The sequence below is a fragment of the Oncorhynchus masou genome, chromosome 32, assembly GCF_036934945.1.
Source record: "Oncorhynchus masou masou isolate Uvic2021 chromosome 32, UVic_Omas_1.1, whole genome shotgun sequence".
Taxonomy (NCBI): domain Eukaryota; kingdom Metazoa; phylum Chordata; class Actinopteri; order Salmoniformes; family Salmonidae; genus Oncorhynchus; species Oncorhynchus masou.
This window is the reverse complement of record NC_088243.1, coordinates 33,770,698-33,842,786: the sequence shown is the minus strand read 5'-3', so window position 1 is coordinate 33,842,786 and position 72,089 is coordinate 33,770,698. Positions and strand designations below refer to the sequence as shown.

Here is a 72,089-nt window from a genome sequence, read left to right as displayed (position 1 = left end):
GCTCTGTCAGGAGAAATGGGCCAAAATTCACCCAACTTATTGTGGGAAGCTTGTGGAAGGCTACCCGAAACGTTTGACCCAAGTTAAACAATTTAAAGGCAATGCTACCAAATACTCATTGAGTGTATGTAAACTTCTGACCCACTGGGAATGTTATGAAAGAAATAAAAGCTGAAATCAAACATTTTCTCTACTATTATTCTGACATTTCACGTTCTTAAAATAAAGTGGTGATCCGAACTGACCTGAGACAGGAATTGTGAAAAACTGAGTTTAAATGTATTTGGCTAAGATGTATGTAAACCTCCGACTTCAACTGTAATATCACATCCACATAGCATCCACAGGTAGATAAAAACAGATAGATATCCGCAGATTAACAGACTCTCTAATGGCATGATACAGTCAACTTCCTGCACTCAGGCCAGTGGACGTCTGAGTGAGCAAGTGTGTGTATTGTGTAACTGGAGATGGATAGCTCTCATGTTTTGATGTCAGAAGAAAACACATTTATAAGGCTAATTGTGAAAATGCCTCTTCCTCTTGAGCACTAGGAGACATAAGTACACCTCTTTGTTTCTTCTGCTTTGATCATACAATAAATCCAGACAAGTTTCCTGCCTCAGGAGCAGTGGCTCTCCATTGAATGCATGTTGCCTGACATGTCTCTCTTGATCACAAAGTTAGAGGGCAAAGAGCAATGGTATACAACATCACACAATATATCCCGCAATATAATATACAGCAATGGTATACATCATGTCTACTTTACTGCTTGCTCCTCTCCTACCTGTCTGACTACCTCAACTTCATTCATGTGTACATAAAGAAGCAGTCCTGTACAATACCCATAAGCCCCTCTGTATTTAGACAGGAGGAACAGGAAATCCACTGTGACCATCAGAGATTGCCCACCAAGAAGCCTGGCAACACAGGGGTTCTTCTGACCACCATTAGTGTCATGGGCTAATATCAATTTCAGCGCTGGCTGGAAAATAAACTCTGTCAGGCCATGCGGGGCAGGTGCTTCAAGTTGTGCATTAGCATTTCAGAGCCATGTTAACGGCTGACCCCTATTCCCCTAGAAGGGATCAGGGAACTCTCTGAGCTCTCAGGCAGCACAGCATATTAATAACACTGAGCCCCTCAATCCCCCCACTGTGTCTTGGCTAATCTGCTTTCATCACCTTTGCTAACATCTCTATTATCAACAGATTTCTGCCACCAGAGAAAGGAATAACATGAATGCCACTTCTTGTGGCCCAGTTGGCCTGGTCATGGACTGGTGTATGTCAACATGTTTATTCCCCCCAGGGCCAGAGGTGGAGAAAGGGATTGGGGTGGAGACATTAGTAATGCAATTAAAGGTCACCATTACACACTGTGTTTATAATGTGTCTATGTAGCATAGGCTTAACCTACCCAGCAAACTGGGGACATGTCCAGAACATTATGCTAATTTTCCCATTAAGTTCAAGTCAGGTTTTATCTAACATTGGGATGATAAACATCCCCAAAACATTAAAATAATATTTTGATAACAAAATGTTTTTTTGTTGATTTATGTTTAAATAACATATCCTTGGAATGTTGTAACATTCACTAAAATGTTCCCAGCAAACCAAAATTTCCCAGAACATTTGTCAGGTTGCAGCAAATGTTCTCATTACACAAGACTGTCCAATCGTGCTGATGATTATACAATGTTTGTATAAAACAATTGGCTGATGTTGCAAGAATGTTCCCAGAACACATTTCGCCTGATCTTTAAAGTTTCCAAGAATGTTTTATTAGGCAGAAAACCCAATTAATCTCCATCGTTCATTGAAGTTCATCGTTAAGTTATAACAAAACCTTTCGATATTGCCAATCATTTCATTTACTATTTCACCAGTAAAGTGAAAAAAACCTGAGTGAAATGACAGGATTGAACAGTGAACCATCATATTTTTGTATAAAAGATCCAATAATGAAAGAGAAGGATTGCAGAAATTTGCTTAAGTTAGCATGGGAGAGGTGGAACAACTATTGTTATCCAGTAGAAAGAGGAGGAAGGGAGGCGCTACTAAGGTACACAATAGTACATTTTGGTTAAAAAAAGTGGACTTGGGCCTAAAAGGTGTTTTAGAGGGAACAGAAAATGCCTGACCTGAGACACTGGCGTCTGTAGTTGGACAGATGTTTTGCTTGTACCAGGCCTTCAGATGTAGATTCCTGTAGAAACTAAATAGGTCGATCTTTGTATTAAATTCATTAGTTGAATATGTGGGGGCAAAGGACAGTCCTTTAGACAATACCCTTATGCAATCATCAGAAAGGGGTTCTCCAGAAATGTTGATCACAGCCTTGTTCTGGTCCTGCTCCGTGTGGTTGGATAGTCTTGATTTCTTCCTCCCCCTCTGTGTTGGCCTCTTCCGCGTCCTCTCCCTCTCTTGTTGAGGAACCTGCGTGACTCCTCTTCCTGGTCTAAAACATCTTGGGAGGAGCTGGCCTCTGACTGTCTGGGGTGATCCTCGTCGTCACTGCTTGTAAAGTTGAAAGAAACAGATCTAGGCTTCCTTCTCTGCAGATGTGATTCTGAATTCTTATGTGTTGGTTTTCTCCAGGCAAAGACCTTGCCATCTCTATAGTCTACTTCATCTCTTCTAAATTTTCTTAGCTTGTCTTGTTTCAATATCAGAGTGAAATGTGTCTACTTTCTCTTTCAAGATCTCATCACATTGTGCTTTTTTGGAATGGTCACTGTGTTCTGTGATTTTCCTTTTTACTTCTTCAATTTCTGTTTGGACTACTTGTCTGTCCTTTTTAGATTCTTCTATTAGACGTAGCATTAGGTCAAAAGAACACTTGTTGAGAATAGCCTCCCATTTATAGCCTTCCAGTATTCTCTGTGGCTGTCATCTCATCTAGCAATGAGGTAGGTGCAATAATTCTTTGACCCTCTTCATGGGAATAGGAAAATCTTGTAGCCTCTTGGGTAAAATCCATAGTTTGAGTTGTAAAATGTCCTAAAAAAACAGAAAGAAATGACTGTGGAGCTGCTTCCTCTAAGCACCACCCAAGTGCTATGTTTAACTAGTAGAAAGAGGAGGAAGGGAAGCACTACTAAGGTACACAATAGTACATTTTGGTAGATAGAAGGTGCTCTTTGGTAAAATGGGTAAATTGGTCATCAAAAGGAGGACCAAGGCACTCTTCATATAATTAATTTAAATACCTTTATTAGTATGGCATGTTCAGTAGAAACAAAGTTTTTTTTTAAACCAACGTGTTTCAGCAGCATGGCCTTCGTCAGGGAGTACAAAAAAAGGAATACAATGTCCTCTTTTGAACAGCCTTTCCAATTAGCCCTAATTGGAAGAGGGAGTGGTTACACAATTGATTGGACGCACCTAGTAAGCAATACTATACACATTAAAAGGTGAAATACTGTAGCTATGTTATCATAAAAATACAACTCCAAGCTAGAAGTATCAGAAGACTAAAAGGTAGTTCTAACCTTAAATATGACTGGGAGAAGTGTCAAGAATAAGAAAGCAATATATTCCATAGTACACTAGAACAACAAAACATGAACAACAACAGTCGAACCATTGCTGAGGGCAAATTAAGCAAAATGTCCACTGGATGACAGCAAATGGACCCATCACAACCCTACAGGAAGGGTGAGAAATCCATATCTTCATTTAAATGAATTATATGAAGAGTGCCTTGGTCCTCCTTGTTATCCATCAATAATGATAATCCACCAGGTATAGACCACCTTGATGGGAAACCATTGACAATGGTAGCAGACTTGATTGACATACCCATTTGCTATATCTTTAACCAAAGCCTAAAGGTGTGTTTTCCACAAGCATGGAAGGCAGCTGTAGTTCCACTGCCTAAAAATAGTAACAGCTGCCCAATCATTTTGCTGCCTGTTCTTAGTAAAATGATGGAGAGAATTGTGTTTGACAAAATACAATGCTAATTTTCAGAGAACAAGTTATAGGAGCGGGTGCGTCATTATAGCTTATTTATTATCAGAGCCTGTACCAAGACAAGAGATCACAATCATCTATTGATTAACAAAATATTGAATAACAATTAGTATTTTGCATAGAATTGTGGACTGTAGCATTTACTTTTAAATCGTTCAATAGACAATCAATATTGCAGAAAGCACAGACAAGGTTTGGCACTCGCTATAGACGGTATGCATTTTTAGTTTTAAAAGTCGCTGCATAGATGAAACATTGTGCCCACACCTCTACAAACATGTGCTAAAATGTGCCATTGTGCTTTCTTTTAGAAACTGACATGGCCTAGTTCAAACATTTCCAAAACATACAGAAAATGAGGGTGTTTTTGTTACCATAAAATGCCTTTTCTATGCATGGGCTTTGTTTATAAACCATGCATAAATGTCTTACACAACTCTGGCATATGTGGAGATTCTAGGATTTGCGTGCAGCAACAAATTATTTGGATTTATCAAACTGTCGCATACAACATATACACATGTTTTCATTGATGAATCAGAGCCATACTATGTTTGTGCGCTTGTGAAGGAGCGTCACAACCCTGCCTAGAAAACGCCCTCCTTCCACCTTTAATGGTAACAAAAATGCCCTAATTTTCTGTATGATTTGGAAATGTTGGAACTGGGCCATGTCCGTTTACATTTTTTTTACAGAATAGCTAAATCTATCACTTTTCTGTAAAGGACAGAATGTTTTAATCTTATGCAGTTACCTTTTCAACAACAAAAAAAGCATGCTGGTAGAGTAGGCCTCTCGAGGTCTAAGGCACTGCATTGTAGTGCTTGAGCCGTTACTACAGACCTGGGTTTGATCCCAGGCTTTGTCATAGCAGACCGGAAGACCCATGCGGCAGCGCACAATTGGCCCAGCGTTGTCCGGGTTAGGGAGGGTTTGGCCCAGCTGGGATTTCCTTGTCCCATCGCGCTCTAGCGACTCCTTGTGGCGCACCTGCAAGCTGACTTCCGTTGCCAGCTGGACAGTGTTTCGTCCGATACATTGGTACCGCTGGCTTCCGGGTTAAGTGAGCAGTGTGTCAAGAAGCAGTGTGGCTTGGTTGGGTTGTGTTTCAGGGTACTAATGGCTCTCGATCTTCGCCTCTCCTGAGTCTGCAGGGGAGTTGCATTGATGGGACAAGACTGTAACTACCAATTGGGGAGAAAAAGGGGTAAAAGTACAACAAAAAGCCTGCATGCTGCTATGCTATCTCCTTACCAAAGGCATCTGTTTTATCATTAGCATACATTCGTATGTTTTTAATAGCCTACCATTGTTATAATTCCTGTGCATCAAACACCTCCATTTCCCCTAAAAGAACAATATTTGTTTGTACTACAATTATTCAACCACTAGAAGTTGCCCGTATGCATGCTCTCAGATTTGCATGGCGATAGGGACACTTTCCTGTCAAGTTCAAATGTGATAAATTGTCACGTTCGTCATATTGATGAGACCGTGATAAGCATACATTCTTCTTTTAATTAACGAAAAACACTAAACAAACCAACAAAACAACAAAACGCACGTGAAGCTATAAGACACGAGTGCTGACAGGCAACTACACATAGACAATACAAAAACTAAACTAACCACCCTTGTCACACCCTGACCTAACCAAAATAATAAAGAAAACAAAGATAACTAAGGCCAGGGCGTGACATAAATACCAACCTTTTTGGGAAAAGTGGCGCGCAAAAAGTTTAGAGTCTGTCTTGTGCCTAGGCACGCATCTTTGATGAGGCTCCTGGTCTTTCACCTTCACATTCCTCTGATTATGACTGCATGCACCTGAAACCAGAAACAAATCAAATGTACCATGTTATGACAACAATACACAACCTTATGTACTGTACTCCATTTAAATATCTGAATGCTAAATCCTATCATGTTTCATAGTTAAAACCTCTTGGAACTCCCCATCCCGGATCCGGGATCGTGACTAAAGCCTCAGGCTCATTAGCATAACGCAACGTTAACGATTTCTGAAAATCGCAAATAAAATGAAAATAATGCGTCTGCTCTCAAGCTTAGCCTTTTCTTAACAACACTGTCATCTCAGATTTTCAAAATATGCTTTTGAACCATAGAAATTGACTAATTTGTGTAAGAGTATGCAAAGCTAGCATAGCATTTTGAGTAGCATTTAGCACGCAACATTTTCACAAAAACCAGATAACCAAATAAATAAAATCATTTACCTTTGAAGAGCTTCTGATGTTTTCAATGAGGAGACTCTCAGTTACATACCAAATGCGCAGTTTTTCCTGAAAGCGTCTGTGTGTAGGAGAAATCGTTCCGTTTTCTACATTGCGTCTGGCTACCGAAACGAACCGAAAATTCAGTCACCTACAACGTAAAACTTTTTCCGGATTAACTACATAATATCGACCGAAACATGGCAAACGTTGTTTGGAATCAATCCTCAAGGTGTTTTTTCACATATCTCTTCATTGATATGCAGTTCGTGGAAGCTTGCTTTCCTCTCTGTATCCCATGGAAAAATACTGGCAGCTGTCTTTTGCGCACCAATTTCGGCGCAGGACACCGGGCGGACACCTGGTAAATGTGGTCTCTTATGGTCAATCTTCCAATGATCTGCCTACAAATACGTCACAATGCTGCAGACACCTTGGGGAAACGACAGAAAGGGCAGGCTCATTCCTCTCGCATTCACAGCCATATAAGGAGACAATGGAAAACAGAGCCTCAAAAATCCTGCTCATTTCCTGGATGCCGTCTCATCTTGGTTTTGCCTGAAGCTCACGTTCTAGGGCACGCACAGAAAATATCTTGGTAGTTCTGGACACGTCAGAGTGTTTTCTTTCGAAAGCTATCAATTATATGCATAGTCGAGCATCTTTTTGTGACAAAATATCTTGTTTAAAACGGGAACGTTTTTCATCCAAAAATGAAATAGCGCCCCCAGAGCATCAACAGGTTAACTCACAGATTATGATGTCACAAATGTTCAGATTTTGAAATGATCATTTCCCCTTCCGCCCTTTGTAGCTGTCACCCTGTGGGGAACTCAGAATCTGTTGCCCACTTTTCCCGGGAGACGTTATTGAGGAATACAAGCTATTTTAAAGGAAGCTTTATGAATATCTATCTAACTAAAAATGTATTTCATGAGACTAAGTACAGTGTTACAAGTACACAGCATTTGAAGAGGATGGGAACATTTAAAAAAAAACTCAGAATCTGTGTTCTGTGTCCTGATTCACCATACAACTGAAAACCCCCACAACACCACAGACATTCCATTCCCTAGTGACAGAGTGCAGGTTCAAACCCCACATGTGTAGATGATCAAAATACAGTGCCTTGCAAAAGTATTCGGCCCCCTTGAACTTTGCGACTGATCAGAGATGCAGCCAAGAGGCCCATGATCACTCTGGATGAACTGAAGAGATCTACAGCTGAGGTGGGAGACTCTGTCCATAGGACAACAATAAGTCGTATATTGCATAAATATGGCCTTTATGGAAGAGTGGCAAGAAGAAAGCCATTTCTTAAAGATATCCATAAAAAGTGTCGTTTAAAGTCTGCCACAAGCCACCTGGGAGACACACCAAACATGTGGAAGAAGGTGCTCTGGTCAGATGAAACCAAAATTGAACTTTTTGGCAACAATGCAAAACGTTATGTTTGGCGTAAAAGCAACACAGCTCATCACCCTGAACACACCATACCCACTGTCAAACATGGTGGTGGCAGCATCATGGTTTGGGCCTGCTTTTCTTCAGCAGGGACAGGGAAGATGGTTAAAATTGATGGGAAGATGGATGGAGCCAAATACAGGACCATTCTGGAAGAAACCTGATGGAGTCTGCAAAAGACCTGAGACTGGGACGGAGATTTGTCTTCCAACAAGACAATGATCCAAAACATAAAGCAAAATCTACAATGGAATGGTTCAAAAATAAACATATCCAGGTGTTAGAATGGCCAAGTCAAAGTCCAGACCTGAATCCAATCGAGAATCTGTGGAAAGAACTGAAAACTGCTGTTCACAAATGCTCTCCATCCAACCTCACTGAGCTTGAGCTGTTTTGCAAGGAGGAATGGGAAAACATTTCAGTCTCTCGATGTGCAAAACTGATAGAGACATACCCCAAGCGACTTACAGCTGTAATCGCAGCAAAAGGTGGCGCTACAAAGTATTAACTTAAGGGGGCTGAATAATTTTGCAGGCCCAATTTTTCAGTTTTTGATTTGTTAAAAAAGGTTGAAATATCCAATAAATGTCGTTCCACTTCATGATTGTGTCCCACTTGTTGTTGATTCTTAACAAAAAAAATACAGTTTAATATCTTTATGTTTGAAGCCTGAAATGTGGCAAAAGGTCGCAAAGTTCAAGGGGGCCGAATACTTTCGCAAAATATTGTAAAATATATGGTTGTGTTTGTGTGATTAAATGCCGTTCAAATGTCCTATAAATTAAATGCTGTGTGTCTATATCACCTTGTAGTGGGCCTACAATATAATCCTCAAAAGCACAAGCATTTCGCTACACCTACATTAACATTTACTAGTCACGTGTATGTGGCCAATAAAATTGGATTAAATCTGGAGAGAAACATAATGGGGATGTATTCCAATCTGCTTGATTAAGAAACTAGAATTTTGCACGCTGAGAATGTTGTGGTAGTATTAGGTAAAACTTAAATATAACATTTTCTAAATGTTCTTGAAATATTCTGAGGACCTCCAAGATAAGGTCAAATGTATATTGTGTGAACATCAATGGAATATTATGTAAAACCTAAACAAAAATATATGCTATGAACATCATAAAAACGGACTATTTGGAAATTGTGGAACATTGTGAAACATTGTGGGAATGTTCTGTGCAGGTACAATATGTGAATATCTATCACGAGAATATTATTGCAACAAGAACGTTCTTGTAACATCAGGTGAATGTTTTTTTGCACCCTTAAGGAAATGTAGAATCATCCGCAAAAAGGGGCAGTTCATCTTTTGTGATGTCCCCACAATGTTCCCACCAGCCTGTTCCCTCAACCTAATGAAACATTCCGGGAACCTTTAAAGAGCAGACTAAATGCGTTCTGGGAACGTTATTGCAACATCAGGCAAATGTTTTATACAAACATTGTAGAATCATCAGCACGACTGAACAGTTTTTGCGTAATGAGAACATTTGCCATAACCTAACAAATGTTCTGGGAACGTTTACAGAAACAATTATGGTTTGCTGGGTAGAGACCCACAGAGAGACATAAAGAGAGATCATGACACCCCACTAGGGTGGAGAAACAAGATGTTTAACTCCCTCAGATCATTTAGCAGTATTTGTACACTCAGGAAAGATGCAGAGCATCAGTGGTGTGGATGTGTGGGCAGGCGGGGAGATACATGTCTCCTGTGGCAGTGGGGACTGCACTACGAATAAATTCAGCCCTTCCTCCCCAGAGATTGCCTTCAATCACAGAGCATAAGGTGTCAATGCTTCGCCCTGCACAGTGCACAGAGCAGGGAATTACCTTCTGGAAAGAAGATTGCTGAGCTGAGCTGGGTCTAATAGGACATGGGAACAGGCTGAAGAGGATGGCCTGCTAATTAACCAACCCACAATCAGAGCGCACAATCTGGGCCTTCCTCACCACAATCTGGGCCTGCTTCCAACGGGCCATGTTCAACCTTAGGATACATGATGATGTTCAGGTAGCCAATAGGAGTGATAGAATAACTGTCACGTCTAATCAAGGTGGGTGGAATCAGGCGCAGAGAGCAGATAGCGATATGAAAGTTTTATTCTCCGGTGAACAAGAAACACAGTCAACCCAATACACACATGGTGAATAATCCAACACAGGATAAAAGACGAACCGGAGAATAAGAACACAAGATACACCAACAGACATAGATGACAATTAAACAATCCCGCACAAACAAGGGCGGGACAAACTACATGATATACAGACACGAATTAACTAAACAACACACAGGTGAAACCAATCAGACAAAACCAACAGATACACGAAAAGGGATCGGTAGTGGCTAGTAGGACGGTGACGACGACCGCCGAGCACCGCCTGAACGGGCAGGAGAGCCAACCTCGGCGGAAGTCGTGACAATAACGTCTTTCTGGCAACATAAAGAGTGGTCCACAAAGTATGCCTTGGGACCGCAAAAGTCCTTTAAGCAATTACATGTACGTTATAACCCTTAAAACATATTAACAACAGCAATCTTGCATTGGACATTTGCCTGTTGTATTCCAATAATCTATTGAGAACCAGTCAGCACAAAGATATATGCACTGTTCACATGGAGGGTTTAACAAATAGATTGTTTTTCACCCGATTTCAGAATGTCTTTATTTGGGACAATATTCTATATAATTGTGCATAAATCATTTCAGAGCCTACTGAAATGTACCCAGCAACTCAATGGCACGTATCTATGGAACCACATAGCATCAAAGGCCATCATTTGCTATGTGGTTACTTATTACAACCCAGAATATTAAATTCGCAATTTACATACCAATTTTTATGCATCTAAAAGCAAAAACTCTTTATTAAAGCATTTTCCATTTGGAATAATAGGGGGTTTCCACTACTTTTTTTAATTGACAAAACAAAGACATGACTAGTGAATTAAAGCAATTGTCTATTGCCACTGAATCATAGCGTGTGTATAATTTTGCCGTAAATGGTTATTAACTGGTACAGAAACCATGTATTTGTATAATAGCCAGTAATCATTCCCCCTCAGAATATGTTTTCTCCTGATATACAGGGTTAAAGAATGACTCTGTGGTCAGTTCCATTTAGCAGGTCACCAAAATTGATTTGCTGCATAAGGAATGTTTTTTTTTTTTTGCTGTGCTCTGGCTCAGCAATGGTATTCTGCTCACATAATCAAGGATAAGCACTGCCTGTCTACCCAAGCTACTACTTGGTCCCACAGGGAAAACTGACTTGTAACAGGAAAACCTGCATGAATACTAATTAGCCTACTTGGCTTTAACAGCTTTGGCGAGCCCATCTCATAGGAATTTGCAGAATATGATGCTTTTCCATATTAATTACACCATCTGAAAATAGGGACAGAGAGAGGGTGAGGGAGAGAGAGTGAGAGAGCGAGAGAGAGAGCGAGAGAGCGAAAGAGAGAGTGGGGATCACGGGAATACCTATAAGCGTGGACTCTGCTCCGTCTTAAATACAGTTAATTATAATGTGATTTTGAACATTTCAAGCCAGAATCTGGTGGCCTGGAGCTGTGGTTCAGGGACTAAATCCCAGAGCCCTTCCTGCCCAACTCTGCCCACTCTACACCAGGGCAATAGATGGCCTTCTAATGGTATTTATGAAAGGAAGGGATGAAGAGTGAGAGCGAGAGAGTGAGAGAAAGAGAGAGAGAAAGAGAGAGAGAGAGAGAGAGAAAGAGAGAGAAAGAGAGAGAGAGAGAGAGAGAGAGAGAGAGAGAGAGAAAAAAAAGCCAATAGTGAAAATGTAGGCCACAACAAAAGCACCACAGCAGTCTGCAGTGCACCCACAGCTTCAAGCAATGGGCAAGTCGGACTAGAACATACCACTGAGCTAAACCAAGTTCAATCAAAGAGTGGTGTACAAAAAGTCCCATGTGGATGTGGTGTACAATTTACCTTTTCAGTTGTACTGCTTTATGGCATTAGTCTTCTTTGTGTTCAGTGACATTTATGGAACCCATGACAACTCGCCATTTGACAATGAGGTATCCATTAGTTGTGCAAAAATATCATACTTTTATGAATCCCATTCAAATCCTCTCATACATCTTCCTTGGCCATGTTGACCGGAATTCATTTGGCCTTTTGTGTTTGAGAATCTCACCTGGGCTTTAGAGAGCGAGCTAAGCGGACCTCTGTGTCCGCCCGCCCGCCCGGCTCCCCTGCCTGTGCAGAAGGCCTTCCTCTGTAACCTACGCTCTCATTCACAGACATCATTCATGTGCAAATCACCCCGCAGCCCATTGTCCCTAGCTTGCTCTGTCAGATACTTGCTGAATCAAGGAATACTGTAATGGTGGGGCTCAAGATATTTTCGTTTAGTGGAAAGTGGTGGTTCTGTATGGCTCAGTTGGTACAGCATGGCTCTTGCAATGCCCGGATTGTGGTTTCGATTCCCAGGGCCTACCATACGTCAAAAATATGCAAACTTTGACATATAAAGTGGTAATAAGGCTAAATCAGGGCTGCTCAGATGGTTTTGTTTGTCACTTTAGCCAGGTACAAGAGTCCCATTTGAATTCAAGAAGATTGATGCATCACGACAGATACATATTCAGCCATAGTGAATCAGGAGCATAGACCCCCAAGCAAAATTTACTCTGGTATAAAATCTAGGTGATGTATGGAGCAACAAGTAAACACAATCAACTTTATCTATAGGGGTTCAGGTTGATTAAATGACACTGCTTTGGTTTCAGCATCAGAGGCCAAAAACTCAAATCTTGGCTAAAGCAAAAATACTGTTTCACTAAATGTGTTGATCAGAAAAAAGGCTGTTTAACTCACCATAATGGTTCCTGATGTCTTTGAAACAGCCCAAGCTTGTTTAATCAAAAGCACAGCCTTTGTCTCCTCGACACACATACCCAGAGAAGCTGTCAAAGAGACCACAGAATGAATGACTGTTTAATTGAGGCCTATTGAGACAGAGGATCAAATGACCTTGCTTTAAATTATTCTTCTCTGATAAAAAAATTAAAGTGGAGTAGGGGAGAATGGGAGAACGGAAGGTGCACACTTGAAACTTGTCCAGCGAGCGAGAATACATTACACAAAGACCCAGTATGCAAATAACATACTGCAACCATATTATTGTTGGTGAGGGTTTAACTTTGCCACTTGCTTTCATGTGGATCTTCTTCCATTCAATGATGATTCTAAATTCCTCTCAAGACAAAAAACAATACATTGAGACAAACACGCTTTTGAAGTTGTAACACTGCATCCAAACTGTGGTGTAAATGAGTGTGTAGAGTTGAGGAGCAGGCAAAAAATGGGAATCATTTTCAACCCAGCAGGAATGTGCCATTCAATAATTTGATTTTTTTTGAAACCCTCGAAAAACAACCAAGAAATGGCATCATATCGTGAGTCAAAGTGAGATTGAAACTCGTTACTCATGTTTTGTTGTTATGAGCTATACTCCTAACAGTACCGTCAAGATTCTGCCTTCTCACATTATTGGTGTTCAACTATTTAACCAAAAAGCTGAATAGTTTTTTTTCGTGGCAACAGTGATGCCTTTTATATTGACAAAGTCCTCTGTCTAGTAAACTACATAATGTGCCTGCAACAAACCCTTGTCTGGCTGAATACGCATACTTCAGTCCTCAGAGGACTGCAGACTATACACAAAACATTCAGTATTGTGAGATAAGTCAAGAACATTGGGTAACATTTTATTTGGATAGTCTATTTGTAGATCAGTAACATTTCAACTAACATTTGTTTTTTTACATTTAAACTTAACTAGGCAAGTCAGTTAAGAACAAATTCTTATTTACAATGATGGACTACCCAAGCCAAACAGACAAACCTGGGCAATTTGTGCGCTGCCCTATGGGACTCCCAATCACGGCCGGTTGTGACAAAGCCTGGAATCGAACCAGGGTCTGCAGTGACACCTCTAGCACTGAGATGCAAAACTTTAGACCGCTGAACCACTCGCCACACTATCTACTACCCCTAATCCAAGTCCTAATCCTAATCCTAACCTTAACCCTTATCCTAATCTTAAACTTAACCCCTACCCTATCCCTATCCCTAACCTTAAACCTTACTCTAACCCTTATTCTAAACCTAACTCTAACCTTAGGAAGCAGTTGCTTATCAACAAACAGTTTGTTGATAGTATGACCATCTGTAGAGCATCTATAGATGGATTATCAGGACAGTCCAAAAAGTGTGACTGAACATTGTATTAAAATTTGAAAATTTCTTCAGGTAAAATACATCTTGACAAAAATGTTGATTATTCTGGGTGTCAAAAGTGTCAAAAATGACCCGTCCCTATCATTAGCAGTAGAGAAAACCCCTAAATTATCTTTTTTTCAACTTAAAATTTGATTACTTTTCCTAGAATGACCCCAACATTAGAAAAAGTGAAACATCGCCTTTGTTCATATTTCATTTTTGACCCAGCGGTTATAAAATAATTTACACACCACACACACACACACACACACACATACACACACGCACACGCACACGCACACGCACACACACACACACACACACCCGATGAGACATTGAGATTGTATGCTAGAGATTGAACTCAGACAAAACTAAAACTTTGTTGTGCATGTGCAGCATCTCTCCTCCCCGTACATGACTTCCCAGACAAATTAAAAACTATTTCAGACAAAATAAACATTTCTTGAAAGCATTGTTTACTAATGGGGAATGCAGTCAGAAGCTATAAAGGTGCTGCAGGTGACAGTCCCCCCACGTTTCAGTGCCCAACAGGTCGTAGATCTGATTTTTTTCAGATGTCCAGGAGGAACTAGAGAACAATGATTTAGAAGAGGAGGAGGCATCTGAAGAAGAAGATGGGGAAGAATTACAACCCAGAGCACGATGCATCATCTTCAGATGAATACGAAATCCCCAAAGCTGAAAGAGAGAGATTTTTGTCAAAGAACAGCAAAATAACATGGTCCTTATCACCATATGACAACCAGGGCAGGATGGCAGCACAAAATGTCATAAGGATAACCCCAGGGCCCACAAGACATGCAGTTGCCCATGCCCAGGACATCGCCTCAACATTCAACATGTTCATCACACCAGTTATCAAAAAAATCATCCCGGAGATGACAAATTTGGAGGGTTTCTGTAAATATGGAGACAACTGGAAAAGGATGGATGAGATTGACCTGCGTGCCTACATAGGGCTGCTAATCTTAGCGGGTGTGTATAGGTCCCGAATCGAGTCTACGTGTGAGAGACAAACTGGCGGCTATAAGTGAGGTCTGGGAGAAGTGGGTGGAGCCATAAGAGAGGTCTGGGAGAAGTGGGTGGAGCCATAAGAGAGGTCTGGGAGAAGTGGGTGGAGCCATAAGAGAGGTCTAGGATAAGTGGGTGGAGCCATAAGAGAGGTCTGGGAGAAGTGGGTGGAGTCATAAGAGAGGTCTGGGAGAAGTGGGTGGAGCCATAAGAGAGGTCTGGGAGAAGTGGGTGGAGCCATAAGAGAGGTCTGGGAGAAGTGGGTGGAGCCATAAGAGAGGTCTGGGAGAAGTGGGTGGAGCGTCTGCCATACCTCTAAAACCCTGGGCCTGAAGTAACAGCGGATGAGCAACTGGTTCCATTCAGAGGAACATTTTTATTTTCATATCTGTAATGTATTCACTGTTCATTTTATTATGTATTGCTGTAATATCATTGAATTATGTAATAGTTTTCTGTGACACTGATACTAATTACTGAGAGTAATGTCTTTTGTCAAAAGGTTGCTGTCCTTTCCGGCAGTATATGCCCAGCAAGGACTGTAAAACAAATACTATGTGCTGCACATGAGAAATAGATCTGCAAAGTCCATGCACACACACTTGCATACTGTCCTACATGTGCTAATTAGAGTTGATTGATTTATGTTCTTCATGTTTTTGTTTCGTATCTGTTATCTTATTTTATTCGTATTTATTGTTGTTGTTTATACACCTTGTGGTGGGGGCAATGGTTCAAAAAATGGGAGAAGACTAGTATTTTGTAGTTGAGTTCCTCATTGTACAGAATATAAGAATATATCACTATGTTGCCAAAAAGTTCAAGACTGTTATTGTTTACCTTCAATAAAATGCATTCAAAACTACTTTCTGTACATTTCTGCTACTTTCTTCGGCTATACAGGTGTGATCTCTTGCAAAAAAAATGATGTTAACACCTATGCAGTACCTTCAGCAATAAAAATAATAATTATAATAAACCTCTAATTCAGTAAAGAAAATAATTATCCTTTTTCTCAGAAGTGGCTTCCATCTGGCCACTCTCCCATAAAGCCCAGATTGGTGAAGTGCTGTTCTCCCATCTCTCCCATCTCAGCCAAGGAACTCTGTAGTTCTGTGTGGTTATTGGGTTCTTGGTCACCTCCTTGACCAACGTCCATCTTGCCCAAGTGTTCAGTTTGGTCAGACGGCCAGCTCTTGGCAGAGTCTGGGTAGTTCAATATTTTTCAATCTCCAATGATGGAGACCACTGTGCTCTTGGAATCATTCAACACTCTAGAAATTGTTTGATACCCTTCCCCAGATATATGCCTCATCACAGTTCCTTGGACTTCATGGTTTAGTTTCTGCTCTGACATGCACCGTCAACTGTGGACCTTATATAGACAGATGAGTTTATTTCTAAATCATGCCCAAACAACTGAATTGGCCACATGTGGACTCCATGTAAGTTGTGACATCTCACGGATGATCAAAGGAATGTGGATGCACCTGAGTTTAAGTTTTAAATGTCACAGCAAAGGAGGGTGAATACTTACAGTTGAAGTCAGAAGTCTACATACACCTTAGTCAAATACATTTAAACTCAGTTTTTCACAATTCCTGACGTTTGATCAGAGTAAAAACTCCCTGTTTAAGGTCAGTTAGGATCACCACTTTATTTTAAGAATGTGAAATGTCAGAATAATAGCAGAGAGAAGGATTTATTTCAGGATTCACATTCGCAGTGGGTCATAAGTTTACATACACTCAATGAGTATTTGGTAGTATTGCCTTTAAATTGTTTAACTTGGGTCAAACGTTTAGGATAGCCTTCCACAAGCTTCCCACAATAAGTTGGGTGAATTTTGGCCCATTCCTCCTGACAGAGCTGGTGTAACTGAGTCAGGTTTGTAGGCCTCCTTGGTCGCACACACTTTTCAGTTCTGCCCACACATTTTCTATAGGATTGAGGTCAGAGCTTTGTAATGGCCACTCCAATACCTTGACTTTGCTGTCCTTAAGCCATTTTGCCACAACTTTAGAAGTATGCTTGGGGTCATTGTCCATTTGGAAGACCCATTTGCGACCAAGCTTTAACTTCCTGACTGATGTCTTGAGATGTTGCTTCAATATATCCACATAATTTTCCTACCTCATGATGCCATCTATTTTGTGAAGTGCACCAGTCCCTCCAGCAGCAAAGCACCCCCATAACATGATGCTGCCACCCCTGTGCTTCACGGTTGGGATTGGTGTTGTTCGGCTTGCAAGCCTCCCCCTTTTTCCTCCAAACAGTTCTATTTTTGTTTCATCAGACCAGAGGACATTTCTCCAATGTGCAGTTACAAACCGTAGTCTGGCTTTTCTATGGCGGTTTTGGAGCAGTGGCTTCTTTCTTCTTCCTTTCGCACCAAAGTACGTTGATCTCTAGGAGACAGACTGCGTCTCCTTCCTGAGCGGTATGATGGCTACGTGGTCCCATGGTGTTTATACTGGTGTACTATTTTTTGTATAGATTAATGTGGTACCTTCAGGCATTTGGAAATTGCTCCCAAGGATGAACCAGACTTGTGGAGGTCTACAATTACTTTCTGAGGTCTTGGCTGATTTCTTTTGATTTTCCCATGATGTCAAGCAAAGAGGCACTGAGTTTGAAGGTAGGCCTTGAAATACATCCACAGGTACACCTCCAATTGACTGAATTGATGTCAATTAGGTTATTAGAAGCTTCTAAAGTCATGACATCATTTTCTGGAATTTTCCAAGCTGTTTAAAGGCACAGTCAACTTAGTGTATGTAAACTTCTGACCTACTGGAATTGTGATACAGAGAATTATAAGTGAAATAATCTGTCTGTAAACAATGTTTGGAAAAATTACTTGTGTCATGCATAAAGTAGATGTCCTAACCAACTTGCCAAAACTTGCCAGAACAGGGCTCCGGGCAGCCGAGCGGAAATGGAGGAAAACTCGCCTCCCTGCGGACCTGGCATCCTTTCACTCCCTCCTCTCTACATTTTCCTCCTCTGTCTCTGCTGCTAAAGCCACTTTCTACCACTCTAAATTCCAAGCATCTGCCTCTAACCCTAGGAAGCTCTTTGCCACCTTCTCCTCCCTCCTGAATCCTCCTCCCCCCCCCTCCTCCCTCTCTGCAGATGACTTTGTCAACCATTTTGAAAAGAAGGTCGACGACATCCGATCCTCGTTTGCTAAGTCAAACGACACCGCTGGTTCTGCTCACACTGCCCTACCCTGTGCTCTGACCTCTTTCTCCCCTCTCTCTCCAGATGAAATCTCGCTTCTTGTGACGGCCGCCCGCCCAACAACCTGCCCGCTTGACCCTATCCCCTCCTCTCTTCTCCAGACCATTTCCGGAGACCTTCTCCCTTACCTCACCTCGCTCATCAACTCATCCCTGACCGCTGGCTACGTCCCTTCCGTCTTCAAGAGAGCAAGAGTTGCACCCCTTCTGTCAACAAAAAAACCTACACTCGATCCCTCCGATGTCAACAACTACAGACCAGTATCCCTTCTTTCTTTTCTCTCCAAAACTCTTGAACGTGCGCAGATCTTTTACACGTCCTTGGCCAGCAATATTTATTCTCATCCGTAAAATTAATCTCTCTCAGAATGACCTTCTTGATCCAAATCAGTCAGGTTTCAAGACTAGACCATTCAACAAAAGGCGAGACTGCTCTTTCTGTATCACGGAGGCGCTCCGCACTGCATGATTAAAGCTAACTCTCTCTCCTCTGCTCTCATCCTTCTAGACCTATCGGCTGCCTTCGATACTGTGCAACCATCAGATCCAAGTTTAAAAGTTAAAGTTTAATATTTGTTTTCCTCTCCACCCTCTCCGAGATTGGGCATCTGCTAAAATAGAAAATATAGGCTACTGATGTTGCGGCCCACGCTGTTGAAAATTAAAGATTGCGTCCTACCTGACATATTGGAATATATTTGTTAGGTCAGTAGGTTCAATTAGGTTCCTACAGGTGGCGTGGAGAGAATCTGTCTCCTCGCCACGCGCTGAACCTCACCACTGGTGTCCCCCAGGGCTCTGTTCTAGGCCCTCTCCTATTCTCGCTATACACCAAGTCACTTGGCTCTGTCATAACCTCACATGGTCTCTCCTATCATTGCTATGCAGACGACACACAATTAATCTTCTCCTTTCCCCCTTCTGATGACCAGGTGGCGAATCGCATCTCTGCATGTCTGGCAGACATATCAGTGTGGATGACGGATCACCACCTCAAGCTGAACCTCGGCAAGACGGAGCTGCTCTTCCTCCCGGGGAAGGACTGCCCGTTCCATGATCTCGCCATCACGGTTGACAACTCCATTGTGTCCTCCTCCCAGAGCGCTAAGAACCTTGGCGTGATCCTGGACAACACCCTGTCGTTCTCAACTAACATCATGGCGGTGGCCCGTTCCTGTAGGTTCATGCTCTACAACATCCGCAGAGTACGACCCTGTCTCACACAGGAAGCGGCGCAGGTCCTAATCCAGGCACTTGTCATCTCCCGTCTGGATTACTGCAACTCGCTGTTGGCTGGGCTCCCTGCCTGTGCCATTAAACCCCTACAACTCATCCAGAACGCCGCAGCCCGTCTGGTGTTCAACCTTCCCAAGTTCTCTCACGTCACCCCGCTCCTCCGCTCTCTCCACTGGCTTCCAGTTGAAGCTCGCATCCGCTACAAGACCATGGTGCTTGCCTACGGAGCTGTGAGGGGAACGGCACCGCAGTACCTCCAGGCTCTGATCAGGCCCTACACCCAAACAAGGGCACTGCGTTCATCCACCTCTGGCCTGCTCGCCTCCCTACCACTGAGGAAGTACAGTTCCCGCTCAGCCCAGTCAAAACTGTTCGCTGCTCTGGCCCCCCAATGGTGGAACAAACTCCCTCACGACGCCAGGACAGCGGAGTCAATCACCACCTTCCGGAGACACCTGAAACCCCACCTCTTCAAGGAATACCTAGGATAGGATAAAGTAATCCTTCTCACCCCCCCTTAAATGATTTAGATGCACTATTGTAAAGTGGCTGTTCCACTGGATGTCAGAAGGTGAATTCACCAATTTGTAAGTCGCTCTGGATAAGAGCGTCTGCTAAATGACTTAAATGTAAATGTAAATGTAAAACTATAGTTTGTTTACAAGAAATTTGTGGAGTGGTTGAAAAAAACGAGTTTTAATGACTCCATCGTAAGTGTATGTAAACTTCCGACTTCAACTGTATCTGTAAGGTCCCTAAAGTCAAGCAGTGAATTTCAAACACAGATTTAACCACAAAGACCAGGGAGGTTTACCAATGTCTCGCAAAGAAGGGCACCTATTGATGGATAGGTAAAAATAAAAAAGCTGACATTTTTGTGGTTGAAAAACGAGTTTTAATGACTCCAACCTAAGTGTATGTAAACTTCCGACTTCAACTGTATGTAAATGAGACATTTATGTATTTAATTTTGAATACATTTGCAAGAATTCCCAAAACCTGTTTTCACTTTATCATTATTGTCTATTGTGTGTGGGTGAGAAAAAAAAGTTATACATTTTGTATTCAGGCTGTAACACAACCAAATGTGGAATAATTTAAGGGGTATGAATACTTTCTGAAGGCACTGTAACAGACAAAACAACTATTTAATTCTGTGCTGAGGTGCAGATACAGGGCTTTCTGTCACGCCTGCTCCCGCAATTCCACCATGGCGCTCGAGGGCGCCAGGCTCCCCAGCATTGCGCACTCCTGCCATCATCATTACGCACACCTGCCTTCCCCCGTCATGCGCATAAGCGATTATTGGACTCAATCACCTCTGTCATTACCTTCCCCATATCTGTCTGGTTCAGCTCTCTGTTCTCTGCTTCTACATTGATTGTCGTCTGTCTTTGTGTTTCCCAGTTCTGACACTGTTCCTGTCCTGTTGCATGTCCATTCCAAATTAAATGTTGAATCCCCGTACCTGCCTCCCTTCTCCAGCTTTGTCCCCTACAGCTTTCCCTGGTGGACAGAATACTATCAGTGGATTCAATACATATACATGTATAGGTTACTGCCAAAATAAAGGAAACCGTTGAGTAAATGAGGGATACAAAGTATATTGAAAGTAGGTGCTTCCACACAGGTGTGGTTCCTCAGTATATTAAGCAATTAACATCCCATCATGCTTTGGGTCATGTATAAAAATTCCCAGTTGCCCATTATTTTGGCTACCATGGCTAAAAGAAGAGATCTCAGTGACTTTGAAAGAGGGGTCTCAAAGGAACATAGGTGGTTTAAAGGGTGTGTGTATGTGTGTGCGTCAGTCACCAGACCTCAGCTCAATTGAACACTTATGGGAGATTCTGGAGAGGCCCCTGAGATAGCATTTTCCACCACAATCAACAAAACACCAAATGATGGAATCTTTCTCGGAATAATGGAGTCGCATCCCTCCAATAGAGTTCCAGACACTTGTAGAATCTATGCCAAAGCTCATTGAAACTGTTCTGACGGCTCGTGGCGGCCCGACGCCCTATTAAGACACTTTATGTTGGTGTTTCTTTACCTTGTTTGGAGCCATGAAAAGGCTTTGTGGGAGCACTTTAGACTGGAGCATTTACCAAAGTGACAAACTAAAAGCATGTCCTTCATGTGTCCTTGAGATACTGTATGCAATAAGTATACAGGTAAAATAAACAGTTGCCTTCCAGTGGAAAGGAATTCATCTTACATGGTACAAAAAGGCATAGAGCTTCTTTATATTAGGCATTCTCTGCTCCAAGAGGGAAGTCTTTGGAGATTTGATGGAGAGTGAATTTTTCATTTCTACAGCACTTTCGGATTCCTCAAAGACACTGTGGGGCATTTTAAACAGGAACATAGGCCTGCCCTACATGGTGTTGCCCATAGAATTGCAAGACACAACAATCTAGTCATTCCATTTCAAGGTTTTATTAGTTGTATGTAGAGAATACACATCAATAGAGGCTCCTCAGAGGCGGAAGGGGAGAACCATCCTCCTCAGTGAATTTCATAAAAAATAAAATAGTGAAACATTAAAGTTATACTTTTTAGATAAAACTATACTAAATATATTCACGTCACCAAATAACTGATTAAAATACACGGTTTTGCAATGAAGGTTTACAGTAGCCTCAGAAGACCTCTGTAGGGTAGCACCACAGTGTAGCACCAACTTCTGTCCTTCTCTGGGTCCATTGACTTCCTTACAAAACATAGGAGGCTCAAGGTTCTTACCCACTTCCATAGACTTGCACAGTAAATATGACAACTTCCGGAGGACGTCCTCCAACCTATCAGAGCTCTTGCAGCATGAACTGGCATGTTGTCCACCCAATCAAATGAACAGTCAATGAATTTAGTATTGAAAGCATAAGCTACAGCTAGTTAGCACTGCTAGTAGTTGAGTAGTTAACTCAAAGAGAGAGAGACAACAGTTTAAAAAGTTTTGAACAAATTAAGTTATTTAAAAATTAATATGAAGCAAGAGAGAGAGAGAGAGAGAGAGAGAGAGAGAGAGAGAGAGAGAGAGAGAGAGAGACCTAGCTATATTTGGTTGTGTTTAAAAAAAACCTTTCACTTAACTAGTGAATGCAGGTGCCTAGTTTAGCCTAGCTGGTGTCATGACATTGTATTAGTTAATGTGACAAATGTTGCTCATCAAATGATTAAAGGTTTCTAATTGCGTGATTAACTGAATCAAGCAATTATTAACTCATTAACCTGGGGCACCATGGGAAAATTTGTTTTATTGAGTTTCTATTTCCCAAATTAACTCAAAGAATATCAGAATATTGATTTTACAACAGCCGCTAATTAATCAGTTACCTCTACAGTCTCGTTCTGAACGTCGCATAATCCGGGAATCTGCACGGACCCGGGTCTCACCAATGAGTTCGTACCACACCAATCTTAGTTGAGTATTTATTTACTAGAAAGCTAAAAATATGATAAAAGATATACAAACACAAAAACACATTCTGGGCTATGGATTAGAACTTAGCATAACGGGTCAACACACTATGGCGCGTGTTACCCAAAATGGGGATTGAAAAGTGAGAGAAAAAGAGAAAGTACACGAGAGCAATATACATTTGGTTGAATTTGTCAGCTATGCTTATTCTAACCCTAGCCTTGCCCCAAACTGCTGCTCTTATGGGTCAGAATATAATGATGTAATTACGTGGGGAAGGTCTCCGTGGATTCTCTGCGTGGACCGTTCGGACTGCTCAATGACGCACTTCTCCGGCGCAACTCTTTGGTTGTCCTCACGATGCCAGTGTCCTTTGGCTTGGGAGTCTATTCCCTTGCCCTTGCTCTGGAAGGGCTCTTCTGAGGACAGACAGCTCTGTTGCTCAGAGCTCACAGCGTAGGAATGAAACAGTGTAGATACCACAATTCGATGGGGAGTGGAGGCTAGGTGGTTCGACTTGAATTCACCCGCTTAGACACAGCTACTCATCCGTAGCTTGGGTAGAAAAATATTTCTTTGTCTTCAAACTTGTGTTGCGTTTTGGGTTCGTTGACTTTTTAGACCTCGGCTGTAGCTTGGGTCACTTAGTCTCATCTGTAAATTCTTCACTCACAGGTTTTATACCCTCGGGTCAGAAGTGGGCGTAACGGCCTTTAAGGCAATTCTCTGGGCGTACCAAGTTAACAGGCAAGGTCTAGATTTTACTCAAATCCAATTTTAACTTCACATTTCATCTTTACCAAAGCATTCTCTATGATTTGAACATTTTCCACACTACGTACAATGTTTAAACATCAAACATATACTAGGTAAACTGTTGACGTTACAATGTTTTCGTAATAACGTCATCTATTAACCTTTAATAACAAAACTAAAATGACATACATTTTCATATTCCATCTATCATCATGACCACCATTGTGGCTGATGGAAACCATTGTTCCAAAGTCCCTTTATTTCATGTTCTGAGGCTGGTTCTCCATATTGAGGGTACACAGGAATGTTGTGTGGCCTAAGATTTACCAGGGATGTGAGGGGTCATAAAACCCCCACATCTTCAGACCCCTATATCTCTCCTCCTCTGTTGGGGTTGAGAGATAATCTGTAGGGTTGTGGTCTCCTGTAACCTGACCTGGTCAGGACAGTCATGACACTGGCTATGGCTATCCAACACTGGAACTCTTCCAAGTCAAGGTAAGATTTAGATTTGATCAAATGTATTGCCAGCAGGGCCCACCGGTGTAACTGCTAAACTGCATTCTGACTGTACACTGTACTGCATGACTGTAGAGGGTTTACTAATGCGTTAGTTATAGTATGTTGACTATGAGAAGCAGTGACATAGGCCTACACTCTGAATAATAAAAAATGATGAATCCCGTATTGGTCTTTCACAGTAGGGCAAACACAAGCTGTACTGTGCAAGTAGGCTAATAGTAGACCTACCATTGAAACAGATTAATGTAAAAAAAATGCACAGGTTTTCAGATTGATGCAAATAATCATGATATCATTCTGACAGCTACTTTGTAGCTACTATAGTTAACATTTAATTTGGGAAAGCCTCCCATCTACCAGAAGATGGTTAGGCCTATCATTAGCATGGCTATATTTTTTCTATTCCTTAATTGTTTGAAACCTGGACGCTTTACTTCATATTATGAGGCATGTCTTACTTTACTTGAAAGTAGCCTATAGCCAAAATCCCACCATAGAAACGTGGAGGCAATTATTTTTTTAATAAAGACTCACTCATAGGCTTTCTCTTGTTCTATTGGGTCTCTTTCAACTTTCATTGTCTAACAGCCAAATCATATTAGCAACCCATGATAGTTGCATATTTAAACCCCCCTCTTTCAAAATATATAATGGATAGTTCCAGCTCTGTCCATGAAACCGCTCACATGTGCGGCGCACATTTGAGAACAGTTTTGCTGCCAGAAAAGGCTCCGCTGATAGCCAGGGGTAGCAGTGGTAAGGTGTTGGGACTGCTGTTGGGACAGCTTTATGTAGGCCCTAACAGTTTATGGGCACCGTTTGTCACTGTTGTAGTCCAATTAATGTATTGTTTTGTGTTGTGTCGTGTAGTGTAGTGAGTTTGCCACATGATTGACATGCTAAAACCACCACTGCACACACACATGGGATACACCATCCAACAAAATACTTACTTGCAGGTTCCTTCACGACAATGCAACAAATTAAGAAATACAACAAATAAAAGAATATGATCATAAAGTAAATGACTCAGTAGAATAAAATAAACATTTTAGCATAAGTATACAAGAAGGCAGAATTTATTTAAGTGATAATGCCCGAGAAGCAGGTGTTTGGAGGATATATTGGCACAGGTGTTAGGCCGGAGACGAAGTCAAGAAAATGTGCTCTCTAGTCAGGACACTGTTGTTCAGAGGAGCGAGCCAACAACACAGCTAACACAATCACTTCAAACGGAAGCTGGAAAGACTGCAAACTAGCTGCATTGCGTTTAATTTGACCTGTTTCTATTGACATTTCTTTCTATTTATCCATAAAAACGATGCCAGCTGATGCATGATTTCAATTGGCTAAGAAAAGCTGTCTGCCTGTCTGTCTCGTCCTGACAAGTTCATTACTACAGCTGGAGATCTAATTTCAATATTGAAACAATGTTGCAAATGTCGGAGACAGACAGCAAGGTTTCTACAAATCTCTGCAGGTGAAAACCAAACGCTAGTCTAAAAGAAACGGGAGATAATGTCTAGATGCTTTTTATAGTGAAGATCAAGTTTAGAAATTGCCTGGCTGGCCTGATGAGACAGTGGATTGCGCAGTGAGATGGAACAGAGTAAATAGGCATTTCAACGTCATAGCTTTAGCCGGTGGTAACATGTTGAAGACACCGGTTGGTTTCAACCAATCAGCATCCAGGATTTGACCCACCTGTTGTATAATGTCCAATATTTACATGTGTTTTGGGGAAGGGGGATTGGGGGAAAAGTGTATCAATTGTTCAGTAACCAGAGTCTGGTAGCGGCAGTTGTGGTGTGTATGTAGCATGAATGTACTGTATACAGTACGTGTGTGTGTGTGTGAGTATCTGTACCCTGCTGAAGGTGCCGTAGGTGTTTTTAATAACAGTGACCTATTCATTGCTTTATGGTTTAATAGATGCAAATCAAAGCTACTTTTTGTGTAATTGTAAACTTAGAAAATTGAAAGTGAGAAAGAGAACAATTCTTGACATAGCTTATTGAGAGCAGTGGTCACATACAGTACAGTGTACGTCTCATGACAGTCATGTCAACATATGGGATCCATTCATGTTACTCATTATGCTCATATACTCCCATAGACATAATCATTGTTATGGGAGCATTGTTAGGCAACTGTTAGGGGACTCACACTGTTGGTTAAATTGTTTGTTATGAGTGCATCCTGCATGGCCATACACAAGCATAAAATGGCATTTTTTTCCTATGGTAGACATATCCATTGTGATAGAAACTACACATTATATAGCATGTGTTCACATCACATCCAACTAAGACTCGGCTTTGTAATTGGGAGCGATGATCGTATGTAAAATGACCCATATTGCAAGTAGCCCATGTTTGATGCTTCAACAACAGATCTCATACTATATGTTGAAGAGCCGATGCTCTAATATTGTCTGTACTATCCAATAAGTATGTATACTTCAAGAAGCCATTGAGTCTTGGATCACAGAATCTCCCCTGACATGTCAGGGTGCTCTAGCAAGCAAACAGCAGAGAACTGAGGACACCATCCAACCTGGAACTGAGTAAGTAGTGTTTGGTCTGATGCTATTTTGAAAGACAAGAAGAAAAATAAAAATAAAGTACATTACAATTATATATTTTACTTTATGGACAGACCAGATACAAATTCAATTAGCACTAAGGTGTGAAGTAAAAGGTGTCGAGGCCTTTGGGCCCAACAAGTGGCAGGAGTCTTCTGCCACTTGCATCCTCTGAAGCCCCCTCATGCTGTTCAAAGACCATTCACTGGAATTTTCTACAAGAACTCTGCCTCCAAAAATAAAAGCTTCTCCCAAGTGGGTATGACACTCCTGTTGCCTGCTGCACTGTTGCTTGGATTCCACCTGGTGATCTGTTCACCGTCTGCCCTGGCCTGTCTCCTCCAGTCTGGTACAGGTACCCCCACCAGACTCGCCCCTCTCTCCCGAGCTTTCGCTCACCTCCAGCTCACCTGAGTGACTCTGAACTTACAATGGCTAGCCCCAAGTCGTTATATATTGAATTTCTTTCTTATGCATTTTGCTATTTTCCTCATGACTCCTGCATGCTTTGTTGACTACAAACTTTCTTAACCCAACCGTGGGACAGACTATGTGTGTTCCCACACTCGGGACTCTGACTTTCTATTGGTTACACAGACTTTTGCCCTCCCATCCTATCCTAACCACCTCTCGCCGGCTATATATTCATGTTACCTGATGAAATTGCTGTACAATTGTCGCAATCGTTATAATGAGTGGACCAAAGCGCAGCGTGATCTGGGTTCCACATCTTTTATTACTAAGTGAAATTCACAGCAAAACGAAACAATAAATCTCAAACTAAACGTGAAGCTAAAAATAGTGCTAACAGGCAACTATCCATAGTCAAGATCCCACAAAACACAAAGGGGAAATGGCTGCCTAAATATGAGCCCCAATCAGAGACAACGATAAACAGCTGCCTCTGATTGGGAACCATACCAGGCCAACATAGATGTATAAATCACCTAGATAACCCACCCTAGTCACACCCCGACCTAACCAACATAGAGAATAGAAAAATCAGGAAAATGAGAAATAAGTGCACTCAGGCTATCCGGAAGGCCAAAGGTAGTTCCCTTAAGGAGCAGTTCTTTCTCTGTGGGTCTAACCCCAAGAAGTTCTGGAAAACGGTTAAAGACCTGGAGAATAAACCCTCATCCTCACAGCTGCCCATGTCCCTTAATGCTGATGATGTGGTTGTTACTGACAAGAAGCACATGGCTGAGCTCTTTAATCACCACTTCATTAAGTCAGGATTCCTATTTGACCCAGCCATGCCTCCTTGCCCGTCCAACGTTTCCTCAACTCCCACCCATTCTGTGACTATCCCCAATGCTTCTCCCTCTTTTTTCCCCTGCCCCGCTACAAAGTTTCTCCCTGCAGGCAGTCACTGAGTATGAGGTGCCAAAGGAGCTCCTTAAACAAGACCCCCAAAAATATCTGGGTCAGATGGTTTAGATCCTTTCTTCTTTAAGGTGAGAGCCCCTATTATCGCCAAGCCTATCTCTGATCTTTTTAACCTGTCTCTCCTCACTGGGGAGGTTCCCATTACTTGGAAGACAGCCATGGTTCGTCCTTTATTTAAAGGGGGAGATCAAGCTGATCCTAACTGTTATAGACCTTTTTCTATTTTGCCCCGTTTATCAAAAGTGTTGGAAAAACCTGTCAATAATCAACTGACTGGCTTTCTTGATGTCTATAGTATTCTCTCGGGTATGCAATCTGGTTTCCGCTCAGGGTACCGATGTGTCACTGCAACCTTAAAGGTCCTAAATGATGTCACCATTGCCCTTGCATCTAAGCAATGTTGTGCTGGTATTTTTATTGACTTGGCCAAAGCTTTTGATACGGTAGACCAGTGGTTCCCAAACTTTTATAGTCCAGTACCCCTTCAAACATTCAACCTCCAACTGCATACCCCCTCTAGCACCAGTGTCAGCGCACTCTCAAATGTTGTTTTTGTCATCATTGTAAGCCTGCCACACACACACACACTATACGATACATTTATTAAACATAAGACTGAGTATGAGTTTTTGTCACAACCTGGCTCGTGGGAAGTGACAAAGAGCTTTTATAGGACCAGGGCACAAATACTAATGCAATAATAATCAATAATTTCGCTCTTTATTTAGCCATCTTACATATGAAACCTTATTTGTTCATCAAAAATTGTGAATAACTCACTACAGGTTAATGGTTAGTGTGCTTGAAATGATGCACATAACTCTGCAATGTTGGGTTGTATTGGAGAGAGTTTCAGTCTTAAATCATTTTCCACACACAGTCTGTGCCTGTATTTCGTTTTCATGCTAGTGAGGGCCGAGAATCCACTCTCACATCGGTATGTGGTTCCAACGGGCATCAGTGTTTTACCAGCACAATTTGCCAAGGCAAGAAACTCTGGGCGCAGCCCTATCTAGAAATCTGGCAGTGGCTTCTGATTTTGTTTTAAATTCACAGAACTGCTTGTTGCAATTTTGATGAGGCTCTTGTTCAGATATCAGTAACTGAACTGTAGGCAGGGCATGAAAGGGATAAGGAATCCAGTACCTGCGTAAATGCGCACCCAGCTCACTCAGGTGATATCGCATTTGACATTTTCCGTAAGCTTGAGGTCATTTGCACACAAAAAATCATATGATGGAATACCTGTGTGTTGTCCTTGTTAATGCAGACAGAAAAGATCTCCAACTTCTTAGTCCTAGCCTCAATTTTGTCCCGCACATTGAATATAGTTGCGGAGAGTCTCCGAGAGTCTCCCTGTAATCCTCGATTCAGATGATTCAGGCGAGAAAAACATCACCCAGATAGGCCAGTTGTGTGTCAGACAAGTGAAAATGATGATCAGTAAAGAAAACTTTAAGCTCGTCTCTCAACGTTAAAAAAACGTGTCAATAGTTTGCCCCTTGATAACCAGCGCACCATGTTGCAGCGTATGTTGTAAAAGGGTTACATGGTCGCTGCCCAAATCATTGCATAATGCAGAAAATACACGAGAGTTCAAGGGACTTGCTTTAACAAAGTTAACCATTTTTACTGTAGTGTCCAAAACGTCTTTCCAGTTGTCAGGCATTCCCTTGGCAGCAAGAGCCTCTCGGGAGATGCTGCAGTGTACCCAAGTGGCGTCGGCAGTGACTGCTTGCACGCGCCTTACAACTCCACTATGTCTCCCTGTAATGGCTTTTGCGCCATCAGTAGAGATACACATCTTGACCATCAAAGTCCATTTGATGTCAAAAAGGTGTCCAGTACTTTACAATCATCCTCTCATATTGTTCTGGTTTCCAGTGGTTTGCAAAAGAGGATGTCTTCCTTAATTGACCCCCCCATAAACGTAACGGACATATACCAGGAGCTGTACCAGGCCGCCACATCTGTTGGCTCATCCAGCTGTAACGCATATATTTCACTGGCTTGTATGCAAAGGAATAATCCTTTCAAAACATCTCCTGCCATGTCATTGATGTGTTGTGAAACAGTGTTGTTTGATGAAGACATTGTCTGTATAGTTCTCTTGGCCTTTTCCCCGAGCATTGCCCCAGCCACTTCCGCGGCAGCAGGAAGATTCAATTCCTCCACAACTGTATTGGACTTGCCTGTCCTAGCCACTCGGTAGCTCACCATATAAGATGCTTCTAGCCCCTTCTTTTTAATGGTATCTGTTGCTTTTATACATGTCTTACTACTCAAAAGTCGTTTTTATTTTCACTCCAAAAACTGGTGGCTTATTTTTTAAATTGTCATGTTTAGTTTCTAAATGTCTGTGCAAGAGTGAAGGTTTCCCGCGAGAGTGTAACGGTTCATGTGATTGGATGTTAATTATTTGACTAGCCTACCTGTATTTGACACTGTGTTGTTATTTTGCTGAACCCCAGATGGTTAAAATAACATTTTTTGGGGCAGTGAAACAACGCTACTCAAGCGAGACAAAAAAACTCACCCAAATGTATAGCCCCGTTGAAAAATATAAATGGGCTGTTTGAAAATGTGAAGAAAAATGTTGTTTAAAATATGTGAATCACGTTTTTATTTTGCATACCCCCGACGGCATTGCGCGCTTGGGAATACCAGCGGTAGACCATTCCATTCTTGTGGGCCAGCTAAGGAGTATTTGTGTCTCTGAGGGGTCTTTGGGCTGGTTTGTTAACTACTGTGCCCCTCTTAGAGTGCAGGGTATAAAGTCAGAACATCTGCTGTCTCAGCCACTGCCTGTCACCAAGAGAGTACCCCAAGGCTCGATCCTAGGCCCCACACTCTTCTCAATTTACAGGCAGTAGGAAGCTCTCTCATCCCTTTATATGCAGATGATAGTCTTATACTCAGCTGGCCCTTCCCGGATTTTGTGTTTAATGATCTACAATAAAGATTTCTTAGTGTCCCACAAGCTTTCTCTACCCGTAAACTAGTTCTAAAGACCTCCAAAACAAAGGTCATGTGGTTTGGTAAGAATGCCCCTCTCCCCACAGGTGTGATTACTACCTCAGAGGGTTGAGCTTGAGGTAGTCACCTCATACAAGTACTTGGGAGTATGGCTAGATTGCACATTGTCCTTCTCTCAGCACATATCAAAGCTCAGGCTAAAGTTAAATCTAGACTTGGTTTCCTCTATCGTAATCGCTCCTCTTTCACCCAAGCTGCCAAACTAACCCTGATTCAGATGACCATCCTACCCATGCTAGATTACAGAGACATAATTTGTAGATCGGCAGGTAAGGATGCTCTCGAGCGGCTAGATTTTCTTTACCATTCGGGCCATCAGATTTGTTACCAATGCTCCTTATAGGACACATCACTGCACTCTATACTCTTCTGTGAACTGGTCATCTCTGTATACCCGTCGCAAAACCCACTGGTTGATGCTTATTTATAAAACCCTCTTGGCCTCACTCCCCCCTATCTGAGATATCTACTGCAGCCCTCATCCTCCAAATACAGCACCCGTTCTACCAGTCACATTCTGTTAAAGGTCCCCAAAGCACACACATCCCTGGGTCACTTCTCTTTTCAACTGACTGCAGCTAGCGACTAGAAAGAGCTGCAACAAACACTCAAACTGAACAGTTTTATCTCAATCTCTTCATTCAAAGACTCAGTCATGGACACACTTACTGACAGTTGTGGCTGCTTAGTGTGATGTATTGTTGTCTCTACCTTCTTGCCCTTTGTGTTGTTGTCTGTGCCCAATAATGTTTGTACCATGTTTTGTGCTGCTACAATGTTGGTGTTATGTTGTGTTGATACCATGCTGTGTTGTCATGTGTTGCTGCCTTGCTATGTTGTTGTCTTAGGTCTCTCTTTATGTAGTGTTGTCTCTCTTGTCATGATGTGTTTTGTCCTATATTTAAAATTGTATTTATTTTTTAATCCCCCGTTCCCGCAGTAGGCCTTTTGATAGGCCGTCATTGTAAATAAGAATTTTCTCTTAACTGACTTGCCTAGATAAATAAAGGTTAATTAAATATAAAAATAAAACGTGATTTGCAGCCTGCTACCACTGTGTCAATCAGGAAAAGTTATCTTCCAAGCTATTTATTGTGTTGTTATACACCGAGTATACAAAACATTAAGAACACCTGCTCTTTCCATGACAGACTGACCAGGTGAAAGCTATGATCCCTTATTGATGTCACTTGTTATATCCACTTCAATCAGAGTAGATGAAGAGGAGACAGGTTAAAGGATTTTTAAACCTTGAGGCATGAGATTGTGTATGTGGGCCATTCAGAGGGTGAATGGGGCAAGACAAAATATTGAAGTGCCTTTGAACAGGGTATGGTAGGTTATGGTAGGTGCCAGGCACACCGGTTGTAACAAGAACTGCAACACTGCTGGCTTTTTCACGCTCAACAGTTTCCTGTGTGTATCAAGAATGGTCCACAACCTAAAGGACATCAAGCCAACTTGACACAACTGTGGGAAGCATTGGAGTGGTTGACTCCAATGTGGAACGCTTGACACCTTGTAGTCCATCCCCCGATGATTTGAGGCTGTTCTGAGGGCAAAAGTGTGTGTGTGTGTGTGTGGGGGGGGGGTAGGAAGGTGTTCCTGATGTCTGGTATACTCTGTGTATTTTGTACAATATACCTCCTCTCACAGAGTTATCTGCTGCACCAAGTATCTGTTGACCTGCTCCTTAACACGGATATTATGTTAGGGAGCCTTTTAGCAAACTCCAAATTATCCCGACACATTCCCTTTCTGCGTGAGGTGCAGGGCTGGCTGAAGCCATTACTGGTAATGAGTGTGGAGTCCTACTTTAGAAGGTTCAGGCATATAAAGTCACCTAAAAGCTGACTAATGGAATCCTACCGATGTACTGAACGCCAGGGGCTTTTACAATATTACAACATCACATGGCTTTACAAATGTTCAATATTCTATAGACATGATACAGATTAACTTTCATGTACGATTCAGAAAGGCGACCTCTCACAAGAGGTTATTTACAGAACTGGAAAACAGGCTGAGGGCCAGTGGAGATGCTGCATGGTTCAGGTGAATTTATTTCCAAGGCATTTTAACTAGCGTAATGAATAGTCACTGTCATTGACATGCACTGCTACTTGAAGGGTGAAAAGGAAAAAGGTGGATGGGAGGAGGGAGGTTGATGGGTTTAACAAACTGCATGTTTTTTTCCACAAAATTAATTATTATGTCTTTTGAGTACTGTATGTCTACTCGACACATAATTTGATCACAAAGCATTATACAAAAATAGAACATGAAAACATGATTGTACTTCTTCTGAGCAATAAAAAAATGAGTTTGAAATGTCATAGCCAATGAAAAGGCCCATGGGAAATGAAAAAGGAAAAAGAATACAGGTCTGATATAATCATTGTATATAAGTACAACTTGTTTCAGAAACAAACATTGTGATCATTGTGGATCTGTTAACAGGACGGTACATCTTGTCCTGGGCGATGGGCCACTTCAACAGGTCCGCAGGTCGTTTGGTAACATCCAGAGTGGCCATTGTTCTTTGTCATTTCACAGGTGACTCACGTCACTACACTCAAGCATGCTAGATGCAGACCACTCGGAGATGCTAGCAGCATTCAAAATGCATGATTTCTAGCCTAGTGCAAACAAATCGCTTCAAAAGACCCGTTTAATCTATTTCAAGCTGTTATTATGAGTTGTAAGAGTCATTCAGATAAAGAGACTGAAGCAGGGTTAACATCGGTGCGTTTGAAAACTCTTCACATACTTTAACCATAGTAAGAGGTATCAGGTTTATCATTATACCTTTTTTATGATACAGTATGCATACAGTTTACAGCGTAGAGAGAGTTTAGTCGGGTAACAAATGGAAGAAAAATAAACAGTATGCAGATGTTCTCTAAAGCGCTGTCTCTCAGCAGCTTCTGTTAAGAATCCCTTTTCTCAGGCAGTCAGTCCTAAAAATCCTCAGAGTTGTCATTGTTCGTATTGTATTGAGGGCGCAGAGCTGCTTCTATCTCGGAGTTGCTGTCGTCTGACTCTCCCCAAAAAGCTACAAAATAAATAACAGACCCAACATTTGACGCCTGAAACTGAATCATGAAATTCATAAAAGCAGAGATGGGGGGGGGGGGGGGTGTATTCAAATGCAAATAGGAACCGATAGTCATTGTGAAATGCATACTAATTACACATGTAACATGGCTATTACAGAGAGCAAGATCTTGAATAATTGTCCATGTGCCCTTTTCACACCCATTTGTGATCCATACTAAGATGGATGATTCTGACATTAGCATAACATAACATCTCACGCGGTTCACAATATTGCTAACTTATTGCTAACAACTAGCTAGCCTGCTTGGAGATATGACAAAGATAGAGAGCATTATTTAGGCTTTGGCTTTGTAATGCATTCTAAACTCACCTTTAGACTGTACAGCAGAGTAGGTTTTCATTTTTGTCGTTTCTCTCCTGAAAATACAAAGAAAACAGTCAATAGCCCTGTGTTTTGTTGATAGAGCATAATTTCAAGAAGCAATAGTTAATTGTGACGGTGGTCTTTCACATTGAGAGCACTTAAGATTTCAAATGTGCATGGCAGTTGTGTCCAATAAGGAAAACCTCACCAGTTGTGTCAAAAGACACACAAACCTTTTATAATCTCATACAAGAAACAATGGTTCAGAATTCACACAAGTCAAGCACATAACAGGTAAATAGCCTTAAAGGATAAAAAATTATATTGTTGCCACAGTCAGTGAAATCCTAGAAAAACCATCAATACAGCTCAGTACATGTCCCATCAATCAAACGCACAACTCACACCAACAAATACCTTGTTTCTTGTACCAGTGCCCTTACCAAAATGTGTATCTAACACACACGTTACAAGGATGCCTATCCAAACATGGAGGAGCCAGACTTCCAAGCATAAGCCCGTTTTAAAGGAAAGGAAAACCAAAGGGAACTTCCTTGACTCCTGTTCTAATCGTGCTGAAGGACTTCCACAAGCCCCCACTTTATTCAGAAGTGGTCCAAAGACAGGGTTGCTGGGTTCCCATAGCATCAGTGATGTCGCTATGTAAATGTAGGACCCCTGAAAAGGCTTTGATGTGCCTTGATGCATATGCAGTAGGCCGTTCCACTTTTAAAGGCCTCTTCAATTTACATCATCACAGGGCCTATTCACAACCACCACAATACATCCCAATCATCTTTCGGGTTATCGTATATCCATATGGCCAGTTGTTTATATTTTTATGTCCTACGGTGAGTCTTTTCTTTGAGATGTAACAAAAATAGGGCAGTTTGCTCTCTCACTCACACACACACACACACACACACAGGTTGTGTTGATTCATCTGCATCCATGTGTCCCTCAATTGAAACGCATGACCCCTTTGATTGCCATCCTCACAATTACCCCCTTCTCCCCAAGCACAGCCTTGGCAGAGCCAAATGTGACTGCTGTACATCGAGTAAATGAACTCAATTATGTTATATATATATATATATATATATTTTTTTTTTAATCCTCCCAACTCCCCATTTCTAACAGTGAGAAGATTGCTTTCCAATACAATGCATTCAATTATGTAGCCGGCATAACTATTATGGTGTGACCATCACATTCACATATCAATAAGCTTCCTGGCAGATATTTGGATGATGTCTACCTCCTGCCTCAAGGCAAGAGAAAAAGAGTATAACTCTGAAAACCTTTGGCACTCCGAGCAGGCAAATCAAAATAGAGCCAGTCAAAAAACCAAGGTCAAGAAAGTAGATGTGTGGGACGAGGCAAGGACGCAATCACAAATGATTAGCCTGTCTGCATCTTAAAAGGGCACCTTGCATACATACAATATGTCCTTCTGAAACCCAGAGCAAGGCTTTTGTTGGGGGCCTTAAGCCTTTTAGATTACACCTTTTTTGTTCAAAAAGGTACAGATTCAGATATGATTCAATTAGATATTCTTTATGCAAGAAAATGGCAAAATGTAACATTCATTTATTCAGACTAGACAAATATACAGTGCCTTCAGAAAGTATTTACACCCCTTGACTTTTTCCACATTTTCTTGTATTACAACCTGAATTTAAAATGGATTCAATTGAGATTTTTTTGTCACTGGCCCACACACAATACCCCATAATGTCAAAGTGGAATTGTATTTTTAGACATTTTTACAAATTAATTCAAATTGAAAAGCTGAAATGTCCTGAGTCAATATGTATTCCTCCCCTTTGTTATGGCAAGCCGAAATAAGTTCAGGAGTACAAATTTAGACAAATACATTTAAACATTAAACTGTTTTTCACAATTCCTGACATTCAATCCTAGTAAAAATCCCCTGTCTTAGGTTAGTTAGGATCACCACTTGATTATATGTAAGAATGTGAAATTTCAGAATGATAGAGTATTTATTTCAGCCATCACATTTCCAGTGGGTCTGAAGTTTACATACACTCAATTAGTATTTGGTAGCATTGCCTTTAAAATTGTTTAACTTGGGTCAAACTTTTCCTGTAGCCTTCCACAAGCTTCCCACTAAGTTGGTTGCATTTTGGCCCATTTCTCTAGACAGAGCTGGTGTAACTGAGTCAGGTTTGTAGGCCTCCTTGCTTGCACACCCACTTTTTCAGTTCTGCCCACAAATTGTCTATAGGATTGAGGTCAGGGCTTTGTGATGGCCACTCCAATACCTTGACTTTGTTGTCCTTAAGCCATTTTGCCACAAGTTCAGAAGTATGCTTGGAGTCATTGTCCATTTGGAAGACCCATTTGCGACCAAGCTTTAACTTCCTGACTGAAGACTTGATGTTGCTTCAATATATCCACATAATTTTCCGTCCTCATGAAGCCATCTATTTTGTGAAGTGCACCAGTCCCTCCTGGAGCAAAGCACCCCCACAACATGATGCTGCCAGCCTCGTGCTTCACGGTTGGGATGGTGTTCTTCGACTTGCAAGCCTCCCCCTTTTACCTCCAAACATAACGATGGTCATTATGACCAAACAATTCTATTTTTGTTTCATCAGACCAGAGGACATTTCTCCAAAAAGTATGATCTTTGTCCCAATGTGCAGTTGCTAACCGTAGTCTGGCATTTGTATGGCGGTTTTGGAGCAGTGGCTTCTTCCTTGCTGAGCAGCCTTTCAGGTTATTTTGATTATAGGACTGGTTTTACTGTGGATATAGATACTTTTGTACCTGTTTCCTCCAGCATATTCTCAAGGTCCTTTGCTGTTGATCTGGGATTGATTTGCACTTTTCACACCAAAGTACATTCATCTCTAGGAGACACAATGCGTTTCCTTCCTGAGCGGTATGATGGCTACGTGGTCCCATGGTGTTTATACTTGAGTACTATTGTTTGTACAGATGAACGTGGTACCTTCAGGCATCTGGAAATTGCTCCCAAGGATGAACTAGACTTGTGGAGGTCTACAAATAAGTTTTATGAGGTCTTGGCTGATTTCTTTTGATTTTCCCATGATGTCAAGCAAAGAGGCACTGAGTTTGAAGGTAGGCCTTGAAATACATCCACAGGTACACCTCCAATTGACTCAAATTATGTCAATTAGCCTATCAGAAGCTTCTAAAGCCATGACATTTTCTGGAATTTTCCATGCTGTTTTAAAGGCACAGTCAACTCAGTGTATGTAAACTTCTGACCCACTGGAATAGTGATACAGTGAAATAATCTGTCTGTAAACAATTGTTGGAAAAATGACTTGTGTCATGCACAAAGTAGATGTCCTAACTGACTTGCCAAAACTAGTTTGTTAACAAGAAATGTGTGGAGTAGTTGAAAAATACGTTTTAATGACTCCAACTTAAGTGTATGTAAACTTCCGACTTCAACTGTATCTGTAAGGTCAAGCAAGTCAAGCAGTGAATTTCAAACACAGATTCAACCACTTGACCAGGCAGATTTACCAATGTCTCACAAAGAAGGGCACCTATTGATGGATGGGTAAAAATAAAAAAGCTGACATTTTTATATCCCTTTGAGCATGGTGAAATTATTAAATACACTTTGGATGGTGTATCAATGCACCCAGTCACTACAAAGATACCGACGTCCTACCGGATTCAGTTGCCAGAGAGGAAGGAAACCGCTCAGAGGCCAATGGTGACTTTAAAACAGAGTTTAATGGCTGTGATAAGAGAACTGAGGATGGATCAACAACATTATATAGTTACTCCACAATACTAACCTTATGGACATAATGAAAAAGAAGCATTTACCAAATAAAAATATTCCAAAACATGCATCCTGTTTGCAACAAGGCACTAAAGTAATACAGCAAGAAATGTGACAAAGCAATTAACTTGGGGCAAATCCAATACAACACATTACCGAGTACCAATCTCCATATTTTCAAGCTTAGTGGTGGCTGAATCATGTTATGGGTATGCTTGTAATCATTAAAGACTGGGGAGTTTTTCAGGATTAAAAAATACACGTAATGGAGCTAAGCACAGGCAAAATCCTAGAGGAAAACCTGGTTCAGTCTGCTTTCCACCAGACACTGGGAGATCAATTCACCTTTAAGCAGGACAATAATTAATACTTTCTGAAGGCACTGTAAGTCAACTTTAACAAGTTGTACTTACCTGCAAAATACAAAAATACTTCAGCTATAAAATTACTCACAGCCCTGATCCAATTTGTCAAAGTTACAGTGGAAGCTGTTTGCAACCTTGCAGTGGACATATTTAAATATGAACACATTTTAGACTTCATTCCATGTTCAAAATAACTTTGTAAGATTGTCTTCTTAGCAGCCATTATACCCAGCATAATGTATTTTTTTTATGTCATGTTCAAATCACCTTTAAGTAGGAGCAATTCTCACGAGAACATCCACAAGTATAGATTAAGTGTCAGACACTCCTGTAACATTTTTTGCTTCTCATTGAGAGAATGTTTGATTTAGGGAATACCAGACAGATAAAACTGTAATTACACAAAACGCACACGCAAACAATCAATAGTTACATGGTCAAGTCATAATTTTGGGAAGTGCAACCTTGTAGTTCTGACTACACAGTTTATCCATAAGAGCATTCATGAAGTCTTAGTGCAAGGTGAGCTTCAAATTAAATATTTTTAAAAACGGTCTGTACTTTTCAGAAAATTGGCCCTTGAAGTGAAAGTGGAACAGCAAAGTGTCTTGTCGTGATGTGTTTAGTTCTATATTTTTATTTTAATCCCAGCCCCCGTCCCTGCAGGAGGTCTTTTGGTAGGCCATCATTGTAAATAAGAATTTGTTCTTAACTGACTTGCCTTGTTAAATAAAAAGACGAAGTCTGGTTTGCTACTTCCCATTTAGCCTGCTGCTACACTAACATAACTTGTCAAACACAGTCCCTCTTATTTTGGATAGGGACGTATTTTACAAAATTATACATCAGCTGTTACGGCATTGCATCCTAGGCCATGACATCTGAAAACACAGACATAATCAATATGTATGTATATATTCACATTCCTTTTTTAAAATCTCAAGCCATTTACAGCAACATGTTACTTCTTCTCCCCGCCACTGTAATGACGGTAATAAATACATGTTTCCGGGGAATAAATTGGACTATTCTTTTAGAACTTCCGCAGGCAGCATGGGAATGATCCGTCAGCTGCTCCACTTCAGACAGGGACCGGACTGATTTTCAAGACTGGCCCATTACCATAGAGAGCCCAGGATGCCAATGACCCCTTCAAATCTAATATTACATTTCCATAAACATTTATGCCAGTTCATATTGTGCTGAGTTTCCCTTAATTGAGGCAATGATCTGAATATGTAAGACAGACCGGGCTGGCCACTGTTTTGCACTCTGGTAGACAGAGGTGAACGTAATGTGAAAAATGCTGCAAATTATAGCTACCATTGAAATGACTCCTTTTTGGAGAGTCTCATTCCTGGTTTGTGATTGTTACATATTACTGTTTACCTTATGTTATATCTACATTACAATAAGGTTTGTGAGCAGGACTGGCATCCTTCATTCACAACTTAATGATTTTTCCCCTAACATTTGATTGTCTATCATTAGGTTATAGGCCTTGTAGAATTATGAATTGTATGATACGTTTGGTGCAAATGATACAAAGGAAATATCAATATAACCAATCATGTCATAGCCCTTATAAAATAATTCCACAATTACAAATCCGTATTATCCCACTGCATGTGAAAAAGCAGACTTTATTTTTCCCCAATTAGACATACTTATTGCTCGTGTCTAAGTAAAGGAGACCTAGACCTATGACTGCCTCCTTCGCTTCTCATATGCTATCTTTTCAAACTGCACTATATAATGATTGAATGTTTTTGTAATGAGTTCATTGGAATGAAGGTAATTTGATGATGTTCTTCCATAATGGAAAATATATACAGGGTGGTGGATTCTGTCTGGAAAAATAATGCTTACCTTGCATTTCATATACTGTTAGCACAGCCTGGTAGAGAATGCTGCCTCTATTTACACTGTCTTTTTTAAGCTCCTAACACCCACACAGAAATGCTAATAGCACAGGCACTCTAGCACAGCGTTTGTCTAAAGGTAAAGGGAAAAAAAGAGGGAGACCCATCACCCCATCACTCCCATCAACTCCTACTCTCTTCCCAGCTATGACCCACAGCTAAATTGTTTAGATGTTGAATAAAGCAGAGGATTATAGTAGGATGGAGCACTCAGGGGATTCACCGATTCCACTCTGTGCTCTCTAATGTATGAGTGCTCTCTGCTGGCCACAAAGGAAAACTGCAGCACTGGAAATAGTGCCACAGATTCACACTCGGGTACATTCATTGATAGTAGGTGGCTCCTTCATTGGAATCAGAGCTGCTTGACAGAACAGAACACATTGACTGAAAGAAATAAAATTGAATATTTTTATTCAATTCAATTCTAGACCAGTGAAATTAGTCACAAATTATATACTGAACAAAAAAATAAAATAGAACGTGCTAAAATGTCAAAGGTTTTAGTAGAAATCGGTCAATTTTAATAAAATTAATTTCAAATTGTATTAGTCACATGCGCCGAATACAACAGGTTACAACACCTTACTTACGAGCCCCTAACCAACAATGGAGTTAAAAAACTAAATAAAAAAACGAATAAGAAATAAAAGTAACACGTAATTAATGAGCAGTAGTAAAATAACAATAGCGAGACTATATACAGGGGGGAACCAGTACAGAGTCAATGTGCGGGGGTACCGGTTAGTCGAGGTAATATGTACATGAAGGTAGAGTTATTAAAGTGACTATGCATAGATGATAACAGAGAGTAGCAGCAATGCAAATAGTCTGGATAGTCATTTGATTAGATGTTCAAGAGTCTCATGGCTTGGGGGTAGAAGCTGTTTAGAAGCCTCTTGGACCTAGACTTGGCACTCCGGTACCGCTTGCCAAGTGGTAGCAGAGAGAACAGTCTATGCTTTGGTTGGTTGGAGTCTTCGACAATTTTTAGGGCCTTCATCTGACACCGCCGGTATAGCGGTCCTGGATGACAGGAAGCTTTGCCCCTTGATGTACTGGGCCGTACGCACTACCCTCTGTAGTGCCTTGCGGTCGGAGGCCGAGCAGTTGCAATACCAGGCAGTGATGCAACCAGTCAGGATGCTCTCGATGGTGCAGCTGTAGAACCTTTTTGAAGATCTGAGGACCCATGCCAAATCTTTTCAGTCTCCTGAGGGGGAATAGGTTTTGTCGTGGCCTCTTTACGACTATCTGGTGTGCTTGGACCACGTTAGTTTGTGGTGATGTGGACACCAAGGAACTTGAAGTTCTCAACCTGCTCCACTACAACCCTGTTGATGAGAATGTGAGTGTGCTTGGTCCTCTTTTCCCTGTAGTCCACAATCATGTCCTTTGTCTTGATCACGTTGAGAGAGAGGTTGTTGTCCTGGCACCACACGGTCAGGTCTCTGACCTCCTCCCTATAGGCTGTTTCGTCGTTGTCGGTGATCCGGCCTACCACTGTTGTGTCAATGGCAAACTTCATGGTGTTGTAGCTGTGCCTAGCTGTGCAATCATAAGTGAACAGGGAGTACAGGAGGGGACTGAGCACGCACCCCTGAGGGGCCCCTGTGTTGAGGATCAGCGTGGCGGATGTGTTGTTACCTACCCTTACCACCCGGGGGCGACCCGTCGGGAAGTCCAGGATCCAGTTGCAGAGGGAGGTGTTTAGTCACAGGGTCCTTAGTTTATTGATGAGCTTTCGGGGCACTATGGCATTGAACGCTGAGCTGTAGACAATGTATAGCATTCTCACATAGGTGTTCCTTTTGTCCATGTGGGAAAGGGCAGTGTGAGGTGCAATGGTGATTGCATCATCTGTGGATCTGTTGGGACGGTATGCAAATTGGAGTGGGTCTAGGGTTTCTGGGATGATGGTGTTGATGTGAGCCATGACCAGCCTTTCAAAGCAAATCATGGCTACAGACATGAGTGCTACGGGTCGGTAGTCGTTTAGGCAGGTTACCTTAGTTCCTGTGCCCAAGGACACTATGGTGGTCTGCTTAAAACATGTTGGTATTAGACTCGGATAGGGAGAGGTTGAACATGCTTCCTGCATTAATTTTCGCTTGTAAGCAGGAATCAGGAGAATAGAATTATGGTCAGATTTGCCAAATGGATGGCGAGGGAGAGCTTTCTATGCACTGTATGTGTGGAGTAAAGGTGGTCCAGAGTTGTTTTCCCTCTGGTTGCACAATTAACATGCTGACAGAAATTTGGTAAGACCGATTTAAGTTTCCCTGCATTAAAGTCCCCAGCCACTAGGAGCGCCGCCTCGGGGTGAGCGTTTTCTTGTTGCTTATGGCGGAATACAGCTCATTCCATGCTGTCTTAGTGCCAGCCTCTGACGGTGGTGGTATGTAAACAGCTACGAAAAATACAGATAAACTCTCTAGGTAGATAGCTTTTCATGAGATACTCTACCTGAGGCGAGCAAAACCTTGAGACTTCCTTAGATATAGTGCACCAGCTGTTATTTCCAAAAATACATAGTCCGCCACCCCTTATCTTAACAGACGCCGCCGTTCTATCCTGGCGATACAGCCAGCTGTATGTTGATAATGTCGTCGGTCAGCCATGGCTCCGTGAAGTATAAGATATTACAGTATTGAATGTCCCGTTGGTAGTTCAATCTTCCGCATAGGTCAGCGATTTTATTTTCCAAAGATTGCACATTTGCTAGCAAAATGGAAAAAAAAACACTGCTTTCCAATTGCCTTCGAATTCCCCCCTTTTCTCCGCCTTCTCTTCACACAAATGACGGGGATCTGGGCATGTTCCCGGGAAAGCAATATGTCATTCACCTCGGGCTCGTCGGACTAGTTAAAGTAACAAAAGGATTCTGCCAGTTCGTGGTGAGTTAATCACAGTCCTGATGTCCAGAAGTTATTTTCGGTCATAAGAGATGGTAGCAGCAACATTATGTACAAAATAAGTTAGAAAAAAAAAAGTTACAAACAACGCAAAGGAGAATTTTTTTTAAAATAATGTCAGCCTTCTTCTCCGGTTGCCCTTTGGCCCTAATCTATGGATTTCACATGACTGGGCAAGGGCACAGCCATGGGTGAGCCTGGGAGGGCATAGGCCCACCCACTGTGGAGCTAGGCCCAGGCAATCAAAATGAGTTTTTCCACACTAAAAGGCTTTATTACAGACAGTACTCCCCTCAGATGATCCCACAGGTGAAGAAATTCAACGTGGAGGTCCTGGGCTGGCATGGTTACACATGGTCTGCAGTTGAGGCCAGTTGGACATTAAGCCAAATTCTCTAAAACAACACTTATGTTAGAGAAATGAACATCCAATTCTCTGGCAACAGCTCTGGTGGACATTCCTGCAGTCAGCACCCCAATTGCACGCTCTTTCAAAACTTGAGACATCTGTGGCATTGTGTTGTGTGACAGAACTGCACATTTAGAGTGGCCTTTTATTGTCCCCAACACATGTTGCACCTGTGTAATGATTAACCAGCTTCTTGATATGCCACACCTGTCAGGTGGATGGAATATCTTGGCAAATGAGAAATGCACAATAACAAGGAGGTAAACAAATGTGTGCAAAACATTTGAGAGAAATATGTTTTTTGTGCATATGGAACAATTCTGGGATATTTTATTTCAGCGCATGAAACATGGGACAAAGAATTTACACGTAGCATTATGTTTGCTCAGTATACAAATTGTTTTAACTACCGAAGTTAGACAACCTACTTATTGGAATGTGACACATTTTCTAATTCCATTTTCTACTTACTTTTATCATGAATAGAAATGAAAACACTTTACATTGTGCGATTAAAAGCCCAGTGCAGTCAAGAAGTTGATTTTCCTGTGTTGTGTATACACATTGAGTACACAAAATATTATGCTCTTTCCATGACATAGCTTAAACCGGGTTTCACCTTGTTAGTCTATGATCCATTATCGATGAAACTCGTTAAATCCACTTCAAATCAGGGTAGATGAAGGGGAGCAGACAGGTTAAAGAAGGATTTTTAATCCTTGATACAATTAAGACATGGAGTGTGCATGTGCGCCATTCAGAGTGCATTCGGAAAGTATTCAGACCCCTTGACTTTTTCCACATTTTGTCACATTACAGCTTTATTCTAAAAATCGGTTAAATAAGTCACCCCCCCTTATCAATCTACACACAATACCCCATAATGACAAAGCAAAAACAGGTTTTTAAAAATATTTTAAAATGTATTAAAAAACTGAAATATCACATTTATATAAATATTCAGACCCTTTATGCAGTACTTTGTTGAAGCACTTTTGGGAGCGATTGAAGCCTCGAGTCTTCTTGAGTATGACACTACAAGATCAGATTCAAGTCCGGGCTCTGGCTGGGCCACTCAAGGACATTCAGAGACTTGACTCGAAGCCACTCCTGCGTTGTCTTGGCTGTGTGCTTAGGGTTATTGTCCTGTTGGAAGGTGAACCTACGCCCGAGGTCCTGAGCGCTGTGGAGCAGGTTTTCATCAAGGATCTCTCTGTACTTTGCTCGGTTCATCTTTCCCTCTATCTTGACTAGTCTCCCAGTTCCTGCCAGTGAAAAATATCTCCACACCATGATGCTGCCATCACCATGATTCACCGCAGGGATGGTGCCACGTTTCCTCCAGACGTGACGTTTGGCATTCAGGCCAAAGAGTTCAATCTTGGTTTCATCAGACCAGAGAATCTTGCTTCTCATGGTCTGAGAATCTTTAAGCGCCTTTCGGCAAACTCCAAGCAGGCTGTCATGTGCCTTCCGTCTGGCCACTCTATCATAAAGGCCTGATTGGTGGAGTGCTGCAGAGATGGTTGTCCTTTTGGAAGGTTCGCGCATCTCCACAGAGGAACTCTGGAGCTTTGTCAGAGCAACCAGTGGGTATTTGTTCACCTCCCTGACCAAGGCCCGTCTCCCCCGATTGCTTAGTTTGGCCAGGCTGCCAGCTCTAGGAAGAGTCTTGGTGGTTCCAAACATCTTCCATTTAAGAATGATGGAGGCCACGGTGTTCTTGGGGACCTTCAATGCTTCAGAAATGTTTTGGTACTCTTCCCCAGATCTGTGCCGCGACACAATCCTGTCTCGGAGCACTACGAACAATTCTGAGGACAAAAAGGTGGGGGCGGAGGGGTTGTTTGAAAAGACCACCTGAAATTCAGCCTGTTTTTAAATTAGTCGATAGACAAAGAGAGAGTGCTAAACCGCTCTGCCAATAACAGCTAATTTTCAGTTTTCCTCTCCCCACTCAAACCACTACGACAGCCCTAGTAAAATTCTTGCTTGAGAAATTGCTATTTGCTAAGAAGCTAATGTTTATTTTTTTATAAACAATTTTTATTGAAGACAATCACAATATGGTACTTAATTGTTACCCGTAAGGGTTAGGGTTATCAGACAGATATATATGAATACTGTTAGATATGGTGTGATTGACTGTGGGAGGAGGAGAGGAACTCAATGCAGGAGAGTGACCTCGTCTGACAGTATCACCTCAATGCTGTTTGTGCCCGTTTCTCTTGCCCAGTTCCAAATGAACTCACAGTGGGCTATATGGAGTTACACCCATATTGCTTACACAATTACAATGCTTGCAGATCTACAAATGAAGGGCCATCAAGTGTCTAGGGGTAGGAGCAAGCATTTGTTTTTAGACTGGGCATGTGTCTGCCTTTGCCATGAATTCACAATGGGAAAGAAAATTGTCACCATATTATTTCTCTGCCGAAAGTCTCTGAACACATTTCTGTCAGCTGTGCTCTAAATCAGGCTCTGTTAGTTTGTCTGCATGTTCGTTGGTCTCTCTACCTGGCACCTTCTGGTGCCTGATCTCGGTTTCTCCTCCCACTCGCTCTCCCTTCCTCTCCCTCCCTGCCAGTGTTCTTTGAGAGATGCCACACACATCGCTTCTTCCTGCCTCTCCTCCAGAGGGATAATTTCTGATTATGACACTTTGTGTCTGTCTGAGTGATTGGGTGGGGGGGGGGGGCGCGAAGCGAATGCCTGAGCACATCCTGTTGTCCAAGGGAACGCTCCACACTAATTGTCAAGTCAAGGTTTTTGTCAAGCAGGAAGAAGGCATCACAACCACATCACTCACTGATTACTGGAGAGGGAGAGATCACCTATGTTTTCTTTTTCAGTGTGTGAATCTTTTCTTAGATCAAGGCCAGGCCCAAAAAAACAAAGGAAAAAAAGCAAAGAAAATATAAAAACAAGAAAGGAAAAAGGAACATCTGAAATGCCTACAGTAAAACATCACAATGAATGTTGCACAACAGGAAGCAGTGGCATGCACCCCCAGACAAAGGGGAACAAGTAGTCTTTACATGGAGTGCAGCTGCTTATTAAGTCTCACTCCTTGCATTATTCCTTTCATCCCCACTCAACCACAAAGTGATTTTGCTTTACCACTCACAATGGCAGCAAAAGATTTCTAATGGATGAATCCTTAATAAACTGTTGTTGCAGCTCAGTCTGCTTGGCCGTGACTTATAATACAATAAACAGCACATTCTATACTCTGAAAAACACTGTGGAGGAGAGAGAAAAATACTGAATATGAAAGACCTTGATTCTCTCCAATGCCATAATAGTGAAATGAGCACATATAAATGTGTTAAGAGTATTTCTTTGCATCTTGTATCAAATGTGCGTATTTAATCTGTAAAGCTTATTAAAGGCAGAGTCATTGCTATGCAAAGAGGCACCCAGCGCTTTTCTCTTGCTTTTCAGCGGAGTGTAGTGTTTGGCCAATAGGACTGCCCCCCCCCCGCCTCTCATTCTGCATTCATAACATGCAACATTTGCACAATGCATCTCTCAAAGGCTCCTGAATAGAGGACCGTAATACTCATGTAAACAACTGCAAACCAATTACTTAATGAATCGGGCCCACACATAATGAGGAGCCATACAAAGGCCTATAAATGCATTTTTTTTGCACCAAAGCCTCTGCTTTAAACTACAATCCCTCAGCTGTAGTCTCGGCTTAACTGGGAAATCATAATTATTGTCTAAGACAACAGAGAGGAAGCCATTTTTTGAGTCCAGCCACAGAGTCGTTTGATGTCACTCATCAGCTCACTGACAAAATAAAGCAAATCATAAAAAATAAAAAGGATGAAGTAGAGGGGAAGAGAGGAAAACACATAAGGACAGGGTGAGAGAGAGGAATAGAGAAAGGGGGAAAGAGATGGGGAGAGAGACATTGAGATAGGGAAAGACGTGGCAGAGCATGCTGCAGTGTTATGCTTCTGTTCAAGTGCAGGGTTTCCAGACCACTTGTAGAAGCAATAAAGCGCAAGAAGTGACTGTGGTAAGTGGAATGCTTAAAACGGAAGCATCCGGGGGTGAGGAATCACAGAAGAGCAGGAAAGAGGTGCAATGGTGACTGCTCTTAGCTGTCGCTCTACAACAGATCACTCCTCCCCTGACCAGAATAGGTGTCAAGCATGCAAAACTAGTCATTAGTCTCATTTCAATAATTTATGCACAGGACCAACACGGCCACAGTGGCCAATCAGAGTGGTGTGATTCTCTCCATTTCCTCGACATTTACATGTGTTTTATCGCCTTCCCATGCTCCTTAATGACAGTGGAGACAGAGCGATCAGAGGGTCTGGAGTCTGAAATTGGCTCATGTTTATTAAAGAGGTATAGTCATTGGGTTGGCACTGGCAGACAGTAGCGCCTCAATAGAACTGGGCCATTATGCCCTTCCCTCTGCTAATAGGTAGACTGAGAGACCCGCTGGCCTGGCCAGGGAGACGCACACTTTGGGCCCTTGTGTCAGCGTGGTGCCCAGTAATCACATGAAATCAGAGAAGATTATTCCTCATAACGTTTACCCAGCCATTACCTTCCCAAATGGGCTCCCGGTGAAGAGCTGCTCTGAGGACCTACAATTGCAGATTTTGATGAAGTCGTGTTGATATTCAAATGTGTGAAAAACATGCAGCTATTCAGACGTTCTTTTCCTACCACTCAACACTTTGATTTGAGCAGCCTAAATGCAATTCAGGATGTGGGGAAGCTCTGGAAATGAAGGGATGTGTCATCTTAAAACTCCTCCTTGTAAGTCTTCTTTTCAAAACAGTTGTTTCTGATTTTCTATTTGTTGAAACACAGTTTGTACACATAGCGCAAACCATTTGGGGTCAGATTGGATTTTCCAAACTAGTTTAGTTGGCAACGGTCTGGTTTTATAGCTAGCCTCCTAAAACAAAAACCCAATAAATAGTGAGAGCAGGCTTTAGGCTTGATAACAGTCTGGCCTTTTGTTTTCATGCACAAGTTAATGGGTGGCGCCCCCTTGATCTAATGGAAATTAACAGGGAATTATGAGAGCTACATGCAGATGTACATCATTACCTTTGGTGTCTGGTGGCCTATTTCCATAAAGGGTGTGAAGAAGAACAATGTCCTTACCAAGGGTAAGGGTCTTGATGAGAGGAGCGCTCAACCCTCCCAGTATTCTCTTCATAGCCATCATTTATTCCTTAAAGAGCAAACAAGACAGATCAAACATTTTGACGTGCATCTAATTACACAATAATCTATGTTGTGTATTGACATGTAGGTAAATAGACGGAGACGAAAAGCACCGAAGACTGACAAAATAAAACCTGTACACAGGGTTGTATTCTTTATACAACACTTGTGCCAATTCTTTATAGAACATAGAACAGTGAGACATATGGTCAGTGTTGACTGATGATTAGGCCACGGTGGCTCGCTGGAGGGGTGGGGTGGTGCAGGCGCTGTCTCCCCTTACCTGTCAGATCCTCCTCGTCTCCAGAGCTCTGCTGCCTCGCCTGCGTGGCAGACTGTTTAAGCAGCTGATATGCTTTTGTCTCTGTTTCAAAAACACAAAATGTCAGAGTTAAATATTGACTCAAAGCCCAGGTTTCCAACTTTCAGAGGCTGTGTGTTTGATGAGACAACACGCTCCGATGGCTGGCTCTTTGGGCCTTCTGATGAACAGTGGGTCAAAACACAGCGCAGGGCAGGCTAAGCTGTGTATTTAAGCAGTGTGCACACACACGCCAAGGGGAGTAACCGTTTCCACGACACCATAACCACCCTCCACCTTATCTCTGTATCAGGTTGGCAGGCACCCCAACTCGGAAGAGAGAGATTTTCTTTCAATAAAACACTAACTACTTCCATATACAGTGGATTAGGTCTGATATTTGAGAACTACACAGGCTTTACAATCTATAGAGCAGCTAGCTGTATGTCATAAATGGCCAATTGTCTCAAGTTGATGACACTAACACACTACGGTAAATCGAAACATAAAAGCGTTATATCTGGTCGTTTTAATCCAAGTTCAGGCCAGGGGTCGAGTTTACGCATCCAAGAGTGCTATCCATAGGCAAGAATCCTTTGAACTCTGTGGGCCACAAATGTATGTTTGGCCTTCCAGAAATGATGAAACAATGGAACATTTGTATGCCAAATATATCTAAGTATCTGTCCATTGTAGTTGTCTTGTCTGTCAAATCATTTGCTCGGACTAACAAGTGCATGTCACTTTGAGCATTTACATCCACACATTATTAACTCATTACCTTTGGTTGCCCAGCAGTGGCTCCAGCCATGAAACTGGACTGGAAATGTTTCTTTTCAAAACAATATTTTTCTTTTAATTAGTTGAGAGTTGAAACTGGACTAGTTCTGTGGTCCTGCGTCCTTGGGGGTGTTCCACACATGAAACGCCCAGTAGGAAATCCCATAGCCTAGTGTAATAAGAAATCATTTTGAATTTCTGAGATTCTGGCTGTGGACTAGTACACAGGCCGCTTTCAGATCCCGTCTTTTCAAGTCTGCTGCTGCACAGCATTGTTTATAAGATAATGAGAACCAATGACAGATCTTTGGCTACACCCCGGTGTCCTGACAATTAAACAGCTGCATTATGCGGGGCGCGAATTATCAATTTGGCCTCGCCTCTGCTCTGGCCGGCTGAAAACACGCACTGTTTCTCCAAGATAATTAGAGGAACTGCACAGCTCTTCAGGTGGGACTTTGACCCCAGATTCACCTTGATCATCCGACTACAGCCATCCATTTAAAAAGAGCCCATTATCGGCTGCTGTGGGAGGAAAACAAACGGCACACAAGAACTCTGAATGCAGGGCTCGGTACTGCCTTTTTACCTTTAATAGGAATACTTTCCACGGGGCTCTCGTCTTGGCTGTCCTCTTCACCACTTTGTAGTCCTGTAAAAGAAAGGGAGGCCCACACAGAGCTCAGAGACAGGGGGAGGCTAGGCTGGGACTCTGGGTTTCCCTTTGTCTGAATAGAAGGCCCTATGAAGACTGAGGCTGCCAGGGATTCAGAAAGAGGCCTATGGTGAAAGTGTTGCGATTCTTTGTCATATGGGGGAAGTTTCCTTTCAGTGCAGCGATTGCTCATACTTAACAGAAATGGCACCATTCTACAAACGCTCACATCCCAACCTCTCTGTCTCACTGGGCAATTATCGACTTTCCTCAGTTTGAAATGTTGTGTAAACTTAAGTTGCAGTATGTGCAAATTACTTCTGATTATCATTTTTTCAGTCTAAAAACATTTGCATCATTGGACAGGGCCATAATCACAACTTCCCTCGTTAGTTTTAGTCTTGAGGCTGGCTATACAGTTTCATTATCATAACCGAGTGATGCATCACTACAAAGGAGTAGCACATTAGCTAACAACTGCCCATACCGAAATGGTGAAAGAGAGGGATAATGACCTTGCATCCCTGAGGCGCCGTGCTCCTGAGAAGGTCTGGCTGGTTGGACCTCCGCAACGCTGTCGTTGAGGAACGAGGGAAGGCCACAAGATGAAGACTCACTCTCCACGGAGGGGCACTCCTCACTGGACCGGGACAGAAGTGTCCTCAGCAGCACTTTGGCCTGCAACCATGGCAAATTAAAACCACATTATAACTGCTCCCACATTGTGAAGGGAGTGTCAAATTGAACTCCTAATGACTAAACAAGTAATCTACCCAGGCCTGGCTGTGGTACAGAGTACTGCACACATCCTGACTGTGACAAAGAAAATAACTAGAAATTCTTTCTGGTTTAAGCAAAAGAGATTATCCTCTCTCTCTCTCTTTCTACTCTCCCTCCCTCACACACACACTCCTCTCATCCATGAGATTAGACAAGTGCCTAAAGAACGCAATCATCCTCGCGTTAACGTGAAATGCGTTAAGTTATCTCCACTTGGCGGAGAGGATTGAGACAAACTGCTCTCTTCCTTCCTCTCAACTTATCTCCCGGGAGACGAGGACACACAAAATTAAGAAGAGCTGCTCCATGTGAGGAGGAGGAGGGAGATGGACACGGTGATTCCATTCACCGTATCAAACCAGCCATCATCATCATCATCTGAGCGATAGGCCCTCTCTTGTCTTCAAAGCCTGCCTCTCGGCTCAGACGGCCCTTCACAACTTTTAATGAGCGTTAATATGAAGGGGAAGATCAGGACGATTTAGAAACAGACAAACCTGTACAATATTAGTTGTGATCGGCAGGTCATCGGGAGACTGATAGCGTGTACAGGCTTTCATATCCTGAGAGGAGAACAAACACCCAATCTGATCTTTTCTTCCTACTCAACACTCACAATCCAAAATGTCCTGATCCCTCCTCGTGATATTTCTCTTTTTAAATATATTCCAAATGCACCACGTAGTGGAGAGAGCTCTCACAAACCACTGCAATTGAAATATCAATGAATGCAACGGTTGGCCCTTCAATATTCAAAGGGTCTCTGAGTGTGCATGCGAGATGCATGCTCCCGTTGGTCACAGAGTGGTGAAGGCTGTGTGGCAAGACGTGAATGGAAATTCTGTTTGGGCTCGTGTGTGAGAATGAAGGAGAATAAGCTGTTGTGTGGGTTTGTGAGAGGGGGCAAGAGAGAGAGGGGGGACGAGAGACGAGAGAGAGAGGGGACGAGAGAGATAATGAGAGCGAGAGAGAGAGAGAGGGGGCAAGAGAGAGAAATAGAGAGGGGATGAGAGAGAGAGAGGGGGGGGGGTGAGAGAGAGGGGGCGAGAGAGCGAAATAGAGGGGGGCGAGAGAGCGAAATAGAGAGGGGATATGAGAGAGAGAGAGAGAGAGAGAGAGAGGAGGTTTACACTTAGGCTCTTCCTGATGCGCTTGGACATGGTGATCAGGATTGCGGCACCTCTCTTCTTTGTCAGTTCATATTTTTAAGAGCCTCTACAGCCTCGCAAGAACCAGAGCTAAAATGCTAGCAGCCTTTTCAGGAGATTGGACACAAATAAGATTGTTATTTTTTGAAACTGATTTATATTGAAAGAAAGAAATATTCCCTACTCAATCCAATGTTAAGAGATTAATCTGTACAGACCTACTCATTGATTTGTGATACAGTTACAGTTGAAGTCAGGAGTTTACATACAGTGGGGCAAGAAAGTATTTAGTCAGCCACCAATTGAGCAAGTTCTCCCACTTAAAAAGATGAGAGGCCTGTAATTTTTATTATAGGTACACTTCAACTATGACAGACAAAATTATATATTTTTTTCTCCAGAAAATCACATTGTAGGATTTTTTATGAATTTATTTGCAAATTATGGTGGGAAATAAGTATTGCTTTTAAACAACTTGGAAAATTCCAGAAAATTATGTCATGGCTTTAGAAGCTTCTGATATGCTAATTGACATAATTTGAGTCAATTGGAGGTATACCTGTGGATATATTTCAAGGCCGACCTTCAAACTCAGTGACTCTTTGCTTGACCTCATGGGAAGTCAAAAGAAATCAGACAAGACCTCAAATGAATTGTAGACCTCCACAAGTCTGGTTCATCCTTGGGAGCAATTTCCAAATGCCTGAAGGTACCACGTTCATCTGTACAAACAATAGTACGCAAGTATAAACACCATGGGACCACGCAGCCGTCATACCACTCAGGAAGGAGACGCGTTCTGTCTCCTAGAGATCAACGTACTTTGGTGCGAAAAGTGCAACTCAATCCCAGAACAACAGCAAAGGACCTTGTGAAGATGCTGGAGGAAACAGATACAAAAGTATCTATATCCACAGTAAAACAAGTCCTATATCGACATAACCTGAAAGGCCTCTCAGCAAGGAAGAAGCCACTGCTCCAAAACCGCCATACAAAAGTCAGACTACGGTTAGCAACTGCACATTGGGACAAAGATTGTACTTTTTGGAGAAATGTCCTCTGGTCTGATGAAACAAAAATAGAATTGTTTGGCCATAATGACCATCGTTATGTTTGGAGGAAAAAGGGGGAGGCTTGCAAGCTGAAAGAACACCATCCCAACCATGAAGCACGGGGTTGGCATCATGCTGTTGTGGGGTTGCTTTGCTGTAGGAGGGACTGCTGCGCTTCACAAAAGAGATGGCTTCATGAAGTAGGAAAATTATGTGGATATATTGAAGCAACATCTTAACATCTTCAAGGGTCGGGGGCAGCATTTGGAATTTTGGATGAAAAGCATGCCCAAATTAAACTGCCTTCAACTCAGGCCCAGAAGATAGGATATGCATATAATTAGTATATTTGGATAGAAAACACTCTAAAGTTTCCAAAACTGTTAAAATAATGTCTGTGAGTATAACAGAACTGATTTGTCAGGTGAAAACCTGAGAAATCCATTCAGGAAGTAGGAATTTGTTTGATGCCATTACAGTGTCCATTGACTTAGGACTCAAATTGCAGTTCCTATGCCTTCCATTAGATGTCAACAGTCTTTAGAAATTGTTTCAGGCTTGTATTCTGAAAAATGAGGGAGTAAAAGCAGTCTGAATGAGTGGACCCTGCCATGTCACAGAACTTTTTCATGCGCATGACCAGAGAGAGTACCTTTCTTGTTCACCTTATATATTGACGAAGTTATTGTCCGGTTGAAATATTATCGATTATTTTGGCTAAAAACAACCTGAGGATTGAATATAAACATCGTTTGACATGTTTCTATGAACTTTACGGATACAATTTTGATTTTTTTTGTCTGCCTGTTGTGACTGCGTTTGAGCCTGTGGATTACTGAAGAAAACACGCAAAGAAAACTGAGGTTTTCGGATATAAAAAGAGACTTTATCGAACAAAAGGAACAATAAATGAATGTCTTCTGAGTGCAAACATGTGAAGATCATCAAAAGTAAGTGATTAATTTTCTCTTTATTTCTGACTTGTGTAACTCTTCTACTTGGCTGGTTACTGTTTTTAATGATTTGTCTGCTGGGCTATGTTCTCAAATAATTGTAAGGTATGCTTTTGCTGTAAAGCATTTTTGAAATCTGACACAGTGGTTGGATTCAAGTTCATCTTTAAACCAATGTAAAATAGTTGTATCTTTTCTGAATTTTTATAATGAGTATTTCTGTATTTGAATTTGGTGCTCTGCAATCTCACTGGATGTTGGCCTCGCGTCCCACATACTCTAGAGAAGACATCAGTCAGGAAGTTAAAGCTTGGTCGCAAATGGGCCTTCCAAATGGACAATGACCTCAAGCATACTTCCAAAGTTGTGGCAGAATGACTTAAGGACAACAAAGTCAAGGTATTGGAGTAGAGGTCGACCAATTTTATGATTTTTCAACGCCGATACCGATTATTGGAGGACCAAAAAAGCCAATACCGATTAATTGGCCAATTTTTATTTAATTATTTGTAATAATGACAATTATAACAATACTGAATGAACACTTATTTTAACTTAATATGATACATCAATAAAATCAATTTAGCCTCAAATAAATAATGAAACATGTTCATTACGTTTGACCCAAGTTAAACAATTTCAAGGCAATGCTACCAAATACTAATTGAGTGTATGTAAACTTCTGACCCACTGGGAATGTGATGAAAGAAATAAAAGCTGAAATAAATAATTATCTCTACTAATATTCTGACATTTCACATTCTTAAAATAAAGTGGTGATCCTAACGGACCTAAGACAGGGAATTTTTACGAGGATTAAATGTCAGAAATGGTGAAAAACTGAGTTTAAATGTATTTGACTAAGGTGTATGTAAACTTTCCGACTTCAACTGTACATGTGTCAAATTAACAATGACAACCCTGAGCACACAAACAAAGAAAGCAACAGAGGATTCAGGAAGGAAGAGGAGTAGCAATGATGGTACCTTACTCTTATCTCAATCTTTCATCCTCTGTGGGCCTGGTGAATAGTCTGTCATTTCATGGCCGGTTTAATTGGGCATGCTCTGCTGCAAGGTCAATGAGTAGGGAATTTCAAAGACTCCCGCCTCTGTTGTGAAGAAGGTCTAATGGCTGCCTCATTCACGTGGGCCTGGGCCACAGCAATACTTCAGCTAATAACAAATTAAAGGCCTGTGTTTTTCAGGACAATAAGCCACAGGATGAAAGGAGTCTGGGCAGAGCCTGTTATTTGCGATTAGCACATGGGTCAGAGTTTCCTTTGGCCAAGGTCACCCTGTGTAGCAATCTGACGAAAGGGAAGCACTACATTTCACACACACACAAAGTGTGAGTCTGTCTGTACAGATGTTTTATCCGGGTCTCCTGAGTGGCGCAGCATTCGAAGGCACTCTGCATCGCAGTGCGAGAGGCGGAACTACAGACCCGGGTCACAACCGGACGTGATCGGGTGTCCCATTGGGCGGCGCGCAATTGGTCCAGCGTTGTCCGGGTTAGGGAGGGTTTGGCTGGGGCTTTTACTTGGCTAATCACGCTCTAGCAACTCCTTGTGGCGGGCCTGGAGCCTGCAGGCTGACCTCGATCGTCAGGCGAATGGTGTTTCCTCCGACACATTGGTGCAGCTGGCTTCAAAGTGAAGCGGGTGGGTGTTAAGAAGCGCGGTTTGGCGGGTCATGTTTCAGAGAACAAATGAGTTTGCATTGATGAGACAAGATCGAAAAAGGGGTTAATTTTTTTTTTTTTATAATAAAATAAAAGAAATAAGTATATCCTTGTAATGCATGACATGTTCTTCCTGTGCATGACAGAGTATGTACTGTAAGAAAAGGTACTGTACCCTGAAGTGTATTGTGAGATGCATACCTTGGCACTATAGGAGGCGTTGTATGGCAGCAGCAATGGAGTGAACAGCTGGACGAGGCGCTCGGGGGTGAGGACATGGTAGTCCTTCAGCAGAAGGGCGTGCTTGAACCAGCGATCCCACAGAGGAGCAGCATCAGGGGGGAGACGGGAGCTGCAGCATGGAGGACACGCTGTACCGTGAGCGAGGATCACAGGCTTGTATCTTACTACAGTAAGATACAACATAAACATACTTTATTACAGTGAGAGAATGCATTTATACATATACTGTCCATCTATATAGTGTAAACACTCCAAATATAAACAATTATGGAGTTGGGTCATTCATGCATGTAATGGTGAGAAAGAAAAACTCAATGGAAAGAAACACACAAGGTGCGCCTAAAGAAAAGGTAGTGTAGTTTGACATCTTGATATATTGACCAAAGTTGGCTTATTTTATATTTGTGAATTGAAGTTAACCTAATGACACATAAGTTGGCTACATACTGAGAAAAGGTCAAGCGACCACAGTAGGGTATAAAAGATACTGTATCTCAAGACACTTTCTTTTTGCCTGAATACAATAAGGTATTCAGGCATAGCAGAGCTTGGAGCTATGGTTCAAAATGGGGCTCCTCATTATCAAAAGAAACCAGTCACAGATAGGGCATTTCATTTTCTCATGACATTCACACACACACACAGAGTTACTGCTTGAGGTAACACCAATGACCTTTACATTTGTGGAGGATGGAGATGTGTTCACGGACATTCAATTCAAATCTCAACCTGTTCTAAATATGTGCTTCCCCTCTCCTCTGAACTCCAATCAAACCTTCAAGAAAAATGCACAGGAACTAATCTGCTCTTTGTCTGAAAAGTGGAATTCATCTTTGAATCGGTTCACTTTTCATTTGGATGGTGAGATTGTCTATTGGACTCAGTCACTTTTAGAGCACTGATATCTCTGCTCAATGACTCCATTATAGCTCACATTTATTACAGGAGCAGAGTTGAAAATGTTCCCGTCTTGACTCACTCAGACTTGATGGAATATTTAGCAAATATAATACTAAGGGACCCTGAAGCAGCAACACAAGACCAATTGAAGCATTTTTCTACCTGGGTTTTTACAGCACATACATGCCGTCTTAAATAATTATCAAGTAATTATCCCAAAATAATATCAAAAGCAATTAATAATTTTCTCTAGAAAAACAAAAGGACGCAAAGGAGAAAATAAACATTCTGTACATGAAGGCTCAATTTCAAAGGGTCATAACATTACTGACCAGCATGAACCTGAAGATCATTTTAACTGCCTCACCTAACACACACTTCTATATACGATTGAAAAGCAAATGCATCAAATTATACATTTTCAGAACAGTGACATCAAAAAAAAAAAAAAAAGACTTATCTGGTGCAGAGTTCAAAGAAGCCTTACCTTATTTTCCTGGGCTCGGTGGTGGACCAGTTGGAGCTAACTAGCTCTTCGGGTAACAGGCAACCCATTGACATGGTCCATGACAACCTCTGAAGCTGGTGAAGGACGACTGCTCCACATGCATCAAGGTCCTCTCCATTCAAGCCTGCCCTGGCGTTACAAAGGCTGACGAATATATAGAGCGGAGTGAGCCATCGCCATGGAACCCGGGGCTCAGCCTAGCAGCCCACAGGTCAGGAGTATAGAGCACAGCAGCTGTTCTCAGTACACCCCATGTTAGGGATGAGCCCCAACACACACAAGTCCCAAACACATGGCAAAGGCCACAGCAAGAGACAAACGCACACAATTCACCGTCTGACAACCAGGTGACAGTAGTTCTGATCATTCTGGCAAAAAGGCAAGAAGTTGGGAATGTTATTTCCTTCCCTGCTATTCTACTGCAAACACTTATTGATAATAAAACATTTGTATCTTTATCCTCTTGTACAAAAATGTAATATATTTAGAAAAGTGTTCACTTTCGTTTCAAATGACACATAGCCAGTGCATTTCAATGACTCCCAAATGCCAAGAGGACCATAATTCAGCAGCAAAGTGTGGTTACTATGACAATCCTGTGTCTTTGAAAAACCCTTAGAAACCAAGATGTACTGCAAGAGCATTGTTGGTGCCAAGTGATGACACTTAATTTAAAGTGAGAGCCCTTGGCGGCAGGTTAATACATTTTCCCCAGATCCACGAACACTGGTTGATAATGAAAATAATGGCAGCCAAACTCAAGGCAAAGACCAAAATCGTTTCTAAATACGGAAAGAGCTTACCTGATCACTTTATTGCGTTTGCTATCGCCAAGTGACGAGACACAGTACACACTTCTTTCTCCTCTGTGGAATCGTTCTTCGATGCTCTCCAGTAGATGGAAGAATCCCTCCATGGACAGTCTGAAAGAACATGTATATCAAATGAAGACACAGAAACAAAAAGTCTGACTGGATTTGAACCATACGTGTTTACAGATTTTTCCTCTCTCTGTGTGTGTTTAAGGGGTCAAGGCACTATGGTAGCATTTATATTGACTGACATGTTAACCAATGTCAGAGATGGGCCTTCAACCATTCAATTCGATGTCAATTGATGCGGAGTGAATACCAGGTAGGAAAATAAAGTGCCTCAGCACTGGGTACACAGCTAATAAACTGAGGGCTTAGGAGCATAGAACAAAACTGTTCTTGTGTCTCATTTCAATATAACAGGGGCCTGGAAATTATTATAGAAAAACATGAATTTCATCCATATTCGGACAGCGAACATAGCCCAACCTCCCAACAAGAAAAAACCCAAGATGATTTCTTTTGGTGAGAGATTTACACTTTAATCTGGCCATGTGAGGCTGTAAAAATGAGAAATGGGTGCCTAATGCATGTGGATTGGGGGAATCCATCTCTTTCTTGAGCATTAAGCTCTGGGTGGCCCTCATTGAATTCCCCAGAAACCCCAGCCGAGATCCTAAGCCCCCCAACATAAAAGGGGCAAAAAGAATGTATGACAATCTATAATGGGCTCCGGGGTTAGAGGTCAGCAAACAATTGCTCCTTCCCTTTTGCAGGTTGTTTCCTGGTAACATCCTGATTAAGCTGGCAGCTTGAATTATATCCATGACATGTAGTGCACCATCCATCTGCGCTAAGTCCTCTTCAATGCAGCTGAAGTAGCATGGGTAAAAGCTCTGCCTTTTTTCCTCCCGTCAGCGTGGGCCTTGAAATTGTCATCAACTTACTCTACATTTTATTTGTCAGTGCTCTTCAAAAAGGGACCTTTTAACTAAAAAAAGGGAATTAGTTGTGTGCACCAAACCTCTCCGCATTGTTGTGAGGGCTTCATCGCGAGGTCTCATACCACACGTTTGGTGTTGCTGTGTGTGTCTGAGTCTCGACATCATCAGGAGTGTATTATTAGTAGGGATGGAGAGGGAGGGGGGGGGGGGGGTCAGCCTCTGGCGAGTGATATAACACTGACACTGTGTACAGTAGAGATTTCACCATGATTTCCTAAAATGTAATGGTCTCAACATGAGTGATTGGTGTCAGATCACTTTCAGGGCATTTCTTTCACACACAAAGAAAAGGGAAAATGCTGGAAAATACTATTAGTTGTATCAAATGGAGAGACCTGGTTAAACAAATAACACTGTACAATTATTCTCACTATTAAAACGGTTGAATGTGAGAGTACACAATAACCAGTCAATTCAGACTAACCAGTACAATCCAGACAGCCTTTGTCCGTTTGGAACCATTTCTAAGTAATGCCCTTGATTAAGGGGGTTCGTACTCAGACACTTCATATAGTTACAGAAACTCTACATGATTTTTAGAAGAAAAAAAAAACATCTCACAGCTGACATAGCCATGACGTTGTTGTCTTAACAACAACATAATACAAGTAATTCCCAGTCACCACAAGAGACATTGCACAGCATCTTCTAATTATGTACATATTTCCACCGTCACAATTTAAAAAAAAAAACTACTTTTTAATCACTTATTTGTTAATATTAAGATACTTTTACTGCACTAAAAAGAGCTTACAGGTAAGCATTTCACTATCACTGTATCAGTGGTTTTTTTTTTTTACTTGTCATGTTTTGTGTGGACCCAAGAAAGAATAGCTGCTGCTTCTGCAAAAGCTAATGGGGATCCTAAATAAATAAACACTGCATCCCTGTGAAAGACTCCAGCCATTACGATGAGCACTAAAGAAAACCCAAGAGGGTTTCTGTTCTCTACTCCCTCACCCAGGTCACACCAGGGGGAAATATAATGGAATAATGGAATGAATTGCCAACGCTTGTTTTCCTGCCTGGGAGCTGAATGGGAAAAGCGATATAAACTCTAACCTTGACGTTGAGTGAGGCCGCGTGGCACTGGAGACAGGCTGCTCTGAGCTTCACATCAAAGCTTTGTGTCCCCCCCCCCCCCCCCCTTATACACAGGGCTCCATGTTAACAATGGAGAGCTCAGATTCTCCCCTCCCCATCGCCGCCACAACCAACCACTCTACAGCTTCCCTAAAGGGCACAGTGGAACATTTAAATAAGAGTACACAACATCTAAACAAAAACATTCATTGTTCAGGTTCTAAGTACAATCATTTGCCTGTTTTATTTTCATTCCATGTCAAACTTCAACCCTGATACCAAGCGAACAATACATTTTTGTTGTTGTAGCAGATCAAATGTTAAAATAGTTGGGACTGTAAAAAGAAATGCTGTATTTTGGTGGCCTTGGAAAACATTTGTACAATACACATGTACAACTGGAAGATGAGGCCTATGCAATGAGGAATATACACCCATGCATTGCAAAATCTAAATCACAGACAAGCTACAGTTATTTATAAGTTTCACCCCTAAACAATTACTTGTCTACCAACACATATACTGAGAATTATCTTAACACATAGATATGCGTATTATAGCTACATCTATAGCGTGCCATCAGACTTTTTTCAGAGGACAGTAAAGATCTGGATTAATGGACAGAAATTGTCACTCCGTTCACTGTGCAAGCCATCACAAGCCATCCTTAAAATCAGAGGACACCAAGCGCTGGATTTCTTAGTGTGAGTGCCTGTCCACATGCCCACCCTCCAGAACACTCTATGGAGCCACAAATGTCCTCCTCCACTGAGACTTCCTGAGGTCTCCCAAGCAGAAAATTGCTCTGTTACAGCATTATCTTGGATTAAGGCAATAATGTTTGTCACGGGTCCTAAACCCTCCCTATAAGGTGCACTGAGGCTAAAGCGGCTGCTGCTGAGAAGAAGTGAGTGCGGTGGGTCGTGTGGAGCGGGACTCCCACCATCCTCTCTGGCGGCTACAGATGTGGCGCAAGTCAACTGTCTTGAGCAGAATCCCCAGTGCAGCTTAGCTATCCTGCAGCCCAGTTCAGCTTGGCCACTCTGGAACATGCTCATGTAAAGCTGTAGCTTCGCTGCTTTAGCCTGCCCCTCTGTTTAATTTACTCAACAAAAAAACTGAATTAAACAGATAGGCTGGGAGGAAAATGTAGAAAAATGTTTACAAAATTAAAAAGAACTGTGTTTGTTATGATGGCTGACATAAGGGTTTAATTGAATGTCATCAAATGAATAGACAGCTCTTTCCAGTGCAGTGCAACACTTCACTGAGACCGAAATGTAAAGTACATAACGAACTCCTACCTTTTCAATGGGATTTCTGGAGACGTGGATTCGCTACGTGATTCTGGTCTCTTCCTAGGCTCTGGAGTGTCCAGTGATTGACTGTGAACACTGGCGCTGCGGAGCTCCCTCTCGCTGGGTGGAATAGCACTCCTCTGTGGTGGGCTGTCTGTCCTCCTGGTGTGGCTGTCTGTCCTCCTGGTGTGGCTGTCTACATGGACTACACCCTCTGGCACCTTTGGTAGCTCAGCCAGGTCAGACTCAGTCAGGGAGGTGGACAGGTCACTACCAATGCTGGTCACTGACAGCTCCATACTGGAACTGGATCTACTAAGGGTTTTACTCTTCTCTAAAAACACATAAACAACAGGCTATTTGAATCAGTGTGTATATGTAGCATTAGAAGTCAAAATATATGCATTTCAGCAATTCCTTAAAAGGAACATGTTTCAACCAGATTGCTAAGGAATAAAATAATAGCTAGTACAGTGAAACAACGTACAACATACAGAGTCTGGATATCTTCTGGCATTTAATATCTTTCAGTAATAAGATCACCAACCTGGCACATCTTGAGATTCTTTTCCCAAGTCAGTTTGAGGCAGTGATCTTTGCAGAACTCTCTCCACATCTTCTTTTATGCTCTCCTGATGACCAGACCCTCTACCCAGAGTGTATTCTGCAGGTGAATTCCTGTCCCACATATGGCTGATAGTGCTGGGCGATGGGCTATTCTTCTCAGGCCTCGTCAAGGTCACCCGAGGTGAAGTCAGTTGTTCATCACCTCCAAAAGGCACGCCGGCGCTGGCTGTTAAGGTACGAACAGATGGAACCACTGCCGCAGTCCTTTCATGTTTGTCACACAAATTACAGCCGTCGGGGGAATCGTTTGAGCCTGAAATGTCAACTGATAAAGACGCTCCGCTGTCGGCAACGACCTCTCTGGAAACTTTGGAGTCATTCGAAAGGCCACTTTGCAGGCATTCCGAGGCATGTGATGGATGATTTGGCGAATGACGCTCCGCTTGTCGTAAGTGTATACTTGCGGTGGCATCTTCAGCCGCGGAACTTCTGGAGGTCTGGCGACCCATGAAGATTACAGATGGTTGGCGTAAACCCCTGGCCTGTGGTGAGGGGGACTCACCCTGAGGATGGCAATTCAACAAATCTTCCTGAAAAACAGGAAACAATTTTTTTTAAAGCTAACCCATTCACGGTTACTCAATGTCAAATAGCAAAATGTTTATCAAAAGCAATGCATTTTGGAGATCATATCTAGGGATGCAGGTGTATTGTGTAACTCCAGTTAAATTGACTGCTAATTCATATCATTATGCTCAAATCATATCCCCAAAGAGCAACATTTTTTCTTGTCACAGTCCACATTCCAATTTGAGCAATGAAAATTCGAAAGACAATGGTACTTCAATTAATATATAATCATAATAACACGACGTACCATACCATGGCAAAATAGCGTGAAATGGTCAAGGATACCCTTCAGCCACAAGCAGCAAAGACATTTCAAGTTGGTGTAATATTGCTCCTACAATTTTCTGCTTCTATAATTCTGTTCATTCTCCTAAAAATGCAACACTTGCAAATTAGGTTATAAGGGCTTCGTCTTCAAAAACAAACAGCGGAGTGTTTTAAAAGTATCACGTTTTTCTGTTAAAAACGCTGTTTATTTGGGTCAAGGTCATATTTATTTCCAAAAACCCTCTTTCAGAAGAATGTTACACGATCAATGTTTTAACTTCTAATCATATAAGCAATCCTCTGTACAAGTTGTGATTCATGTCTGCTGTGGCACCAAGGGGGTCGGAGAGAAAGCTAAAAAAAAACCTTCCTCCAAACATAATAACAAAAAGTATGGCTTCTGTTTCTTTTCTGATAAGAGTCTTAAATACCAAACAGTTAGCTGCTTAATAACATTCACTGTAAACCATGCAGCTCTGCCCAGCAGATCCACAAAGTAGGTAAAAAATAGGAAAAGTTAATTTCTTGGCTGAGTGATTCCATCGGTAGCTGCAGGGCAAAGTAGAAAGTGTTTCACTAAAGTAGCAATTGATTCTTCTATCAATCTGCGGCACGCGCGTGCTCTTCCAAGGAATGTATTAAATATGAAAATCATATCCCGTTATCATCTGTCTCCAGCTTTCAGCCCGGTAAGCTTCCCTTAATGAATGCTGTAGCCTGAGGGACATGCACACTGCCAGCAATGGCTTGTATGCATAATGGAGTGACGGTACCATTTTGCTCATTACAATATCGCCAAGCTGAGGGGGGGTTGTGCACACAGTCACAAGTGACTGCTCTAGACAGCATGCTCCAAGTTATTATGAGATGTCTTAGACATTTCATCTAAAAGAGCTTTAACTGCGTTAAGTGAAGGAAGAAGCAGCTATAGGCTTGAACTACATCGCTTGTACAGATGCACCAGCCAGGATTAGACACCTGCATTATTACAGACACAGTTAAAATGTATACTGCTCTACAGATTTGCTCTGCATAATGTCTACTTTTCTTTGTTGTTCCAAAGCTGAAAACACAGTTTGATAGAGCTAAGATTTGCATTATCCTACAAAAACAAAAGGAGAGAGATTTGCCATAAGAAGAGAATACTGTGTGAGTCAAATATTTTGGGCCAAATCTTCTGGTACTCTAAAATATAAGAATTGCATAATACATGGTACGCATTTCCCAAAGACTATTTTAGACTGTATAACTTTTAAAATCATATAAATGACCCTTATAACAAACAGCAGACTACTACTACAGCCAGAATGAAACATACAGGTAGCTTAGTTGCAAGTCATGTATGTTCTTTGAAAAATGTGTTAATTTATTCTAATCAAAGGTTAGGCTTAGATCTATCTTCTAATTGACTTTTTTTTTGTAATTTCAAGAGAATCTTAATTATTATTATTACCTTGTCTATTTTAAGATTTGGCTCTTCTTTCTTCTGCCTTGCTGTCATAAATCTGGAAATTCTATTCAAGCATTCAACCTGAGAAATTCAGGAAGAAAATACAGTCAGTAGAGCACAATTCATTTAGCAAATGTCCCTTTTCAAAGTGATCAATAATTCTATATCTATTGTACCGTTTTTCAATGCATCAAAAAAAAGAGGGATACATCGTTGGACATTGTCCTTATCAGAAAGATCTACATAATGAACATGTCATTATCTTGGTAATTGTATACATAGGATGTTTCTTCAGTGTGATAAAACCGTGTTAAACATGTTCTGCAAACACATTTAAAAACATAGACAAGAGGAGCGGGTGAAATCCAAAGTGTCCAAACATGAGAGTTAGTCACCACGGGTATTCCCCAGTGAGTGTCCTCCATGGTGCCTGCAACACTCTTAATCATCTGAGTAGCCAGACTGACTGCCCTAATCCCAACTCCAATTAAACAGTCTAATGGTGCAGTTAAGGGCACTAGGATTAACTCCAACATCCCAGGCCTTTTCTTCAAAACAATACAAATTGCACACAAAAAAAAGCTACTTTTGTTTATCAAAATGACTAAATACACTTGTTATCTATTTGCACTGATTCGACAGCGACTGATATGAACAATGAAGTCACGAGTGATTATGATTAGGGTCAGCATCATTTGTATGTGTGTGTGTGGTCGTACTGTATGGTACTGGAAAAATAGGCTGAAATATCTAAACAAGAAAACAAATAGTGACTTAATATAAAAAATATCTTCAATTGAATGTTCAAGGTACCTTTTCACAGTTGTTTGACTGCTTGACAATGAAGCCATAGCACACTTGTAACAGGAAGATGAATGAAACAATGTGACAACAGAAAATTAGTTATAAAAATCAACTGCAAACATTTATGAATCATAAATGCATAAAAAAATAAAGAAAGCAACTGCTTGAGGGGGAAAAAATAAACCTCTGGAGCACTTCACTGTCTCAATATTGGGCAATTAATTTAGCGAGTCATAATTAACCAATTTTGTTAATTTGATATTAAGCTGTAGAGCACTGTTGTTGAGTTAAGCGATAATCTGACTCATTCATTGTTTTCTCTTGCTCATTTGCCTGCAGTGATAAACTGCAGTGTTCGAGTGTTTACTATTGTTACATCAAGCAAATGAGTGTAAATATCCCTACAGTGTACGGCAATTAGAGCATGATACTAAGGCAATTGACAATAAGAACGTCATTGAAGTGCATGCATCATATTTTTGAAATTCTAAAACATTTTTGTGTTGTGAAATGGCCTTGTAAATCATGGTCCCACACTCACATTAACTATTCTTCAGTACATAAGGGACAATAGAGCATGAGCGTCAACCATAGGTTTACTGTACAGTGATCTTTATTGAATCATGTAAAAAGATTTCAATAAAAAGGTGCTCTCCATCTCAATCATGTAAATCGTGGTACAGTTTGCAGAGAATCATAAGCCTTTTAAATTCACAATGCCTAATAACAACTCTGCAGCTGTGGCTACATACTGAACAGATGAGACACTGGCACTGCAGTGTCCCAGTCTTACCTTGTGTTCATCCAGAGGGTTACGGTCAGGACAGTGCTCCTTCATGCTCATTTCAATGCACTCCACATCTCTCAGGAGCTCCAGGTTTCGAATTTTTGCCTGTTTCTCTCTCTCACAGATTTCCTTGAGATAACTACGGAGTGTGGCACACTTTATCTGAGGACTTAAGGCAATAAAGAGATGTATTCATTTAAGGACACTCATGCAAATAAAAGCCAGATGTGCAGTACTATTGTGGAATGTGCCACCTCCACACATTATTCTAAAGAAATGGTTACTACGGCAGTGTTTCCCCTATATTAATTTAGCTGCGGCACCCTGCCACTCTCCCCCCGATTATAATATTATTATTTTTAAGATGGAATGTGCCACTATATTAAGAGGGAAAAGTGCCACTATCTGCCACCGCCAACGCAGCCGTTGCTATTGTTTTTTCTTACGATGCAGACGTCACCTGGCGTGACAAAAACATTTGCAGTACATAATCTGCTGTTCTATCAGGGGGAAAAAAACAGTGTTCTTTGTTGTTGTAATTTCACAAACGGACGTGGCGGTTTCACCATTAAGGACTCCAGCTTTAAATATTTCTGCCAAGACATTCCTTTAAGATCAGAGTGACAAGTTACAATGTACAGTATATTTGTAGCATTTGATGCATTCAGAATATTTGGGGGGTTTTCAATTAGGTAAATGCAGATGAGCAACCCCATGCTTCAGGCCTTTTATTTAAATTTGCCCTCTAGTCTCCTTTCCCCTCTTATCACCTAGCACCACTATTTTTTATTTTACCTTTATTTAACTAGGCAAGTCAGTTAAGAACAAATTCTTATTTTCAATGACGGCCTAGGAACAAACAGTGGGTTAACTGCCTTATTCAGGGGCAGAACAACAGATTTTTTACCTTGTCAGCTCTGGGATTCGATCTTGCAACCTTTCGGTTACTAGTCCAACGCTCTAACCACTAGGCTAACTGCCGCCCCGATGCGGCATCAATTGGGCTACAGGTTATAATGTTTTTAAAAGGGAAAATTATATTTCAGATAGTGTCAACATACTTACATTGTCATTAATTTTGAAGTAGAATGTCCTTTTAAAAAGTCACCAGAAAGTCACCAGTCGTTCCACCCCCCTCCCCCAAAAAATATTCCCCCACTACCTTTGCCACTGAAAAATATCCTAGGGGAAACACTGTACTATGGAGTAGGCCTATCTCTATGTTCTGTTTTCACTAGCATTCCTCATTAGTAGCTGAACAGTTTCGAACTTCAGTATACAGTGAAAACAAAATAGCGTTGCATTGTATAGGCCTAATTCATACCCGAGTGACTACCAGTGAAATAACTAGCATACTAGTATAGCCTAATAACAGTGGTACTACTAGTCTAACTGTCTGTACTTACAAAACCACTATAATGTCATGCCTACACAGGTTATTGCTTCATCTTTACCCTGGAATAAACCGGGTGCTGTGCCCACATAAAGGAAATACAACAATTTGGGATGAAAAATAATAACTGGATAGCTAATGAGTGAACTGTTATTATGATTAAGGGTTTGATAAACAATGCACATAAAGATAAACTGCTAGCTAACGAGCTACATTGTTAATTGTTGGGACCCACTTACCCTCTCTTGTCAGATCTGCAGTAAGCAAACAACTCCCTCTCCAACTCAAGTCTCCTCTTTTCCCTACAGGAATAGATTAAACAGATGTAGGCTACATCGTTTCCCCCCCCATCTTTGCATCATACGAATAAAAACTATTATAGGCAACAAACAAAGACGTGTCCCCATAACATACTAGCTTCAGCAGCCCCATGAACGCCCACAATAGTGGTGTTCTGTGAGAAAGAAAAGGTCCAGTTGGTCGTGCACGGAGCTAAACGTACATTTAACCGTCAACATTTTCATAGTTAGCTAGCTACAGTAACGTTACAGTAGCTAGCTAATTATTAAACTACTGATTAGTCGTCTGATCTAACGTTGCTGCAGTTCTGGTAAGAATGACATGTTTTACCAGTTCGTATGAAACCGGTATTGCATACACAGTGAAATGAGTAACAGTAGCTATTTAACGCTAAGCTAGCCCTATCTAGCTAGCTAACGTCGTTAGTTTGCTGTTGGTGTAACCCCCTACTAAGTTGGTTAGCTAACGTTAGCTAGCATAACGAAAATATGCAATAGTTATTGTTAAAATTATACATTGAGGTTACTTACATGTCTTTTTCAAGACATAGTTGCTTGCTAGCGCGTCAATCCGCTGTCTGGTAAAATAGACCAACAGCTAGCTAGTTAGCCGTTGCTAATGGTTAGTTAGCTAGCCACTTTATCCATTGACACATGGCGTGAAAAGCAGCAGCAGTGTCGGGAGAGTGCACAACTCAAACTCGTGGTGTCAAAGGGGCCTGGCACCAAAAGGAAAACGGGTTAAAATCTTACCTTTCATGCATGCTTTGTTGAATGGATCCAATTCTTTCATAGTATTGGTCCTCACAGAACGCCATGACAACAACGTTCCTTGCCCTTTGCGCCCCGTTTTTTTACAAGCAGCGAAATCGTAGCTACTGAAAAGTGTTTATGCTGGTTGCCATGAGCACCACTTCCCAGAGATCCCCTCTTGTAAACAACAGGAGCGGGAAAGTAGCGAAGTGATGTGATTTGCGCTGGTCTAGAATCAGTTTACAGACTGTACCAATGACTGTATATGAACGGTACACTCATGCAAATGAAAATGCATTTGGAATCAAACTAATTATTGCATACATACAGGGAGAACGGGCATTATTTCCCTATAATCAAATCAAATTGTATTAGTCACATGCGCCGAATACTTACGAGACCCTAACCAACAATGCAGTTTCAAAAAAATCTAGAGAAGAAGAGATAAAAGTAACAAGTAATTAAAGAGCAGCAGTGAAATAACAATAGTGAGACTATATACAGGGGGGTACCGATACAGAGTAAATGTGTGGGGGCACCGATTATTTGAGGTAGTATGTACAGTTGAAGTCGGAAGTTTACATACACTTTAGACAAATACATTTAAACTCAGTTTTTCAAAATTCCTGACATTTAATCCTAGTAAAAAATCCCTGTTTTAGGTCAGTTAGGATCACCACTTTATTTTAAGAATGTGAAATGTCAGAATAATAGTAGACATAGTTTCTTTCAGCTTGTATTCCTTTCATCACATTCCCAGTGTGTCAGAAGTTTACATACACTCAATTAGTATTGCCTTTAAATTGTTTAACTTGGGTCAAACGTTTTTTTATTTGATTTAAAAAAAAAAGGGGTTGTAGTAGCTACTATCTTGTCTCATGCATCCTCCAATACACAACCCAACCAGCCACACTGCTTCTTAACACAGCACACATCCAACCTGAAAGCCAGCTGCACCAATGTGCAGGAGGAAACACCATGTACCTGGCAACCTTGGTTAGCACACACTGCACCCATCCCTCCACAGTCGCTGGTGCACGATGAGATAAGGACATCCCTACCGACCAAGCCCTCCCTAACCTGGACAACACTAGGCCAAATGTGCACCAATTGTACAACAGAGCCTGGGCACAAACCCAGAGTCTCTGAAGGCACAGCTGGCGCTGCAGTATAGCGCCCTTAACCACTGCGCCACCCGGGAAGCTGGGTCAAATGTTTTGAGTAGCCTTCCACAAGCTTCCCACAATAAGTTGGGTGAATTTGGGCCCATTCCTCCTGACAGAGCTGGTGTAACTGAGTCAGGTTTGTAGTCCACCTTGCTCGCACATGCTTTTTCAGTTCTGCCCACAAATGTTCTATAGAATTGAGGTCAGGGCTTTGTGATGGCCACTCCAATACCTTGACTTTGTTGTCCTTAAATTAAGCCACTTTGCCACAACTTTGGAAGTATACTTGGAGTTATTGTCCATTTGAAAGACCCATTTGCGACCAACCTTTAACTTCCTGACTGAAGTCTTCAGAGGCTGCTTCGATATATCCACATCATTTTCCTTCCCGATGCTGCCAACCCCGTGGTTCACGGTTGGGATGGTGCTCTTTGGCTTGCAAGTCTCCCCCTTTTCCTCCAAACATAACAATGGTCATTATGGCCAAACAGTTCCATATTTGTTTCATCAGACCGGAGGACATTTCTCCAAAAAGTATGATCTTTGTCCCCATGTGCAGTTGCAAACCATAGTCTGGCTTTTGTATGGCGGTTTTGGAGCAGTGGCTTCTTCCTTGCTGAGCGGCCTTTCATGTTATGTTAATATAGGACTCGTTTTTACTGTGAATATAGATATTTGTGCACCTGTTTCCTCCAGCATCTTCACAAGGTCCTTTGCTGTTGTTCTGGGATTGATTTGCACTTTTCGCACCAAAGTATGTTCATCTCTAGGAGACAGAACGCCTCTCCTTCCTGAGCGGTATGACGGCTGCATGGTCCCATGGTGTTTATACTTGCATACTATTGTTTGTACAGATGAACGTGGTACCTTCAGGCATTTGGAAATTGCTCCCAAGGATGAACCAGACTTGTGGAGGTCTACAATTATTTTTCTGAGGCCTTGGCTGATTTCTTTTGATTTTCCCATGATGTCAAGTAAAGAGGCACTGGGTTTGAAGGTAGGCCTTGAAATACATCCGAAGGTACACCTCCAATTGACTCGAATTATGTCAATTAGCCTATCAGAAGCTTCTAAAGCCATGACATAATTTTCTGGAATTTTACAAGCTGTTTAAAGGCACAGCCAACATAGTGTATGTGAACTTCTGACCCACTGGAATTGTGATACAGTGAATTATAGGTGAAATAATCTGTAAACAATTGTTGGTAAAATTACTTGTGTCATGCACAAAGAGATGTCCTAACCGACTTGCCAAAACTATAGTTTGTTAACAAGAAATTTGTGGAGTGGTTGAAAAACGAGTTTTAATGACTCAACATAAGTGTATGTAAACTTCTGATTACTTGTCATCCACAACACGGCCAGGTCTCTGACTCTCTCCCTATAGGCTGTCTCATTGTTGTCGGTGATCAGGCCTACCACTGTTGTGTCATCGGCAAATTTAATGATGGTGTTGGAGTTGTGCCTGGCCGTGCAGTCGTGAGTGAACACGGAGTACAGGAGGGGACTGAGCACGCACCACTGAGGGGCCCCTGTGTTGAGGATCAGCGTGGTGGATGTGTTGTTACCTAC

At 41.7% G+C, this 72,089-nt stretch overlaps 1 protein-coding gene across 7 annotated transcripts; it reads right to left on the bottom strand.

Annotated features, from left to right (window-relative positions):
• Positions 1-33,219: 33,219 nt before the first annotated feature.
• Positions 33,220-69,525, bottom strand: LOC135525987 (centrosomal protein kizuna-like). Of its 7 annotated transcripts, none has more exons than XM_064953980.1 (15): positions 69,352-69,525; positions 68,539-68,601; positions 66,913-67,075; positions 65,319-65,396; positions 62,949-63,558; positions 62,408-62,735; positions 59,008-59,127; positions 58,184-58,348; positions 56,755-56,905; positions 51,453-51,615; positions 50,872-50,934; positions 49,485-49,565; positions 49,139-49,208; positions 34,605-34,651; positions 33,220-34,229 (listed from the first exon to the last, which is right to left on the bottom strand). In XM_064953980.1, exons 1-15 carry the CDS (start codon positions 69,414-69,416, stop codon positions 34,135-34,137), a joined length of 2,262 nt encoding a protein of 753 aa, XP_064810052.1. In that variant the 5' UTR covers positions 69,417-69,525; the 3' UTR covers positions 33,220-34,134. The 7 variants fall into 7 exon arrangements, with proteins under 7 accessions (XP_064810052.1, XP_064810053.1, XP_064810055.1 ...); XM_064953981.1 differs by lacking the exon at positions 69,352-69,525 and adding an exon at positions 69,130-69,186; XM_064953983.1 differs by lacking the exon at positions 65,319-65,396.
• Positions 69,526-72,089: the final 2,564 nt, after the last annotated feature.

What these genes read in the sequence shown, in the direction of transcription:
- LOC135525987 (XM_064953980.1), bottom strand. Translation starts at nt 69,416, where the DNA reads ATGGCGTTCTGTGAGGACCAATACTATGAAAGAATTGGATCCATTCAA. An exon ending in CAACAAAGCATGCATGAAAG is followed by an intron (nt 68,602 to 69,351) that starts GTAAGATTTTAA and finishes CTATTCCTGTAG; the next exon opens with GGAAAAGAGGAGACTTGAGT. An exon ending in ACCGAGCCCAGGAAAATAAG is followed by an intron (nt 56,906 to 58,183) that starts GTAAGGCTTCTT and finishes TCCATGCTGCAG; the next exon opens with CTCCCGTCTCCCCCCTGATG.